Source organism: Arachis hypogaea, chromosome 11, assembly GCF_003086295.3.
Source record: "Arachis hypogaea cultivar Tifrunner chromosome 11, arahy.Tifrunner.gnm2.J5K5, whole genome shotgun sequence".
Taxonomy (NCBI): domain Eukaryota; kingdom Viridiplantae; phylum Streptophyta; class Magnoliopsida; order Fabales; family Fabaceae; genus Arachis; species Arachis hypogaea.
The window spans coordinates 66,620,221-66,692,309 of NC_092046.1; the positions used below are offsets into that span (position 1 = coordinate 66,620,221).

Consider the following 72,089-nt stretch of genomic DNA (forward strand, 5'->3'; position numbering starts at 1 on the left):
ATGCTTAAATCAAGATGTAAGTGAAATTTCACCCAAAACTTGCTTATTTCCTAAGAAAATGCATGAAACTACCCTAAAACAGTAAAGAAAAGGTCAGTGAAACTGGCCAAAATACCCTGGTATCACAACACCAAACTTAAAGCTTGCTTGTCCTAAGCAAGTACTGGAACAAGAGAATGATGAATGAAATGCCAAGAAAAGTGATCATTATGTGGAAGTTATGTCCTTGGTTTTATGGTGGTTTCATGCATAGCAACTTAGGTTCATTCCTTCACTGGCTTTTAGACCTTTATCGTGTCCTGGAATGCTCACTTGACTGCACCTATGAGACTCTTATTTCTGATCCTTTTTGTCATTTCAGGGCTTATTTGAGTTCTTAGACTAGATGCTCTGTAAGGGGGCTACTCTTTAAGATAAGCTTTCAGCAGCACTCCCGAACCAGTTGGTTCAAGGTGCTATGTGTTAAGACACCCCTAAGGACTTACTCCCTCAAGTCTCTTTCCCCATACATACACACCATAGGCACATAGTTTGTTTATTTTCTTTCTTGAGACCTTGGTGTCCAGCACCTCTTTGTGTTACTAAGTGTTCTGTAGCAAGGGTTACTCTTGATAGTGGACTTTTAGCTGATAATCCCGAGTTAGTTAACCCAAGTTACCAAGTGATAAGGCACCCCTAAGAGCTTATTCATCCAAGTAGATCCCTTACATAGGAGCACCACAGACACTTGCCTCAAGATTCAACCCTTGGTGCCTAGCCTTATTTCTTACTCTTTTTCTTTTTTCATTCTTTCTTATTGGGATCTTGTTATTTAGTTAGTCTCATGTGGTGTGCCTCAAGCATATGATTCCGGACAGATAGTTGTCTTCCCACCTTGTTGGTGAACCAACTTAGCTAACTTATGACCACATCACAAACTAAGGAACTTACTCCATATTATGAACTCCTCTCTGGTCTTTGATAACAAGCATTCTTTTTTTATTAAAAGGAGACAAGCATACAATAAGCATGAATGAATTGAAAACGGGCAGTTTGACTAGCAATCATAGACTTAAGCAAGGATAATTCTAAAAACAGAATCGAAAATCCTAAGCTATCATGGAAGCATGTTCTATTTCATACATGATTTTCCTTATTTAAAGCTTAAAAAAGATGGAACAAAGAGGGTACTCCACCACCTTTACTCATGGGGTTGCCCATGCTCTCCCTCTGGCTCGTCCTCATTGTGTCTATTTGTTGCGCTTGAGCTCTCACCTCCTTTGCTTTTTCCAATCAACTTCTTCCAGAAGCCAGCATCTTCCATCTTCTTCTTTAATGTTTCCTTCTGCTGTTTCACCTTCCTTTCTTCTTGTTCTACAAAATCTTTTTGGACCTCATCATATGTAGGGATGGCATAGTGTAGATTATGCATATGACTAGACATGTAGTTCAACTTGGCTTGAGTGTTTATGTTGAACTCCTCCCTATGTAGTTGCCGTCCTTCATTAAGTACACTGAACTCGTTGAATGCTTTCATCTGAGCTAGCTGCCGCTGGTTGAGTTCTTGCAAGTGCTTATCTTGACGCTCTTGTCTTTCATTCACTTGGTTGATGGCTTGAGTGAGCTGGGAGTAGTGTTCCTGTTGCTGCTCCATTTGTTGTTTCTGTCACTCTCCTTGTTGACTCATCCAGTTGGCAAGTAGTTCTTCCTGACGATCCATCCGTTGGGATTGAAGGTGTAGTAGTTGCTCTTGTCCTTCCATTTGTCTTCTCCCCAAATCTTCAATGGCTTCTTGAAGGTGGCTCATATTAAAATTGTTTGGGTCATAGTATTCTTCTTGTTGGTGTTCTTCCTGATGAGATTCTTCTTGGTGGGCTCCTTCTTTTGGTTTTCGCTTTCCTATTTGAGGTCTTCTTTGTTGTTGGGCAGGCGTAGTATAGATCAGACGCTGAAGTGTAACTAGCCTCCCAGGGTTCACCCAGTCTGGATTTCTATCCTCGAAGACTACCTTGGCCTTTGTACACAATCTGAGAATGGTGCTGGGGTACCAAAGCCTGGCACCCGAATCAACCTTCTCAGCTGACTCTTGAATCCCCTCAGCTAAGAGTTCATGCACATTGATTTCTCCACCCTGTACTAGGCAATGTACCATAGTCGCTCGATTAATATTGACCTCTGAATTATTTGCAGCTGGGAGGATAGACCTCCTCACGAGTTCAAACCATCCCTTGGCTTCCGGGCTAAGGTCTCCCCTCTTGATGAATCGGGGTCTCTTATCCGCATACCTTTCCCAGTCAGCTCCTATGACACATATGTCAGTCACTATTTCTTCGAGTTCATCATTGTCAGGGCTCTTACTTATCCTTGCATGATAACTAAGCTCATCAAAGTGTGGTGATTTCAGCTGAAGAGTTCTTGTTATAGCATTTGGGTTGAAGTCCACCTCTCTTCCTCTTACATAACTTTTGAAGGTTGGGGCCTTGGTTTTGTCTTCTCTAACCACATTTGCATAGAACTCTTTGATGAGGTTTGCATTGATCTTCCCTTCTGGGTTCGTGAGCCTTTGCCACCCTCTTTGTTCAATTTTCTCTCGAATCTGTGGGCATTCATCCTCGTTGATTTGGAATGTTAACTCAGGCAGTATCTTTTTGAGCTTTATCCGCTCAAATTCCTGTTCATGGAACGCAGTTTTGAATCTCCTTTCATCGAAAGGGACGCTCTCCACCAGTTCTTTCCTCTTTTACCTCTTGGAGCTTGGTGCGCAGAAATTGTGATTACACTTTTGATTATGTAAAATTCATCGCTCTTGCCAAAAACTTGGTGCGCAGAAATTGTGATTACACTTTTGATTATGTAAAATTCATCGCTCTTTATTTCCCTGGTAATGGCGCCAAAAACGTGATGCCAATACCATGGTTGACAACTTCGCACAACTAACCAGCAAGTGCATTGGGTCATCCAAGTAATACCTTACGTGAGTAAGGGTCGAATCCCACGGAGATTGTTGGTATGAAGCAAGCTATGGTCACCTTGTAAATCTCAGTCAGGCGGATATAAAATAGTAATGGAGTTTTCGAAATTAAATAATAAAAGAAGGGATAGAAATACTTATGTAAATCATTGGTGAGAATTTCAGATAAGCGAATAGAGATGCTTTCGTTCCTCTGAACTTCTGCTTTCCTGCTATCTTCATCCAATCAGTCTCACTCCTTTCCATGGCTGGCTTTATGTGATACATCACCATTGTCAATGGCTACTTTCGGTCTTCTCTCGGGAAAATGATCCAAATGCCCCTGTCACGGCACGGCTAATCATCTGGAGGCATCACCCTTGTCAATGGTTTCATCTTATCCTCTCAGTGAAAATGGTCAACGCACCCTGTCACGGCACGGCTATTCATCTGTCGGTTCTCGATCATGCTGGAATAGGATTTACTATCCTTTTGCGTCTGTCACTACGCCGGCAATCGCGAGTTTGAAGCTCGTCACAGTCTTTCAATCATTGAATCCTACTCGGAATACCACAGACAAGGTTTAGACCTTCCGGATTCTCTTGAATGCCGCATCATTCTAGCTTACACCACGAAGATTCCGATTAAGAGATCTAAGAGATACTCATTCAGTCGAAGGTAGAACGGAAGTGGTTGTCAGGCACACGTTCATAGGGAATGATGATGATTGTCACGTTCATCACATTCAGGTTGAAGTGCGAATGAATATCTTAGAAGCGAAATAAGATGAATTGAATAGAAAACAGTAGTACTTTGCATTAATCTTTGAGGAACAGCAGAGCTCCACACCTTAATCTATGGAGTGTAGAAACTCTACCGTTGAGAATACATAAGTGAAAGGTCCAGGCATGGCCGAGATGGCCAGCCCCCAAAACGTGATCACAGGATCAGAATACAATCCAGGATAAAACTCAGGATGTCAAATACAATAGTGAAATGTCCTATTTATAATAAACTAGCTACTAGGGTTTACAGAAGTAAGTAATTGATGCATAAATCCACTTCTGGGGCCCACTTGGTGTGTGCTTGGGCTGAGCTTTGAGTGTTGCACGTGTAGAGGTCCTTCTTGGAGTTGAACGCCAGCTTTTGTGCCAGTTTGGGCGTTCAACTCTGGTTTTGGCTCCTTTTCTGGCGCTGGACGCCAGATTTGGGCAGAAAGCTGGTGTTGAACGCCAGTTTGCGTCATCTATTCTTGGCCAAAGTATAGACTATTATACATTGCTGGAAAGCCCTGGATGTCTAATTTCCAACGCAATTAGAAGCGCTCCATTTTAAGTTCTGCAGCTCCAGAAAATCCATTTTGAGTGCAGGGAGGTCAGAATCCAACAGCATCAGCAGTCCTTCTTCAACCTCTGAATCTGATTTTTGCTCAAGTCCCTCAATTTCAACCAGAAAATACCTGAAATCACAAAAAAACACACAAACTCATAGTGAAGTCCAGAAATGTGAATTTAACATAAAAACTAATGAAAACATCCCTAAAAGTAACTAGATCCTACTAAAAACATACTAAAAATAATGCCAAAAAGCGTATAAATTATCCGCTCATCACAACACCAAACTTAAATTGTTGCTTGTCCCCAAGCAACTGAAAATAAAATAGGATAAAAAGAAGAGAATATACTATAAATTCCAAACTATCAATGAAACAGAGCTTCAATCATATGAGCGGGACTTATAGCTTTTTGCCTCTTGAATAGTTTTGGCATCTCACTTTATCCATTGAGGTTCAGAATGATTGGCATCTATAGGAACTCAGAGTTCAGATAGTGTTATTGATTCTCCTAGTTCAGTATGATGATTCTTGAACACAGCTTCTTTATGAGTCTTGGCCGTGGCCCTAAGCACTTTGTTTTCCAGTATTACCACCGGATACATAAATGCCACAGACACATAATTGGGTGAACCTTTTCAGATTGTGACTCAGCTTTGCTAGAGTCCCCAATTAGAGGTGTCCAGGGTTCTTAAGCACACTCTTTTTTTGCTTTGGACCTTGACTTTAACCGCTCAGTCTCAAGTTTTCACTTGACACCTACACGCCACAAGCACATGGTTAGGGACAGCTTGGTTTAGCCGCTTAGACCAAGATTTTATTCCTTTAGGCCCTCCTATCCACTGATGCTCAAAGCCTTGGGATCCTTTTTATTTGCCCTTGCCTTTTGATTTTAAGGGTTATTGGCTTTTTGCTCTTGCCTCTTGGTTTTAAGAGCTTTTGGCTTTTTCTGCTTGCTTTTTCTTTCTATTTTTTTTTCTATTTTTTTCGCCTATTTTTTTTTCTTTTTTTCTGCAAGCTTTGTTCTTTGCTACTTTTTCTTGCTTCAAGAATCATTTTTATGATTTTTCAGATTATCAAATAATATGTCTCTTAGTCATCATTCTTTCAAGAGCTAACATAATTAACATTCTTAAACAACAACTTCAAAAGACATATGCACTGTTCAAGCATTCATTCAGAAAACAAGAAGCATTGTCACCACATCAATATAATTAAACTAAGTTCAAGGATAAATTCAAAACTCATGTACTTCTTGTTCTTTTGAATTAAAACATTTTTCATTTAAGCGAGGTGATGGATTCATAGAACATTCATAATTTTTAGACAAAGTTACTAATGATCATGTAATGAAGACACAGACATAGATAAGCACATAACATAGAAAACAAAAAAAAATAGAAGAAATAAGAACAAGGAATGAATCCACCTTAGTGATGGTGGCGTTTCCTTCTTGAGGAACCAAGGATGTCCTTAAGCTCTTCTATGTCTCTTCCTTGTCTTTGTTGCTCCTCCCTTATTGCTTGTTGATCTTCTCTTATTTCATGGAGCATGATGGAGTGCTCTTGATGTTCCACCCTTAGTTGTCCCATATTGGAACTCAATTCTCCTAAGGAGTTGTTGATTTGCTCCCAATAGTTTTGTGGAGGAATGTGCATTTGAGGCATCTCCGGGATCTCATGGTGATGAGCTTCATACGCCTCTTGAGCTCCATGAATGGGCTCTCTTGCTTTCTCCATCTTTTTCTTAGTGATGGGCTTGTCCTCTTTAATGAGGATATCTCCCTCTATGTCAATCCCAGCTGAATTGCATAGGTGGCAAATGAGGTGAGGAAAGGCTAACCTTGCCATAGTGGAAGACTTGTCAGCCACCTTGTAGAGTTCTTGAGGTATAATCTCATGAATTTCCACCTCTTCTCCAATCATGATGCTATGGATCATGATGGCCTGGTCTATAGTAACTTCAGACCGGTTGCTAGTGGGAGTGATTGAGCATTGAATGAACTCCAACCATCCTCTAGCCACAGGCTTGAGGTCCAATCTTCTTAGTTAAACCGGCTTGCCTTTGGAGTCAATCTTCCATTGAGCTCCTTCCACACATATGTCCATAAGGACTTGGTCCAACCTTTGATTAAAGTTGACCCTTCTAGTGTAGGGGCGTTCATCTCCTTGCATCATGGGCAAGTTAAACGCCAACCTCACATTCTCCGGACTAAAATCTAAGTATTTCCCCCGAACCATTGTAACATAGTTCTTTGGATCCGGGTTCTTACTTTGATCATGGTTCTTGGTGATCCATGCATTGGCATAGAACTCTTGAACCATTAGGATGCCGACTTGTTGGATGGGATTTGTTAGAACTTCCCAACCTCTTCTTTGAATTTCATGTCGGATCTCCGGATACTCATTTCTTTTGAGTTTGAAAGGGACCTCGGGGATCACCTTCTTCTTGGCCACAACATCATAGAAGTGGTCTTGATGGGCTTTGGAGATGAACCTTTCCATCTCCAATGACTCGGATGTGGAAGCTTTTGTCTTCCCTTTCCCCTTCTTAGAGGATTCTCCGGTCTTAGGTGCCATCAATGGTAATGGAAAAACAAAAAGCTTATGCTTTTACCACACCAAACTTAGAATTTTGCTCGCCCTCGAGCAATAAAAGAAAGAATAGATGAAGAAGAAGAAGAAATGAAAGAGATGGAGAGTGGGAAGTGTTTCGGCCAAGAAGGGTGTAGAGGGGTGTGTTGTGTGAATTTGATGAAGAATGGAGGGCTTTATATAGGGAAGGGAGGGGGGGAAAGGTTTCGGCCATATAGTTGGGTTTGGGTGGGAAATTGGTTTTGAATTTTGAAGGTAGGTGAGGTTTATGAGGTAGGTTTATGGGGAAGAGTGGATGGATGTGAGTGGTGAAGAGGTGATGGGGAAGAGAGATTGAGGTGATTGGTAAAGGGTTTTGGGGAAGAGTGTTTATGGGATTGTGTGAAAGAGGGGTTAGAAGAAGTGAGTGGAGGTAGGTGGGGATCCTGTGGGGTCCACAGATCCTGAGATGATCCTGTGGGGTCCACAGATCCTGGGGTGTCAAGGATTTGCACCCTTGCACCAAATTAGGCATGTAAAATGCCTTTGAACACAACTCTGGGCGTTCAGCGCCAGGTTGGTGCCCATTTTGGGCGTTCAACGCCCATTTGCTGCCATTTCTGGCGTTGAACGCCAGAACCATGCTCTGTTCTGGCGTTGAACGCCAGGCAGATGCTTCCTCCAGGGTGTGATTTTTCTTCTGCTGTTTTTGATTCTGTTTTCAATTTTTATATTTATTTTGTGACTCCACATGATCATGAACCTAACAAAACATGAAAAACAAAAACAAAATTAGATAAATAAATATTGGGTTGCCTCCCAACAAGCGCTTCTTTAATGTCAATAGCTTGACAGTGGGCTCTCATGGAGCCTCACAGATGTTCAGAGCTTTGTTGAGACTCTCCAACACCAAACTTAGAAATTGGATATGGGAGTTCAACACCAAACTTAGAGTTTGGTTGTGGCCTCCCAACACCAAACTTAGAGTTTGACTGTGGGGACTTTGTTTGACTCTGCTTTGAGAGAAGCCTTTTATGCTTCCTCTCCATAGATGCAGAGAGAGATCCTTGAGTTGTAAACATAAGGTTGTCCTCATTTACTTGAAGGATCAATTCTCCTCTGTCCACATCAATCACAGCTCTTGCTGTGGCCAGGAAAGGTCTTCCTAGGATGATGGATTCATCCTTTTCCTTTCCAGTATCCAGGACTATGAAATCAGCAGGGATGTAAAGGCCTTCAACCTTTACTAACACGTCCTCTACTTGTCCATAAGCCTGTTTTCTTGAATTGTCTGCCATCTCTAATGAGATTTTAGCAGCTTGCACCCCATAGATTCCCAGTTTCTCTATTACAGAGAGGGGCATGAGGTTTATCCCTGAACCAAGGTCACACAGAGCCTTAAAGATCATGGTGCCTATGGTACAAGGTATTATGAACTTTCCAGGATCCTGTCTCTTCTGAGGCAATGTCAGTTGATCCAGATTACTTAGTTCATTGATGAACAAGGGAGGTTCAACTTCCCAAGTATCAATGCCAAATAATTTGGCATTCAGCTTCATGATTGCACCAAGAAACTTGGCAGATTGCTCTTCAGTAACATCCTCATTCTCTTCAGAAGAGGAATACTCATCAGAGCTCATGAAGGGCATAAGGAGGTTCAATGGAATCTCTATGGTCTCTAGATGAGCCTCAGATTCCTTTGGTTCCTCAGAGGGAAACTCCTTATTGATCACTGGACGTCCTAGGAGGTCTTCCTCACTGGGATTCACGTCCTCTCCTTCCCTTATAGGTTCGGCCATGGTGCTTATGTCAATGGCCTTGCACTCTCCTTTTGGATTCTCTTCTGTATTGCTTGGGAGAGTACTAGGAGGGATGTCAGTGATCCTTTTACTCAGCTGGCCCATTTTTGCTTCCAGATTTCTAATGGAAGACCTTGTTTCATTCATGAAACTTACAGTGGCCTTGGATAGATCAGAGACTAAGTTTGCTAAATTAGAAGTATTTTGTTCAGAGTTCTCTGTCTGTTGCTGAGTGGATGATGGAAAAGGTTTATTATTGTTAAACCTGTTTCTTCCACCATTATTGAAGCCTTGTTGAGGCTTTTGATCCTTCCATGAGAAATTTGGATGATTTCTCCATGATGAGTTATAGGTGTTTCCATAAGGTTCACCTAAGTAATTTACCTCTGCTATTGCAGGGTTCTCAGGATCATAAGCTTCTTCTTCAGATGATGCCTCTTGAGTACTGTTGGATACAGCTTGCATTCCATTCAGACTTTGAGAGATCATATTGACTTGCTGAGTCAATATTTTGTTCTGGGCCAATATGGCATTCAGAGTATCAACTTCAAGAACTCCCTTTTTCACAGGCGTCCCATTACTCACAGGATTCCTCTCAGAAGTGTACATGAACTGGTTATTAGCAACCATGTCAATGAGTTCTTGAGCTTCTGCAGGCATTTTCTTTAGGTGAATGGATTCACCTGCAGAAGTATCCAATGACATATTTGATAACTCCGACAGACCATCATAGAATATATCCAGGATGGTCCATTCTGAAAGCATGTCAGAAGGACACTTTTTGGTCAACTGTTTGTATCTTTCCCAAGCTTCATAGAGGGATTCACCTTCTTTCTGTTTGAAGGTCTGAACATCCACTCTAAGCTTGCTCAGATTTTGAGGAGAAAAGAACTTGGCTAAGAAAGCCGTGACCAGCTTATCCCAAGAGTTCAGGCTGTCTCTGGGTTGAGAGTCCAACCAGATTCTAGCTCTGTCTCTTACAGCAAAAGGGAAAAGCATGAGCCTGTAGACTTCAGGATCTACTCCATTAGTCTGAACAGTATCACATATCTGCAAGAATTCAGTTAAGAACTGAAAAGGATCTTCAGATGGAAGTCCATGAAACTTGCAGTTCTGCTGCATCAGAGAAACTAATTGAGGTTTCAGCTCAAAGTTGTTTGCTCCAATGGCAGGAATGGAGATGCTTCTTCCATGTAGATTGGAATTAGGTGCAGTAAAGTCACCAAGCATCTTCCTTACATTATTATTATTTTCGGCTGCCATCTCCTTCTCCTGTTCGAAAATTTCTGAAAGGTTATCTCTGGATTGTTGTAATTTAGCTTCTCTTAATTTTCTCTTCAGGGTCCTTTCAGGTTTCGGATCTGCTTCAACAAGAATATTCTTGTCCTTGCTCCTGCTCATATGACAAAGAAGAGGGCACAGAAAACATAATAATAATAGAGTTCCTTTATACCACAGTATAGGGATCCCTTTGTGAGTGGAAGAAAAGAGGGAGATAAAGAATGTAATGTAATAGAAGAAACACAACTGTGAGGAGGGTAGAGATGTGAGATGAGATGTTAGTAGATGAATAAATAAATAGAATAAGATGGGAGAGGGAGAATTTTCGAAAATAATTTTTGAAAAAGGGTTAGTGATTTTCGAAAATAGTTTTTGAAAAAGGTTAGTAATTTTCGAAAAATTTTGAAATCAAAAATAAAAATAATTAGTTAATTGAAAAGAAATTTTTGAAAAAGAGGGAAGATATTTTTGAAAATTAGAGAGAGAGAGTTAGTTAGGTAATTTTGAAAAAGGTAAGAAGCAAACAAAAAGTTAGTTAGTTAGTTGAAACAAATTTTGAAAAGATGAGAGGTTAGGAAGTTAGAAAAGATATTTTGAAATCAAATTTTTTTTAAAAAAAGATAAGAAGATATTTTTGAAAACATATGATTGAAATTAATTTTGAAAAAGATTTGATTTTTAAAATCACAATTAACGACTTGATTCACAAGAAATCACAAGATATGATTCTAGAACTCAAAGTTTGAACCTTTCTTAACAAGCAAGTAACAAACTTGAAATTTTTGAATCAAAACATTAATTGTTATTGTTATTTTCGAAAATATGATGTAAAATTAAGAAAAAGATTTTTGAAAAATATTTTTGAAATTTTCGAAAATAACTAAGAAAAATGAAAAAGATTTTATTTTTGAAAAAGATTTTGAAAAAGATAAGATTTTCAAATTGAAAATTTGATTTGACTCATAAGAAACAACTTGATTTTAAAAAATTTTGAAAAAGTCAACTCAAATTTTTGAATTTGATGAGAGAGAAAAAGGGAAAGATATTTTTTTTATTTTTGAATTTTTAATAAAGAGAGAGAAAAACAAGAAAAATGATGCAATGCATGAGAATTTTAGATCAAAACATGTGATGCATGCAAGAATGCTATGAATGTCAAGATGAACACCAAGAACACTTTGAATGTCATGATGAATATCAAGAACATATTTTTGAAAAATTTTTAATGAAAGGAAAACATGCAAGACACCAAACATAGAATTCTTTAATGCTTAGACACTAAGAATTCAAGAATGCATATGAAAAATAAGAAAATACACAAAACATGCAAATGCAAAGATCAAACAAGAAGACTTACCAAGAACAACTTGAAGATCATGATGAACAATATGAATGCATGAATTTTCGAAAAATGCAAGATGCACATGCAATTGACACCAAACTTATAACATGACTCAAGACTCAAACACGAACACAAAAAAAAAATATTTTTGATTTTTATGATTTTCTAATTTTTTTGGATTTTTTCGAAAATTATTTTGTAAAAGAAAAATAAGGATTCTAGAATTTTTAATATGAATTCCAGGAATCTTGCATTCTTAGTCTAAAGCTTCAGTCCAGGAATTAGACATGGCTCACTAGCCAGCCAAGCTTTCAATGAAAGCTTCGGTCCAAAACACTAGACATGGCCAATGGCCAGCCAAGCTTTAGCATGTAAATCAGGAACAGTAGCAGGTGGATTAACAACAACTAGCTTGCTCTTGATAACAAATTGCTAGCCTCAGTCCAAATGAATTTAGACATGGCTTTACAGCCAGCCAGGCTTCACATGCTTCATGAAACACTAGAATTCATTCTTAAAAATTCTGAAGAAAAATACATTTTTGAAAACATTTTTATTTTTTTTTCGAAAACAGATGAGAAAATTTTTGAAATATTTTTGAAAAGAAAACGAAAAGAAAGTTACCCAATCTGAGCAACAGGATGAACCGTCAGTTGTCCAAACTCGAACAATCCCCGGCAACGGCGCCAAAAACTTGGTGTTGTTGCCGGATCAAACTTGGCACTGATGTTACCCGACCAAAAGCTTGCCGAAAACTCAAACAATCCCCAGCAACGGTACCAAAAACTTGGTGCCCAGAAATTGTGATTACACTTTTGATTATGTAAAATTCATCGCTCTTTCTTTCCCTGGTAATGGCACCAAAAACGTGATGCCAATACCATGGTTCACAACTTCGCACAACTAACCAGCAAGTGCACTGGGTCGTCCAAGTAATACCTTACGTGAGTAAGGGTCGAATCCCACGGAGATTGTTGGTATGAAGCAAGCTATGGTCACCTTGTAAATCTCAGTCAGGCGGATATAAAATAGTAATGGAGTTTTCGAAATTAAATAATAAAAGAAGGGATAGAAATACTTATGTAAATCTTGGTGAGAATTTCAGATAAGCGAATAGAGATGCTTTCATTCCTCTGAACCTCTGCTTTCCTGCTATCTTCATCCAATCAGTCTCACTCCTTCCATGGCTGGCTTTATGTGATACATCACCATTGTCAATGGCTACTTTCGGTCTTCTCTCGGGAAAATGATCCAAATGCCCTGTCACGGCACGGCTAATCGTCTGGAGGCATCACCCTTGTCAATGGTTTCATCTTATCCTCTCAGTGAAAATGGTCAACGCACCCTGTCACAGCATGGCTATTCATCTGTCGGTTCTCGATCATGCTGGAATAGGATTTACTATCCTTTTGCGTCTGTCACTACGCCCGGCAATCGCGAGTTTGAAGCTCGTCACAGTCATTCAATCATTGAATCCTACTTGGAATACCACAGACAAGGTTTAGACCTTCCGGATTCTCTTGAATGCCGCCATCATTCTAGCTTACACCACGAAGATTCCGATTAAGAGATCTAAGAGATACTCATTCAGTGGAAGGTAGAACGGAAGTGGTTGTCAGGCACGCGTTCATAGGGAATGATGATGATTGTCACGTTCATCACATTCAGGTTGATGTGCGAATGAATATCTTAGAAGCGAAATAAGATGAATTGAATAGAAAACAGTAGTACTTTGCATTAATCTTTGAGGAACAGCAGAGCTCCACACCTTAATCTATGGAGTGTAGAAACTCTACCGTTGAGAATACATAAGTGAAAGGTCCAGGCATGGCCGAGATGGCTAGCCCCCAAAACGTGATCACAGGATCAGAATACAATCCAGGATAAAACTCAGGATGTCAAATACAATAGTGAAATGTCCTATTTATAATAAACTAGCTACTAGGGTTTACAGAAGTAAGTAATTGATGCATAAATCCACTTCCGGGGCCCATTTGGTGTGTGCTTGGGCTGAGCTTTGAGTGTTACACGTGTAGAGGTCCTTCTTGGAGTTGAACGCCAGCTTTTGTGCCAGTTTGGGCGTTCAACTCTGGTTTTGGCTCCTTTTCTGGCGCTGGACGCCAGATTTGGGCAGAAAGCTGGCGTTGAACGCCAGTTTGCGTCGACTATTCTTAGCCAAAGTATGGATTATTATATATTTCTGGAAAGCCTTGGATGTCTACTTTCCAACGCAATTAGAAGCGTGCCATTTTGAGTTCCGTAGCTCCAGAAAATCCATTTTGAGTGCAGGGAGGTCAGAATCCAACAGCATCAGCAGTCCTTCTTCAACCTCTGAATCTGATTTTTGCTCAAGTCCCTCAATTTCAGCCAGAAAATACCTGAAATCACAGAAAAACACACAAACTCATAGTGAAGTCCAGAAATGTAAATTTAACATAAAAACTAATGAAAACATCCCTAAAAGTAACTAGATCCTACTAAAAACATACTAAAAACAATGCCAAAAAGCGTATAAATTATCCGCTCATCAGAGCTTGATGATGCCATAAGTAGGAGTTGATGTGTGAAGGTGGTGGAAGGTATGGATAGGCGAGGGAATTCGGTTGGGTTAAGATTTGGTGCAATGAAGGGGAAGAGTGTTTGGTTTCGAGACTGAGAAGTGTGGGGAGTGAAATTGGAATGTTAAGGGTGTACTTAGTGCGAACCACTTATATAGGGAAGTGGTATGTGGATGAAAGGTGTGGATTAATAGGATTGGTGTATGATGAACGGATGGGGTTTTACATGGGGTGAGCGCAAGGATCACCAACTTTATGAATGGATTGGTTCAGTTTCCAAGCTTGTTCTTCTTCCAATGTTGCATGGCAACCATTCCCAATGCATTTTCCCTTGAGACATGTGTGAAATACTCCCCTTTTGTAGTGGCCGAATCTTCCTTTCAATTGTCCATCAATTTTCCTACGAAACAAGAAAAAGTGTAATTATTAATTGTGTGGATAGTGGCGGCAAAATAAAAATGGGAACAACTACCACTTTTTTTAGTTTTTGTTTATGACTAACTAAGTAGTATTCATGAATGCCAACCAACTGATTAACTGAATATCCATGTATGCAACATTGGCAACACCAAACTTAGTTTGGTGCCATGTGGTGTAAAAGATTTGTTCAAGGCCCCTAAGAGTGACATGATGTGGGTTACATTCATGTTCTCTTAGTGTGCCTTGAACACCAAACTTGTTCCTCACTATATGTTGCACACAATGATTCATTCAAGTGCATATCAAGTTGATTCAAATTTTATGAACCTTGATTTATTAACTATTTTTTAAAGCATGTAAAACATGGGTTGCCTCCCTTGAAGCGCTTCTTTAGCGTCACTAGCTTGACGTTCTGCCTTTATCAGGGTGGTTGGTAGTGCTTCAAGTCCTCCCCCCTTGCAGTAAATCTATCTCCATTGGCTTCATCAAGGATATTTACATGTTCCAAGGAGAGGACTTTGTTGATGGTAAAAACTTTAGGTAGCTGAGATGGGATGGTGGGGAGATCGGGGGGAATGGCTGGGAAGTAAGCTGAGATTACTTTATCCCCTGGAGAGAAGTCCTCTGTAGGGATCTTCTTGTTCCTCCACCTCCTTGGTACCTTCTTCTTTGTTCCTTTTGATGTTGCCTTGCTCTTTGTGACCTCCTCTTCCAAATAGGTTTTGTTGCTGGTCTCATATAGCTCTGGTGGTTTAGGTTCCTCCTGATTTTCTTTGAGCTGTGACAGCTGCTGATTGCCTTGTTCCTCAACTAAGGAGATTCCCAGATGTGCTGGTTGTGCTTCAGTACTTGTTTCTTCATTCAGTATCTCACTGTGATCTTTGCTTGGTTCTTTGTTCTCTTGATCTATTTTTTGTGAGGGCTTGAAAACATTGAAGGTGAGTTGTTCATCATGGATCCTCAAAATTAGCTCCCCTCACTCCACATCTATAAGTGCTCTGGCTGTAGCCAGGAATGGTTTTCCCAACATGATTGGGTGCAGGTGACTCTCTTCCATGTCCAAGATGACAAAGTCTATGGGCAGGAAGTATTTTCCAACCTTCACTAGCACATTTTCAACCACTCCTACTACTTGTTTTTGAGTTTTATCAGCCAGCCTGATAACTACATCTGTGGATATTATCTCATTGATCTGTAGCCTTTTCATAAGTGATAAAGGCATTAAGTTGATGCTTGCTCCGAGATCGCAAAGTCCTTTATCAAACATTGTTTTTCCTATGGCACAGGGAATGTAGAAACTCACTGGGTCATTCCTCTTTGTAGGCATCTCTGGTTGAATAAGAGCACTGCACTCCTTATTCATCACTATGGTTTGTCCTCCCTTGAGTGACCTTTTCTTGGTCAGCAGTTCCTTCATATACTTAATGTATGAGGGCATTTGTTGGAGGGCCTTGATGAATGGTATGTTTACATGGAGAGATGCAAACATGTCAAGAAACCTTGACTATAGTCTCTTCTCTACACAGCCATTTAGTAATTGGGGAAAGGGTGCATAGAGTCTTAGCAGCTCCTTCTGTGTCAGCTCTTTCTGTGTAATTGTGATTTCTTGATGATTCTCCCCCTGCTTTCCTGCCGAAGTGTCTTTAGGTTATTCTGATGGGTTGTTCAGCTCTTCCTCAGTCTCCTTATCACTTATAGTAATCATCTTGCAATCTTCCCATCTGACTTTCTTTGCTTCACCTCTCGGATTTTTCTCTGTGTCACTTGGGAAGCTATCAGTAGGTTTGGGGATCTTCTCAGATAAGTATCCCACTTGAAATTCTAGCTTCTTGATGGTGTCTCCCTGGTTCTTGATACTGGCTCGCACCTCCTCTTTGAACACCTTGTTATCTTGAATCTCTTTGCATATGCTTTCAAGTATATTCTCAATCCTTGAGAGTCTATCTTCAGATGATGATGAGTTGAGGTTGGATGGGTGAGTTGGATTATTTTGGTTTTGGTATGGATGTGGAGAGGTGTTGTTAGGGTGGTGTTGATATGATCTCTGTGTGGAATGTTGGTGAGCTGCATGGTTGTTGGGGTTGTGACATCTCTGATCCTGACTTTGATCTTGTTGATTTCCCCACCCAAAGTTTGGGTGATTCCTCCATCCAGGGTTGTAGGTCTTGGAGTATGAATCATGGGTCTGCTTGGGTGAGTTTCCAATGTAGTTAGCTTGTTCTTGCTCATCCTCTGCCTCTACATTCACTCCCTCTTGGGTTGCTGATGAGGTGGTAATTGCTGCTACTTGGTTCCTCTCCATCTTCTTGGTGAGGTCAGCCAGCTGCTTGGTGATAAGCTTGTTTTGGGCCAGCAATGCATCCACATTGTTTAGCTCCATCACTCCTCTAGTGTTGCCTTTTTCAGAAGCATAGAAATAGTCATTCTCTGTTACAGTCTCAATGACATCTATGGCTTCTTCAATGGTCTTCTTCTTGTTCAGAGATCCCCCTGATGAGTGGTCTACTGCCTTCTTTGATTCATAAGAAAGACCTTCATAGAAAATGTGCAGCTGCACCCATTCGTTGAACATATCTGGTGGACACCTTCTTGTCAGGTCCTTAAACTTCTCCCATGCTTCATATAGAGTCTCACCATCTTGCTGCCTGAAGGTTTGCACCTCAGCTCTCAGCCTGTTGATCCGTTGAGGAGGATAGAATCTTGCCAAGAACTTGTTCACCACCTCTTCCCAGGTTGCTAAATTCCCCATTGGGAAGGATTCTAGCCATTTAGATGCCTTGTCCTTGAGTGAGACAGGGAACAGAAGTAGTCTATAGGTGTCAGGATGAACACCATTAGACTTCACAGTATCACATATCCTCAGGAAGGTGGTTAGATGTTGATTGGGGTCTTCTTGGACACCTCCTCCGAATGAACAATTGTTCTGAACAAGGGTGATGAGCTGTGGCTTTAGTTCAAAGTTGTTGGCATGTATGGTTGGCCTTTGGATGCTACTTCCGCAATTTCCTGGGTTTGGATTGATGTACGAACCCAGAACTCTTCTCTCTTGCCCAGCATGATTTGCTAGACCTTCTCTGCCATGGTTGTGAGCCTCTTCTTCATGATGGTTCTCCATATTCTCGTCCATATCTAGTTCAAAGTACTCCTCCTCTTCCTCAGCACCAACTACTCTCTTTCCCCTTGCTTCCCTCCTTAATCTAAGGAATGTCCTCTCAGGTTCAGAATCAAAGGAAGTTGAAGCCCCGCTTCTTCTCCCTGTCATACAACCAACAAGGCACAAGCAAGGAAATAGATGCAGAAAGTAATTTCTATAGAAATGATGTTAGTGTGAGTGATGCAATATATCAAACAGTTAGTGGGTTAGTAAACTGAATTGTAAATAACGAAGAAAGAGGAGTAGGGGGTAAAAGGAAGAAAATAACTAAAACTGAAAGTAAATTACTCAAACAGAAATTTAAATCAAACAAAAGAAAAATGCTCAATCTAGTTATCCTCCAATTTAATCATTGTTGATACAAAATCAATCCCCGGCAACGGCGCCATAAACTTAATGCACGGAAACTTGTCTCTCAACAATTTTCCTTCGGCAAGTATACCGAATTGTCGTCAAGTAAAAACTCACAATAGAGTGAGGTCGAATCCCACAGGGATTGATTGGTCAAGCAACTTTAATTAGAGGAATGTTCTAGTTGAGCTAAGCAGAATTTAATTTGAGATTTGCAGAAAATTAAATAGCGGGAAAGTAAATAGCAGAAAATATAAATTGCTGGAAATAAAGAGCTGAATGTAAATGGCGGAAAGTAAATTATAGAATCTTAAATGGGAATGGGGAAGATGCTCATAAAAGTAAATTACAGAAATTAAAGAGAATGGGTAAGATCAAAAATGGAAAATTCATTGGGCTTAGGAGATGTTGCATTCTCCGGATCAAGTTCATTTTTATCTCTTCCTCAATCAATGCGTTCATTGATCTCCTTGGCAATCTTAAGTGATCGAATTACAATGAATTGTAATTCAATCTCTCAAATCTTGATCAATAGCCAATTCTTTGGTCAATTGCTCATGAGAAGAGATGAAGTATGTTCACTGATTATACCACATGCATTCCCAAATCAAGTGTTGGTAGAATTATAGTCACCATATCCATCCAACCCCAATTTGGTCCAACATGAGAAAGCATTTCTAGCATGATCTCTTCATTCCTCTTCCAAGGTTCAGAAGAGATCCAAGTATGAATAGCTTCTTTTCCAAGATAACTACCCAATTGGATGAAGATTGAAAGCTTTCTAGTAAAATCAAGAGAAAAGATAGAAAAAGAATAATGAAAACTAATATTGATCCATCAAATTACAACAGAGCTCCCTAATCTAATGAAAGGGGTTTAGTTGTTCATAGCTCTAGAAATCAAAAACAAAGATGGAAAATACATTATGAAAAGTAAAACTAGAAGTGCAGAGAAAGTAAAATTATACAGAGAGTAGTTCTCCAATTTCCAACTCCCCCAAAAAGCTCATTTCTAATTCAAAACTCCCCCTATATATACTACTTTTCTGATCTTCTAGTTGGTTCTTCAAGTCTTGGATATGGGCCTTTGGATCTTGAGTTTGAAGCAGTTATCCTTTTCAGTTAGCTTAGCCTTACTTGCAGAGAGAAAGTGTGAAGTAGGCAGGGTGTTTAGCTCAGGACGTTAGTGGCGTTAACGTTAAGTGAGAGTGTGGGTTCGAGAACGTTAGTGACAATCACCCTTTTCACTAACGTTCCTAACCCAGGTATGATCCACGTTAATTTCAACGTTAGTGGCACCAATGTGACCACTAACATTGCCTCTTGATCCTTCGCACACGTTATTGGGACTCACCTTTTCCAATAACGTTGAGAGTCCTCCCTCCCCCTACGTTAGAGCTCACGTTAACTTAGTTAACGTGGCTCTTAACGTAGGCTTGCCAATTCTTCGAGAACGTTAGTGACACTTACCTTTGTCACTAACGTTCCAAGGTGCCCCTACTTCCCACGTTAGAGTCCACGTTAACTAAGTTAACGTGGCTTCTAACGTGGTAATGATAGCCATCTCCAACGTTAGTGACAAAGGTGAGTGTCACTAACGTTGGCTCATCATCCTATCCTCAACGTTATCTTCCACGTTAACTAAGTTAGCGTGGGAGTTAACGTGGCTCATAGTGGCTCATTGTGGCTCATTCCAACATTAGTGACAAAGGTGAGTTTCACTAACGTTGGCGATTGTTTGCTTTCTCTACGTTAACTTCCACGTTAACTAAGTTAACATGGGAGTTAACGTAGCTCAAGGTGGCTTAGTCCAACGTTAGTGACAATGGTGAGTGTCACTAACGTTGGCCATTCTTTTGCTTCCCAACGTTAGAGTCCACGTTAACTAAGTTAACGTGGAAGCTAACGTGGCCAATATGAGCTTGGTCCAACGTTAGTGACAAAGGTGAGTGCCACTAACGTTGGCTCCACTTTCTTTCTTCCACGTTAGAGTTCACATTAACTTAGTTAACGTGACTCTTAATGTGGGCTATGATGGCTTCAAGGACGTTATTAACGATTATTTTTCTTATTAGCGTTGCAAGCTAGCTCCCATTCTACGTTAGCGGTTACGTTAGTTAGACTAACGTGGCTGCTAACGTGGTTCTTTTTTGTTTCCTTTGTCCTGAAATCAAGCAATAAAGTGCATCAAAGTTCTAATCTACATCATGAGACATGCATCATCCAATTTGTCATCTAATTCATGCAAAAATCCCATGAAATCATGTAAAGTGCACAATGTATGCTTAAATCAAGATGTAAGTGAAATTCCACCCAAAACTTGTTTATTTCCTAAGAAAATGCATGAAACTACCCTAAAACAGTAAAGAAAAGGTCAGTGAAACTGGCCAAAATGCCCTGGCATCAAGGGGGTAAACTAGGAAAAAATTTTAAAAAAATTCTAAATCACAACCTTGCACTAGAATAAGCTTAGTCAATATGATGAAATTTTCCAAGAATTCCATTTCTAGGGCACCACCCCAATTGGTTGAAAATTTTTTTTAGAACTTGCTTGATTAATACACTTTGTGGATCATGTTTTGAGCAAAGAATACAAGCACGTAAGTTTTGAGCCTAATTGTGTGGTTACATCATACATAACTACTTATTTTTATTCTTGTGTGCATTATTCTCTTGTTATGAGTGTAATCTTTGATTTGTTTGATTCTTTATGTCCATTATTTTGTGTATACATGCATTTATATGATTGAGACCATTGTTCAAATAGCTCACTTACCCAAATAGCCTACCTTTTATCTTCTATTGCTAGCCAATTTTGAGCCTATGCTTAACCCATTTGTTCTTAATTGTAGCACATTACAAGCCTAAGTGAAAAATAATAAATGTCCCTTGTTTGGATATTTGATTAGCTTAGGCTAGTGAGAGTGTTCATCATTAGAATTTGGGAAAGTTGGGTACATTGGGTAGACATAAAAGTGTATTTCTTTATTTATGTTGAAAATTTTGGGAATTAGGTGCATGCTCATGTGTTAATCATTGGTAAACCATATGCATTGATATTCTTGTATATATTTTAATTAAAAAAACTAGGAAAAGAAGGAAAAAGAATTGCAATAAAAAGGGGACAAAAACGCCCCAAGGTAACTTTAATAATGATTAATGCATATGTGTGGTGATCTAAAAGAGAATGCATGAGTGTGTAGAAAAGTGAAGAATGGATATCTAGATTTGTTTAGAATTGTATAGGTTGTCATAGGTTAGGTAGGAAGTTTAAGTTAATCAATAATTCAAATTTTAAGCTCACTTGACCATATGCACTGGTATGCGAAATTGTTACTCAAGTTAGGTAACATTTGTTGTTCGTTCTCTCCCTGGTAATGGCGCCAAAACCTAGTGCGCAATACCATGGTCCAAGCATAACTTCACAACTTCGCACAACTAACCAGCAAGTGCACTGGGTCATCCAAGTAATAAAACCTTACGTGAGTAAGGGTCGATCCCCGGAGATTGTTGGTATGTAGCAAGCTATGGTCATCTTGTAAATCTCAGTCAGGCGGATATTAAATGGTTATGGAGTTTTCGAATAAATAATAATAAATAAATAGAAAATAAAGATAAAGATACTTATGTATATCATTGGTGAGAATTTCAGATAAGCACATAGAGATGCTTTCATTCCTCTGAACCTCTGCTTTCCTGCTATCTTCATCCAATCAGTCTTACTCCTTTCCATGGCAAGCTTTCTGTAGGGCATCACAGTTGTCAATGGCTACATCTCATCCTCTCTGTGAAAATGGTCCAAATGCTCTGTCACGGCACGGCTAATCATCTGGAGGTTCTCGATCATACTGGAATAGGATTCACCCTCCTTTTGCGTCTGTCACTACGCCCAGCACTCGTGAGTTTGATGTTCGTCACATCCATCCCTTCCCAGATCCTACTCGGAATATCATAGACAAGGTTTAGACTTTCCGGATCTCAGGAATGGCCATCCATGGGTTCTAACTTATACCACGAAGATTCTAATATCTCAGACTCGGTCCTCTGTATTAGATATCTAAGAGATATTCATTCTAGCTTGTTTGCATGTAGAACGGAAGTGTTTGTCAGGCACGCGTTCATATGTGAGAATGATGATGAGCGTCACATAATCATCACATTCATCATGTTCTTGGGAATGAATGGATATGTTAGAAGCGGAATAAGTTGAATTGAATAGAAAAACAGTAGTACTTTGCATTAAATCATGAGGAACAACAGAGCTCCACACCTTAATCTATGGAGTGTAGAAACTCTACCGTTTGAAAATACATAAGTGATAATGGTCCAGGCATGGCCGAATGGCCAGCCCCCATGAAAGTCTAAGATAGCATAAACTCATCAAAGATGATCCGAAGATGTAAATAAAAAGTTCTATTTATACTAAACTAGCTACTAGGGTTTACAGAAGTAAGTAATTGATGAATAAATCCACTTCTGGGGCTCACTTGGTGTGTGCTTGGGCTGAGCTTGAAGTTTACACATGCAGAGGCTTCTTCTGGAGTTGAACGCCAAGTTGTAACGTGTTTTTGGCGTTCAACTCTGGTTCGTGACGTGTTTCTGGCGTTTAACTTCAAACTGCAGCGTAGAACTGACGTTCAACGCCCTTTTGCATCATTTAAACTCGGCCAAAGTATGAACTATTATATATTGATGGAAAGCCCTAGATGTCTACTTTTCAACACAATTAGAAGCGCACCATTTTGAGTTCTGTAGCTCCAAAAAATCCACTTTGAGTGCAGGGAGGTTATAATCCAACAGCATCAGCAGTCCTTCTTCAACCTCTGAATCTGATTTTTTGCTCAAGTCCCTCAATTTCAACCAGAAATTACCTGAAATCACAGAAAAACACACAAACTCATAGTAAAGTTCAGAAATGTGAATTTAACATAAAAACTAATAAAAACATCCCTAAAAGTAACTAGATCCTACTAAAAATATACTAAAAACAATGCCAAAAAGCGTATAAATTATCCGCTCATCACAACACCAAACTTAAATTGTTGCTTGTCCCCAAGCAACTGAAAATTAAATAGGATAAAAAGAAGAGAATATACTATAAATTCCAAACTATTAATGAAACATAGCTCCAATCAGATGAGCGGGACTTGTAGCTTTTTGCCTCTTGAATAGTTTTGGCATCTCACTTTATCCATTGAAGTTCAGAATGATTGGCATCTATAGGAACTCAGAGTTCAGATAGTGTTATTGATTCTCCTAGTGCAGTATGTTGATTCTTGAACACAGCTACTTTATGAGTCTTGGCCGTGGCCCTAAGCACTTTGTTTTCCAATATTACCACCGGATACATAAATGCCACAGACACATAATTGGGTGAACCTTTTCAGATTGTGACTCAACTTTGCTAGAGTCCCCAATTAGAGGTGTTCAGGGTTGTTAAGCACACTCTTCTTTTGCTTTGGACCTTGACTTTAACCGCTCAGTCTCAAGTTTTCACTTGACACCTTCACGCCACAAGCACATGGTTAGGGACAACTTGGTTTAGCCGCTTAGGCCAGTATTTTATTCCTTTAGGCCCTCCTATCCACTGATGCTCAAAGCCTTTGGATCCTTTTTATTTACCCTTGCCTTTTGGTTTTAAGGGTTATTGGCTTTTTGCTCTTGCCTTTTGGTTTTAAGAGCTTTTGGCTTTTTCTGCTTGCTTTTTCTTTTTCTATTTTCCTTTTTTTTCGCTATTTTTTTTGTTCTGCAAGCTTTTGTATTCACTGCTTTTTCTTGCTTCAAGAATCAAGTTTATGATTTTTCAGATTATCAAATAACATGTCTCCTTGTCATCATTCTTTCAAGAGCCAACATATTTAAAATTCTTAAACATCAAATTCAAAAGACATATGCACTGTTCAAGCATTTATTCAGAAAACAAAAAGTGTTGTCACCACATCAAAATAATTAAACTAAGTTCAAGGATAAATTCGAAACTCATGTACTTCTTGTTCTTTTGAATTAAAATATTTTCATTTAAGAGAGGTGATGGATTCATATTCACTACTTTAAGGCATAGACACTTAAATACTTATGATCATATAGTGAAGACACAAACATAGATAAACATTTAACATAGAAAAAACGAAAAACAGAGAATGTAAGAACAAGGAATGAGTCCACCTTAGTGATGGTGGCGTTTTATCCTTGAAGAACCAATGATGTTCTTGAGCTCTTCTATGTCTCTTCCTTGTCTTTGTTGCTCCTCCCTCATTGCTCTTTGATCTTTTCTAATTTCATGAAGGATGATGGAGTGCTCTTGATGTTCCACCCTTAGTTGTCCCATGTTGGAACTTAATTCTCTTAGGGAGGTGTTGATTTACTCCCAAAAATTCTATGGAGGAAAGTGCATCCCTTGAGGTATCTCAGGGATTTCTTGGTGATGAGCTTCTTCATGCGTCTCTTGAGATCCATGAATAGGCTCTCTTGTTTGCTCCATCCTTTTCTTAATGATGGGCTTGTCCTCTTCAATGAGGATATCTCCTTCTATGTCAATCCCAGCCGAATTGCATAGGTGGCAAATGAGGTGAGGAAAAGCTAACCTTGCCATAGTAGAGGACTTGTCAACCACCTTGTAGAGTTCTTGAGGTATAATCTCATGAACCTCCACTTCCTCCCCAATCATGATGCTATGGATCATGATAGCCCAGTCTATTGTAGCTTCAGACCGGTTGCTAATAGAAATGATTGAGCATTGAATGAACTCCAACCATCCTCTAGCTACAGGCTTAAGGTCCAGTCTTCTTAGTTGAACCGGTTTGCCTTTTGAGTCAATCTTCCATTGATCTCCTTCCACACATATATCCATGAGGACTTGGTCCAACCTTTGATCAAAGTTGACTCTTCTTGTGTAGGGGCGTGCGTTCTCTTCCATCATTGGCAAGTTGAACGCCAACCTCACATTTTCCGGACTAAAATCTAAGTATTTCCCCCGAACCATGGTAAGATAATTCTTTGGGTTCGGGTTCTTACTTTGATCATGGTTCCTAGTGATCCATGCATTAGCATAGAACTCTTGAACCATTAGAATTCCGACTTGTTGGATGGGGTTTGTTAGAACTTCCCAACCTCTTCTTTGGATTTCGTGTCGGATTTTTGGATACTCATTTCTCTTGAGTTTGAAAGGGACCTCGGGGATCACCTTCTTCTTGGCCACAACATCATAGAAGTGGTCTTGATGGGCTTTGGAGATGAATCTTTCCATCTCCCATGACTCGGAGGTAGAAGCTTTTGTCTTCCCTTTCCCTTTTCTAGAGGTTTCTCTGGTCTTAGGTGCCATCAATGGTAATAGAAAAATAAAAAGCTTATGCTTTTACCACACCAAACATAGAATATTGGTCGCCCTCGAGCAAGAGAAGAAAGAAGAGATGATGAAGAAGAAGAAATGGAGGAGAGGGAGAGAAGGTTGTGTTTCGGCCAAGAAGGGGAAGAGAGGGTTGTGTTGTGTGAAAATGAAGAAGAATGGAGGGGTTTATATAGTGTAGGGAGAGGGGTTAGGTTCGGCCATTTAGGGTGGATTTGGGTGGGAAAGTGATTTTGAATTTTGAAGGTAGGTGGGGTTTATGAGGTAGGTTTATGGGAAAGAGTGGATGGATGTGAGTGGTGAAGGGGTAGTAGGGAAGAGAGCTTGAGGTGATTGGTGAAGGGTTTTGGGGAAGGGTGTTTATTGGGAAGAGAAGATGAATGAGAAGAGGGAAGAGTATGAGTGGAGGTAGGTAGGGATCCTATGGGGTCCACAAATGCTGAGATGATCCTGTGGAGTCCACAGATCCTGAGGTGTCAAGGATTTGCATCCCTGCACTAATTAGGCATGTAAAATGCCTTTGCATGCAATTCTGGCATTTAAACGCCGAATTGATGCTTGTTCTGGGCGTTCAGCACCCAGATGCAGCATGTTTCTGGCGTTGAATGCCAGTTCTATGCTTGTTTCTGGCGTTCAGCGCCAGCTTTCCTCAGTGTGCATTCCTGGCATCTGAACGCTAGGATGTTGCTTGTTTCTGGCGTTCAACGCCAGATCCATGCTCTGTTCTGGCGTTGAACGCCAGCCAGATGCTCCTTACTGGCGTTTAAACGCCAGTAAGTCCTTCCTCCAGAGTATGATTTTTCTTCTGCTATTATTGATTCTGTTTTTAATTTTTTGATTTATTTTGTGACTCCACATGATCATGAATCTAATAAAACATGAAAGAATAATAAAAAATAAAAATAAAATTAGATAAATAAAAATTGGATTGCCTCCCAACAAGAGCTTCTTTAATGTCAATAGCTTGACAGTGGGCTCTCATGGAGCCTCACAGATGTTCAGAGCATTGTTGAGACTTCCCAACACCAAACTTAGAGTTTGGATATGGGAGTTCAACACCAAACTTAGAGTTTGGTTGTGGCCTCCCAACACCAAACTTAGAGTTTGATTGTGGGGGCTCTGTATGACTCTGTTTTGAGAGAAGCTTACTGTGCCTCTTTTCCATATTTACAGAAGGATGACCTTGAGTTTTAAACACAAGGGAGTCTTCATTCAATTGAAGGACTAGTTCACCTCTGTCAACATCAATCACAGCTCTTGCTGTGGCTAGGAAGGGTCTTCCAAGGATGATGGATTCATCCTCATCCTTCCCAGTATCTAGGATTATGAAATCAGCAGGGATGTAAAGGCCTTCAACCTTTACTAACATGTCCTCTACTTGTCCATAAGCCTATTTTCTGGAGTTGTCTGCCATCTCTAATGAGATTTTAGCAGCTTATACCTCAAAAATTCCCAGTTTCTCCATTACAGAGAGGGGCATGAGATTTATCACTGACCCAAGGTCACATAGAGCCTTCTCAAAGGTCATGGTGCCTATGGTACAAGGTATTAGAAACTTTCCAGGATCCTGTTTCTTCTGAGGCAATCTCAGTTGATCCAATGCATTTAGTTCATTGGTGAATAGGGGAGGTTCATCTCGCCAAGTCTCATTACCAAATAAATTGGCATTCAGCTTCATGATTGCACCAAGGTACTTGGCAACTTGCTCTTCAGTAATATCCTCATTCTCTTCATAAGAAGAATACTCATCAGAGCTCATGAAGGGCATAAGGAGGTTCAATGGAATCGCTATGGTCTCTAGATGAGCCTCAGATTCCTTTGGTTCCTCAGAGGGAAACTCCTTATTGATCACTGGACGTCCCAGGAGGTCTTCCTCCTTGGGATTCACGTCCTCCCCTTCCTCCTTGGATTCGGCCATGATGGTTATATCAATGGCCTTGCAATCTCTCTTTGGATTCTCTTCTATATTGCTTGGGAGAGTACTAGGAGGGGTTTTAGTGATCTTTTTACTCAGCTGGCCCACTTGTGCCTCTAAATTTCTAATAGATGACCTAGTTTCATTCATGAAACTCAGAGTGGCCTTAGATAGATCAGAGACTAAATTTGCTAAGCTAGAAGGATTCTGCTCAGAATTCTCTGTCTGTTGCTGAGTGGATGATGAAAAGGGTTTACTATTATTAAACCTGTTTCTTCTACCATTATTAAAGCCTTGTTGAGGCTTCTGTTGATCCTTCCATGAGAAATTTGGGTGATTTCTCCATGAGGGATTATAGGTGTTTCCATAAGGTTCACCCATATAATTTACCTCTGCTATTGCAGGGTTCTCAGGATCATAAGCCTCTTCTTCAGAAGATGCCTCTTGAGTACTGTTGGATGCAGCTTGCATTCCATTCAGACTCTGAGAAATCATATTGACTTGCTGAGTCAATATTTTACTCTGAGCCAATATGGCATTCAGAGTATCAATTTCAAGAACTCCCTTCTTCTGAGGCGTCCCATTACTCACAGGATTCCTCTCAGAAGTGTACATAAACTGGTTGTTAGCAACCATGTCAATAAGTTCTTAAGCTTCTGCAGGCATTTTCTTTAGGTGAATGGATCCACCTGCAGAAGTATCCAATGACATCTTAGCTAATTCAGACAGACCATTATAGAATATATCCAGGATGGTCCATTCTGAAAGCATGTCAGAAGGACACTTTTTGGTCAGTTGCTTGTATCTCTCCCAAGCTTCATAGAGGAATTCACCTTCTTTCTGTCTGAAGGTTTGAACATCCACTCTAAGCTTACTAAGCTTTTGAGGAGGAAAGAACTTGGCTAAGAAAGCCGTGACCAGCTTATCCCAAGAGTTCAGGCTATCCTTAGGTTGAGAGTCCAACCATACTCTAGCTCTGTCTCTTACAGCAAACAGGAAAAACATGAGTCTGTAGACTTCAGGATCTACTCCATTAGTCTTAACAGTATCACATATCTGCAAGAATTCAGTTAAGAACTGAAAAGGATCTTTAGATGGAAGTCCATGAAACTTGCAGTTTTGTTGCATTAGAAAAACTAACTGAGGTTTCAGCTCAAAATTGTTTGCTCCAATGGTAGGGATGGAGATGCTTCTTCCATGTAAATTGGAATTTGGTGCAGTAAAGTCACCAAGCATCTTCCTTGAATTATTATTATTTTTGGCTGCCATCTCCTCTTCTTGTTCGAAAATTCCTGTAAGGTTGTCTCTGGATTGCTGTATTTTAACTTCTCTTAGTTTCCTTTTCAGAGTCCTTTCAGGTTCAGGATGTGCTTCAACAAGAATGTTCTTGTCCTTGCTCCTGCTCATATGAAAAAGAAGGGGACAGAAAATAATAATAGGGATCCTTTTTACCACAGTATAGAAGTTCCCTTGTTGTTAGTAGAAGAAGAAAGGGAATAAGAGTGAAGAAGAATGGATAATCCAAATACAAGGGTGCGGATAGGAGCAGTGATTTGAGATGAAGAGAAGTGTTAGTAAATGAATAAATAAATAGAATAAGATGAGAGAGAAAATTTTTGAAAATTAATTTTTGAAAAGGGGTTGATTATTTTCGAAAATTAAAGGATTAAATAAAATTAAAATTAAAATTTAAAACAATTAGTTAATTAAAAAGAATTTTTGAAAAAGAGGGAGGAATTTTCGAAAATAAGAGAGGGAAAAGTAGTTAGGTGGTTTTGAAAAAGATAAGAAACAAACAAAAAAAATCAATTAGTTAGTTGAGAAAAGATTTGAAAATCAATTTTGAAAAGATAAGAAGATAAGAAGTTAGAAAAGATATTTTAAAATCAAATTTTTAAAAAAGATATGATTTAAAAGATATGATGGAAAGATATGATTAAAATTAGTTTTGAAAAAGATTTGATTTTAAAAATCAAAATTAATGACTTGACTCACAAGTAATCACAAGATATGATTCTAGAACTTAAAGTTTGAATCTTTCTTAACAAGCAAGTAACAAACTTGAAATTTTTGAATCAAAACATTAATTTTTGATGATATTTTCGAAAATTATGAGATAAAATTAAGAAAAAAATTTTTGAAAAATATTTTTAAAATTTTCGAAAATAAATAAGAAAGATGAAAAAGATTTGATTTTTGAAAATGATTTTGAAAAAGATAAGATTTTCAAATTGAAAATTTGATTTGACTCATAAGAAACAACTAAATTTTAAAAATTTTTGAAAAAGTCAATCCAACTTTTCGAAATTTATGAGTGAAAAAGGGAAAGATATTTTTTTATTTTTGAATTTTTAATGATGAAAGAGAAAAACATGAAAATGATGCAATGCATGAAAATTTTGGATCTAAACATGTGATGCATGCAAGAACACTATGAATGTCAAGATGAACACCAAGAACACTTTGAATGTCAAGATAAACATCAAGAACTTATTTTTGAAAAATTTTCAAGAAAAGAAAACATGCAAGACACCAAACTTAGAAATTTTTCATGTATAGACACTATGAATGCAAGAATGTATATGAAAAACAAGAAAAGACACAAAACAAGAAAATATGAAGATCAAACAAGAAGACTGGCCAAGAATAACTTGAAGATCATGAAGAACACTATGAATGCATACATTTTTAGAAAAAATGCAATTGACACCAAACTTAAAAATTGACTCAAGACTCAAACAAGAAACACAAAATATTTTTTATTTTTATGATTTTATAAATTTTTTTGTATTTTTCGAAAATTATTTGAAAAAGAAAATAAGGATTTCAAAATTTTTAATATGAATTCCAGGAATCTTGCACTCTTTGTATAAAGCTTCAGTCCAGGAATTAGACATGGCTCACTAGCCAGCCAAGCTTTCAGTAAAAGCTCCGGTCTAAAACACTAGACATGGCCAATAGCCAGCTAAGCTTCAGAATACAAATCAATCATACAACAACAATTTTATTAGCAACAACTAGCTTGCTCTTGTGATGATGGTTTGGAAGCCTTAGTCCAAATGAATTTAGACATGGCTTTACAGCCAACCAGGCTTCAACATGCTTCATGAAACACTAGAATTCATTCTAAAAAACTCTGAAGAAAAATATATATATTTTTTTCGAATATTAATTGGGAAAAACGAAAAAGAAGAAAATATTTTTGAAAATTTTTTTTAAAACTTTTTGAAAACAAAATAAGAAGAAAATTATCCAATCTGAGCAACACGATGAACCGTCAGTTGTCCAAACTCGAACAATCCCCGGCAACGGCGCCAAAAACTTGGTATGCGAAATTGTTACTCAAGTTAGGTAACATTTGTTGTTCGCTCTCTCCCTAGTAATGGCGCCAAAACCTAGTGCGCAATACCATGGTCCAAACATAACTTCACAACTTCGCACAACTAACCAGCAAGTGCATTGGGTCGTCCAAGTAATAAAACCTTACGTGAGTAAGGGTTGATCCCACGGAGATTGTTGGTATGTAGCAAGCTATGGTCATCTTGTAAATCTCAGTCAGGCGGATATTAAATGGTTATGGAGTTTTCGAATAAATAATAATAAATAAAAAGAAAATAAAGATAAAGATACTTATGTATATCATTGGTAAGAATTTCAGATAAACGTATAGAGATGCTTTCATTCCTCTGAACCTCTACTTTCCTGCTATCTTCATCCAATCAGTCTTCTCCTTTCCATGGCAAGCTTTCTGTAGGGCATCACCGTTGTCAATGGCTACATCCCATCCTCTTTGTGAAAATGGTCCAAATGCTCTGTCACGGCACGGCTAATCATCTGGAGGTTCTCGATCATACTGGAATTGGATTCACCCTCTTTTTGCGTCTGTCACTACGCCCAGCACTCGCGAGTTTGATGTTCGTCGCAGCCATCCCTTTCCAAATCCTACTCGGAATACCACAGACAAGGTTTAGACATTCCGAATCTCAGGAATGGCCATCCATGGATTCTAACTTATACCACGAAGATTCTAATATCTCGGACTCGGTCCTCTGTATTAGATATCTAAGAGATATTCATTCTAGCTTGTTTGCATGTAGAACGGAAGTGTTTGTCAGGCACGCGTTCATATGTGAGAATGATGATGAGCGTCACATAATCATCACATTCATCTTGTTCTTGGGAACGAATGGATATGTTAGAAGCGGAATAAGTTGAATTGAATAGAAAAATAGTAGTACTTTGCATTAAATCATGAGGAACAGCAGAGCTCCACACCTTAATCTATGGAGTGTAGAAACTCTACCGTTTGAAAATACATAAGTGATAATTGTCCCGGCATGGCAGAATGGCCAGCCCCCATGAAAGTTTAAGATATCATAAACTCATCAAAGATGATCCGAAGATGTAAATAAAAGGTTCTATTTATACTAAACTAGCTACTAGGGTTTACAGAAGTAAGTAATTGATGAATAAATCCACTTCTGGGGCTCACTTGGTGTGTGCTTGGTTTGAGCTTGAAGTTTACACGTGTAGAGGCTTCTTCTGGAGTTGAACACCAAGTTGTAACATATTTTTGGCGTTCAACTATGGTTCGTGACGTGTTTCTGGCGTTTAACTCCAGACTGCAGCATAGAACTGGCGTTCAACGCCCTTTTGCGTCATTTAAACTCGACCAAAGTATGAACTATTATATATTGATGGAAAGCCCTGGATGTCTACTTTCCAACACAATTGGAAGCTCGCCATTTTGAGTTCTGTAGCTCCAGAAAATCCACTTTGAGTGCAGGGACGTTAGAATCCAACAGCATCAGCAGTCCTTCTTCAACCTCTGAATCTGATTTTTTGCTCAAGTCCCTCAATTTCAGCCAGAAATTACCAAAAATCACCGAAAAACACACAAACTCATAGTAAAGTTCAAAAATGTGAATTTAACACAAAAACTAATAAAAACATCCCTAAAAGTAACTAGATCCTACTAAAAATATACTAAAAACAATGCCAAAAAGCGTATAAATTATCCGCTCATCATGCACCCTACCTTGACCCTAGCCCCATTGCAACCCATGGAAAAGTCCTCATGATATTTGTATGCGTGCATAAAAGTAATTGTTGATCGTTAGATGAAAAACAAATCTTGAAAAGCATGATTGGGGGAGAATTGAGTGAATCAACCCCATACACTTGAGTGCCTAGAGCGGATATACATCCGGTGAAGGTTCGATTGCTCAATTACATGTTTCCACCCATGATCATATTTTCTTGCAAGTTTGTAAAATCTTTCAATGATTCAATCCAATTGTGGTTTGATTTGCTTGCTAATGCCTTGGCCCATGTGCTTGCATGTGTATTCATGGAGATTGATTCATTTTGACTGAGCCATTGCATTCATGTAATTAGGTTGCATATAGATAGATTGCGTTTAGTTAGTTTGCATTAAATAAATGTTAATACCCTTTGCTTCTTTCTTGATTTTAGCATGAGGACATGCTTAGTTTAAGTGTGGGAAAATTTGATAAATCCCGATTTCATGGTTTATCTTGTGTTTATTTTAGGGGATTTTACCACATTTTCCCACATTTATTCAATGAAATAGCATGGTTTTGTAATTCTCCCTTGAATTGTGCTTAAGTATAAAAAATGCTTTTTAGGCCCTTAAATTGGTGATTTTGATTCACTTTAATTCCATTCGATGCCTTGATGTGTTTGTTGAGTGATTTCAGGTTCATAAGGCAAGTATTGGATGGAAGAAATGAGGAGAAAAGCATACAAAGTGGAGAATGCATGAGGAAACAAAAGATTGGGGAATGCATCAATGGGTGCGCACGTGTATAAGGCGCGCACGCGCAGAAGTGATTTCACATAGAGATGTGCACGCGTACATGCCGTGTACGCGCGGATAAAGAAATTGCCAAATCGACGCGCACGTGTACATGGCGCGTAGGCGCCGATACCAGCACGTGGCCCACTTAAAGGCAAAATGCTGGGGGTGATTTTTGAGCTGCCCAGGCCCAAATCCAACTTGTTTCTGAGTGTATTTCATGCAGAATTGAAGTCCAAGCAAAGAGAGAGCAATTAGTTAGTCAACATGAGCCTTTAGTTAGTTTTCTAGAGAGAGAAGCTCCCTCTTCTCTCTAGAATTAGGTTAGGATTAGGTTAGATTGTCTTGGATCTTGAATTAATTACTTAATCTCATCTTGTTTCTTCTATAATTTCTCATTTCTACATCTTGATTTTCTTAGTTGTAATGTTAATTTCTCATTTTGCTCTTTTTTGTGATGATGAACTAATGTTGGATTCGGTTTACATTTAATGCAATTTGATGTTGATATTTCTTTCATTGATGAATTAAATTGTTGATTTACTTTCCTTGCAATTGGTAGTTATTAGATTTTATTATTCTTGCATAGTTACCATGCTTTCCTTTATTACCCACCAACTGTTTGACAAAATGCTTGGTTGTGCTTAGAGTAGACCTTGAGCATTCTTGGCTTGGAAAGAGTAATTAGGCAATCTTGAGTCATGAAAACCCAGTTTTGATTGGTGATCTAGAGTTGTTAGTTAATATTAATTCAATTGACTCTAATCTCTTGCTAATTTAATTAGTGAGTTGATTAGGACATTTGGATTGAGATTAGCTAGTCTTGTTTGATTTTCTCTCATGGAAGATAACTTACACCTTCTTCTAATGTTGGAGATGACGAAATGAGATAAATTCTTGTTAAGCATTATTATGATTAATGACTAGGATAGAGAGCCTATGATCTCAACCCTTGCCATGAATGTTTCTCCTTATTATTTGCTTTCTTTAGTTACTTGCTTGATTTATCTTTTCTTATTCCTCTTATAAACCAAAAGCCCCTTTGCCCCTTTATAGCCAATAAGCATACACTTCATTGTAATGCCTAGGGAGATGACCCGGAGTTTAAATACTTCGGTTAATTTTCATTGGGGTTTGTACTTGTGGCAAAACCACATCTTAATTTGATTCGAGTATTGACTATTGGTTTGGACTATACTAACAACGGAATTATTTTGTGGAATTCCGAACTGGTATAAATCCTTTCCAATCAAATTTCCTGGTTTATCTTGTGCTTATTTTAGGGGATTTTACCACCTTTTCCCACATTTATTCAATGAAATAGCATGGTTTTGTAATTCTCCCTTGAATTGTGCTTAAGTATAAAAACATGCTTTTTAGGCCCTTAAATTGGTGATTTTGATTCACTTTAATTCCATTCGATGCCTTGATGTGTTTGTTGAGTGATTTCTGGTTCATAAGGCAAGTATTGGATGGAAGAAATGAGGAGGAAAGCATACAAAGTGGTGAATGTATGAGGAAACAAAAGATTGGGGAATGCATCAATGGGCGCGCACGCGTACAAGGTGCGCACGCGCATAAGTGATTTCACATAGAGACGCGCACGCGTACATGCCGCGTATGCGCGGATGAAGAAATAGCCAAATCGACGCGCACGCGCACATGGTGCGTACGCGCCGATACCAGCACGTGGCCCACTTAAAGGCAAAATGCTGGGTGCGATTTCTTAGCTACCCAGGTCCAAATCCAACTTGTTTCTGAGTGTATTTCATGTAGAATTGAAGTCCAAGCAAAAAGGGAGCAATTAGTTAGTCAACATGAGCCTTTAGTTAGTTTTCTGGAGAGAGAAGCTCCCTCTTCTCTCTAGAATTAGGTTAGGATTAGGTTAGATTGTCTTGGATCTTGAATTAATTACTTAATCTCATCTTGTTTCTTCTATAATTTCTCATTCCAACATCTTGATTTTCTTATTTGTAATGTTAATTTCTCATTTTGCTCTCTTTTGTGATGATGAACTCATGTTGGATTTGGTTTACATTTAATGCAATTTGATGTTGATGTTTCTTTCATTGATGAATTAAATTGTTGATTTACTTTCCTTGCAATTGGTAGTTGTTAGATTTTATTATTCTTGCATATTTACTATGCTTTCTTTTATTACCCACCAAGTGTTTGACAAAATGCTTGGTTGTGCTTAGAGTAGACCTTGAGCATTCTTGGCTTGGAAAGAGTAATTAGGCAATCTTGAGTCATGAAAACCCAGTTCAGATTGGTGATCTAGAGTTGTTAGTTAATATTAATTCCATTGACTCTAATCTCTTGCTAATTTAATTAGTGAGTTGATTGGGACATTTGGATTGAGATTAGCTAGTCTTGTTTGATTTTCTCTCATGGAAGATAACTTACACCTTCTTCCAATGTTGGAGATGACGAAATGAGATAAATTCTTGTTAAGCATTATTATGATTAATGACTAGGATAGAGAGCCTATGATCTCAACCCTTGCCATGAATATCTCTCCTTATTACTTGCTTTCTTTAGTTACTTGCTTGATATATCTTTTCTTATTCCTCTTATAAACCAAAACCCCCTTGCCCCTTTATAGCCAATAAGCATACACTTCATTATAATTCTTAGGGAGACGACCCGGAGTCTAAATACTTCGGTTAATTTTCATTGGGTTTGTACTTGTGACAAAACCACATCTTAATTTTATTCGAGGATTGACTATTGGTTTGGACTATACTAACAACGGAATTATTTTGTGGAATTCCGAACCGGTATAAATCCTTGTACAATTGCCTCTTGAATCAAGTCCAATACTCGTATAAACTCTCTTGGTCTCTTTGTATTATACCCAAAATCTCCTTCTGGATGTAGTTGGTCTTCTCCGGTGGAAAGAATTTATCTAGAAACTCTCTTCTCAAGAAATCCCAATTGGTCACAATCTCATCCGGTTGTGAATAGAACCATGTCTTTGCTTGCTCTTCAAGAGAGAAAAGGAAGGCAAAAACCATAATATCCAACTCGTCGGCTCCATGCCTTCGAGCCGTAGAACAAGCAACTTGAAAGTCTCTTAGATGTCGGATGGGGTCTTGACCCGGCAACCCATGATACTTAGGAAGTAGATTTATCAAGCTACTCTTCAACTCAAAGTTTGGATCAAGGTTAAGATACCTTGCTTGCAAAGGTTGAATTATGATATCCGGAGCTCCTTGCTCATGCAAAGTGATCCGGCGTGGCTCCGTGATGAGCGGATATTTGATACACTTTTTGGGGTTAATTTTATATAGTTTTGAGTATGTTCTAGTTAGTTTTTAGTCTATTTTCATTAGTTTTTAGGAAAAATTCATATTTCTGGACTTTACTATGAGTTGTGTGTTTTTCTGTAATTTCAGGTATTTTTCTGGCTGAAATTGAAGGAGCTGAGCAAAAATCTGATTCAGGCTGAAAAAGGACTGCTGATGCTGTTGGATTCTGACCTCCCTGCACTCAAAGTGGATTTTCTGGAGCTACAGAACTCGAAATGGCATGCTTCCAATTGCGTTGGAAATTAGATATCCAGGGCTTTCCAGCAATATATAATAGTTTATACTTTGCACAAGGATAGACGACGTAAACTGGCGTTCAACGCCAGTTCTCTGCCCAATTCTGGCGTCCAGCGCCAGAAAAGGATCAAAAGCTGGAGTTAAACGCCCAAACTGGCACAAAAACTGGCGTTCAACTCCACAAATGGCCTCTGCACGTGACTTGCTTAAATCTCAGCCCCAGCACACACCAAGTGGGCCCAGAAGTGGATCTCTGCATCATCTATCATAGTCCACTCATTTTTTGTAAACCTAGGCTACTAGTTTAGTATTTAAACAACTTTTAGAGACTTATTTTGCATCTCATGACATTTTAGATCTAAACTTTGTATTCTCTGATGGCATGAGTCTCTAAACCCCATTGTTGGGGGTGAGGAGCTCTGCTGTGTCTCGATGAATTAATGCAAGTATTTATGTTTTCCATTCAAACACGCTTGTTCCTATCTAAGATGTTCATTCGCGCTTAACAGTGATGGAGGTGATGATCTGTGACACTCATCACCTTCCTCAAATCATGAACGTGTGCCTGACAACCACCTCCGTTCTATATACGATTGAATGAGTATCTCTTAGATTCCTTAATCAGAATCTCCGTGGTATAAGCTAGAACTGATGGCGGCATTCATGAGAATCCGGAAAGTCTAAACCTTGTCTGTGGTATTCCGAGTAGGATTCAAGGATTGAATGACTGTGACGAGCTTCAAACTCCAGAAGGCTGGGTGTTAGTGACAGACGCAAAAGGATAGTAAATCCTATTCCAACCGGATCGAGAACCAACCGGTGATTAGCCGTGCTGTGACAGAGCGCGTGAGCGTAGTTTTCACTGGAAGGATGGAAGGTAGCCATTGACAACGGTGATCCACCAACACACAGCTTGCCATAGGAGGACGTGCGTGCGTGAACAAGAAGACAGAGGAAAGCAGAGATTCAGAAGACAAAGCATCTCCAAAACTCCAACATATTCTCCATTACTGCATAACAAGTAACCTTTAATCCATGCTCTATTGTTTGTTTGCAATTCAACTGATAAACATAATTGACCTCCTGACTAAGATTTACAAGATAACCATAGATTGCTTCAAACCAACAATCTCCGTGGGATTCGACCCTTACTCACGTGAGGTATTACTTGGACGACCCAGTGCACTTGCTGGTCAGTGGTACGAGTTGTGAAAAGTGTGATTCATAATTCGTGCACCAAGTTTTTGGCGCCGTTGCCGTGGATTGTTCGTGTTTGAACAATTGACGGATTATTTTGTTGCTTAGATTAGGAAAATTTTTCTTTTTGGTTTAGAGTCTCTAATTATTGTTCTTGGTTAAAAATATCCTTCTTTAAAACAAGTGTTACATTTACTGCCCAGTTGGCTAGAGCATTAGCCTAAGCCCGTGGCAGTTGGGTACACTCTTTTTAAAATCTTTTTCGTAAATAATATTTTCTCTATTAAATTTTGTGCCAAACTTTAAGTTTGGTGTTTTCTTGTTGATTTTTCAAAAAAAAAAAAAAATTTTCAAAAATTTATTTTGGTTTTCTAAAAAAAAAAAAATTTAAGTTTGGTGTTCTTCCTTCATGTTCTTGTGTTCTTGTGAGTCTTCAAGGTGTTCTTGAGTTTTTCTTGTGTCTTGATCTTAAAATTTTTAAGTTTGGTGTTCCTTAGTGTTTTTCCCTTAAAAATTTTCGAAAACAAGGAGCATCAGATCAAAAAAATTTTAAATCTTGTGCTATCTTATTGTTTTTCTCTCTCCTCTTTAAATTCAAAAATATTTTTTCTCTCCATTTTTAAACAATTTTTCGAAAATTTCCTTTAAAATTCATATTTTTTTTAAAATTTTAAAACCTTTTTCAAAAATCATTATATCCTTTTCAAAACTTCCTAACCACTTTCTCTCTCCTCATTTTTTCGAAAATCTTCACCCATTTTTATTTATTTTATTTTAATTTATTTTGTTTTCGAAATAAATAAATAAATTAAATAAATAATAATATTTTCTCCATTTTACATCATCTCCCTTTCTCCATCATGGATCTAAGCGGAAATGAACAGTCCAGGAGGACTCTGGGGTCATATTCTAACCCCTCTACTGCTTCATATGGGAGTAGCATCTGCATACCCTCCATTGGAGTCAGTAGCTTTGAGTTGAATCCTCAGCTCATTATCATGGTGCAGCAAAGTTGCCAGTATTCCGGTCTTCCACAGGAAGAACCTACAGAGTTTCTAGCACAGTTTCTACAGATTGCTGACACAGTACATGATAAAGAAATAGATCAGGATGTCTACAGACTATTACTGTTTCCATTTGCTGTAAAAGATCAAGCTAAGAGGTGATTGAATAACCAACCTAAGGCCAACATAAAGACATGGAAACAGCTGACAGAAAAATTCCTGAATCAGTACTTTCCCCCAAAACGGATGACACAGCTAAGGCTGGACATCCAAGGCTTTAAACAAGGAGATAATGAATCTCTTTATGATGCCTGGGAAAGATACAGAGAGATGCTACGAAAATGCCCCTCTGAAATGTTTTCAGAGTGGGTTCAGTTAGACATCTTCTATTATGGGCTTGCAGAAGGAGCTCAGATGTCTCTTGATTACTCAGCTGGTGGATCTATCCACATGAGAAAGACAATTGAAGAGGCTCAAGAGCTCATTGATACAGTTGCCAGGAATCAGCATCTGTACCTAAGCAGTGACCCTTCCATGAAAGAAGAGGTTAAGACAGCAACTGCTGAACTCAGTCCTGTAAAACAAGCTGCTGAATTCAATCAGCAATTGGACTTTCTAACAAAGCAGTTAGCCGAATTCAAAGAAAGGTTACAAGAGACAAGGATCTTGATCTCGCAAAGATCAAGATCCATTCACTAGGAAGATCATGAAGACCAAAATCCCTAAGGACTTTAAACTCCCGGATATGCCTTTATACGATGGCACGGCAGATCCCAGCCATCACCTCAGCAATTTCAGAAGTTGAATGTACCTCACCGACGCCTCAGACGCAGTCCGTTGCAAAGCCTTCCCAACTATCTTGACCAAAACGGCGATTAAGTGGTTCGACAATCAACCCCCTAGGTCCATCTCAAGCTTTGACAACTTGGCCAAAAAGTTTCTAGCCAGATTCTCTATCCAAAAAGACAACCAAGCACGCCCCAAGTTTATTAGGAATCAAATAAGGAGATCGGAAAGGTCTACGCAGCTACATGAAAAGATTCAACAAGGCATGTCTGGACATACAAAGCCTACCAACGGAGGGCACCATTATGGGCCTCATCAATGGCTTGCAAGAGGGACCTCTGAGCCAATCTATATCGAAAAAACACCCCGAATCTCTGAACGAAGTACAAGAACGAGCAAAGAAGTACATCAACATGGAGGAAAACTCCCGACTAGGGGAGACCTCAAAATCTGGATTCACCTACCCCTCCCGAGATAAGGACAAAGAATCCAAAAAGAAGGAAGATCGACATGGGGAGAAAATAAAAAAATATCACAATTACACCCCTCTTCGGGTGTCCCTTGTGGATGTCTACAGGGAAGTTTGCCACACTGAAAAAATACCCCCAACTCGACCACTCAAAGGCAAAAAAGGAGGAGGAAATCAGACTGAATATTGCGAATACCATCGAATCCCTGGACATTCTACCAACGAATGTTTTGACTTAAAGAATTTCATAGAAAAACTAGTAAGAGAAGGGAAATTAGATCGGTATCTGGCCACCCGGGACGATGAGCAACGAAAAAGAAGAAGGGACAAAGATGTCAGACGAACCGAGCGATCACCTCGTATACCAGAAAGACACGTCAACATGATACATGGTGGATTTGCGGGAGGAGGAATCTCCAAATCATCTCGCAAAAGATATCTTAAAGAAGTATATCATGTTGAGGGGAAAGAGGAAGCACCCGACATCCCCGCAATTACTTTCACCAAAGAAGACGCATCCGGTATCATCTCAGGACATGACGATCCCATGGTCATCACTATTATATTGGCAAACGCAAATCTCCACCGCACACTGATAGACCAAGGGAGCTCCGCTGACATCTTGATCAAAACTGCCTTAGACAAGCTCGGCCTAGAAGAAAAAGAACTTAGAGCATATCCAAACAACCTGTTCGGACTGGGAGACACCCCAGTTCAACCAATTGGATACATCTCACTACACACAATCTTCGGAAAAGGAAACCAGTCAAGAACACTCAAGATAGACTACATCGTGGTTGACGTGAGTTCAGCCTACAACGCCTTAATAGGCCGGACAACATTAAATCAGCTCGGCGCAATAGTCTCGACTCCACATCTATGCATGAAATTCCCAACTGCAGAAGGGATAGCTACAATAAAAGCAGACCGGAAGACAGCGCGCCGCTGTTACAACGAAAGTCTAAACCTCAGAGGCAGAGGAGAAGAATTCCACACAATCGAACTTGGTGGAGTTCAGAGGTGGGAAGAACTCCGCCCACAACCCGAGGGTGAAGTAGAGAAAGTCCAGATTGGAGACATCCCGGACAAAACAACCAACATTGGTACGATCCTAAAAGGAGACATAAAAGAATCACTCGTACCTCATAGGCAGAGGAGAAGAATTCCACACAATCGAACTTGGTGGAGTTCAGAGGTGGGAAGAACTCCGCCCACAACCCGAGGGTGAAGTAGAGAAAGTCCAGATTAGAGACATCCCAGACAAAACAACCAACATTGGTACGATCCTAAAAGGAGACATAAAAGAATCACTCGTACAGTTCTTATGAGATAACGTCAACCTCTTTGCATGGAAGGCTGCAGACATGCCATGCATAGACCCCAAATTAATGTGCCACAAGTTGGCGGTCTACCCAGGATCTCGGCCGGTACAACAGAGACGAAGAAAGCTCGGACCAGAACAATCCCAAGCTGTGGAAGAGCAGGTACAAGCTCTACTGGAAGCAGGATTCATAAGAGAAGTCAAGTACCCACTATGGTTAGCTAATGTCATCTTGGTGAAAAAATTAAATGGGAAGTGGCGAATGTGCACCGACTACACTGATCTCAACAAAGCCTGCCCAAAAGATCCTTATCCACTCCCAAGTATCGACGCTCTGGTAGATGCCTCCTCCAGATATAAATACCTCTCGTTTATGGACATATATTCGGGATACAATCAAATCCCAATGTATCCACCCGACCAAGAAAAAACTTCATTCTTAACACCAAAAGCAAACTATTGCTACATCGTCATGCCTTTTGGTCTTAAAAACGTGGGAGCTACTTATCAGAGATTAATGAATAAGGTCTTCACAGATCATATTGGAAAAATCATGGAAGTCTATGTGGACGACATGTTAATAAAGACACAAAGTGAAGAGACGTTGCTGTCCGACCTCGCCCAAGTATTCGACACCATAAGAAGGCATGCATGCGACTTAATCCTGCAAAATGCACCTTCGCAATAGAAGCTGGCAAATTCCTGGGTTTTATGCTCACACAAAGAGGAATCGAGGCAAATCCAGATAAATGCCAGGCCATACTCGATATGAAGAGTCCGACTTGCATCAAAGAGGTACAACAACTCAATGGAAGACTGGCAACCTTGTCCAGATTTCTAGCGGGATCAGCGATAAGATCTCTCCCCTTCTATGCTACCCTAAGGAAAGGAAAGAGGTTTGAATGGACAACGGAGTCTGAACAAGCCTTCCAAGATTTCAAAAGATTCCTAGGACAGCCACCCATCCTATCTCGGCCACGAGAAGGAGAACCACTCATATTGTACCTCGCGGTAGAAAGTCGGGCAGTAGCCTCAGCACTAATTCGAGAAGATGACAGTGGGCAACAACCCGTATACTTCATCAGTAAAGCATTACAAGGATCCGAGCTAAACTACTAAAAAATAGAAAAATTTGCCTACGCTCTCATCTTAACATCTCGACGACTTTGCCCATCTTTCCAAGCCTACACCATTACGGTTCAGACCAACCAACCCATAAAAGGGATATTGCAAAAAACAGACCTAGTGGGTAGAATCTTGCAATGGGCAGTTGAGTTGTCCGAGTTCGACCTTCAATACGAAGCACAGACAGCCATCAAATTACAATACCTGGCTGACTTCATTGTAGAATTTACAGACACCCAGAAACCCCCACAGAATGGTATCTCTACGTGGACGGCTCCTCGAATAAGACTGGAAGCGGCGCAGGTGTGATAATTGAAAGCAACCAAGGAACCCAATTCGAAATTTCCCTCAAATTCGGGTTCCCTGCCTCAAACAACCAAGCTGAATATGAGGCACTACTAGCTGGTTTGAAGCTGGCTAAAGAGGTTAGAGCTCAAAAACTCATCATCTTCAGCGACTCACAGGTGGTCACTTCACAAATAACAGGGAGCTACCAAGCCAAGGATCCCACCATGAAAAAGTACTTGGACAAAACCAGGGAATAGCTCGGACAACTCGGGGAATATGAGATCCACCACATACCCTGCGAACAAAATGCCCGAGCTGACGCACTCTCAAAGCTAGCCAGCACCAAACCAGGGGGCAACAATAGAAGCCTCATCCAGGAAATGCTGCAGAACCCGTCAATCTCGGAAGAGGAAAAATTCCTAGCCATAACAGGTCTAGATCAAGGATGGATGACTCCCATAAATAACTACCTCAAAAAAGAAACACTTCCTACAGATGAAAAGGAGGCAAAGAGGTTAAAACGGGAGGCACAATACTACACTATCATAAATAATACTCTATACAAAAGAGGGATTTCAATACCATTGTTAAAATATGTTCCGACTTTCAACACAAAAGAAATTCTAGAAGAAATACATAGTGGCATCTATGGCAATCATTTCAGAGCGCAAGCATTTGCCAAAAAAGTACTCCGGGCAGGGTTCTATTGGCCAACTCTACAAAAAGAAGCCACGGAGTTCGTAAATATATATCCACTATGTCAGAAAGATGCCAACTTCTACATCGCCCCGCCAGACGAACTCATCAGCGTGACCTCACCTTGACCATTCGCAAAATGGGGACTCGACCTTCTCGGACCCATCCCTCAGGGATCGGGACAAGTTAAATTCCTCATAGTAGGAGTAGACTATTTCACAAAGTGGATCGAGGCAGAACCCCTCGCTAACGCCACTGCTCAAAGAAGTCGAAAATTCCTATATAGGAACATTGTCACAAGGTTCGGGGTTCCATACTCCATCACCACAGACAATGGCACCCAATTCACAGATGCAGGCTTCAGAAAGTTAGTGGCCGACTTGAACATAAAATACTAGTTCACTTCCGTAGAACATCCCCAAGCCAATGGACAAGCCGAAGCTGCCAACAAAGTCATATTGGCTGGGCTAAAACGGAGATTACAGGATGCAAAGGGAGCCTGGGCTAAGGAACTCCCACAAGTCCTATGGGCATATCGAACAACGCTGCATTCCACCACAAAGGAATCACCCTTCCGATTAGCGTACGGAATAGAGACAATGATCCCAGTGGAGATTGAAGAAGGGTCGCCTAGAGTGATCCACTATAATGAAGAGGCCAACTCCCAACTTCAAAGGGAAGAAATCGACCTACTCCCAGAAATCCAAGAAAGAGCTCGGATCAGGGAATAGGCATTAAAACGTCGAATGGCTTCGAGATACAATCAAAGGGTAGTGCCGCGAGGATTTGCTGAGAACGACCTCGTCCTAATCCGAAATGATATCGAAACAACTCGACCTAGAGAAGGAAAGCTGGCAGCAAACTAGAAAGGACCCTACCAAGTCATAGAAGTACTTGAAAAGGGCTACTACAGACTGTCCGAACTCGATGGGCGAGAGCTTCCTAGGTCATGGCACGCCTGCAACCTAAGAAGGTACTATAGTTAGGGACGATAAAGGATCTTAGGACAAGGCGCACTCTTTTTCCTGAAAAGGTTTTTTAATGAGGTGCCAAGCCAAGACCCTTTAAATTTTCCGACTTAGAGGGATAAAGCTCCCACATGTATATATTTGCATTTTCTTTTGAATAAAATCTATTTAGATCTTCTACAAATTCTCAAGGCGCATTAATCTGAAACATTCATCATCCGATTATAAAGCTACAGATCGGCAGAAAGTGAAAATCAAATTCATTGCACGATCACGATAAAAGACCAACAGAGATGAAAACCATATTCATTAAAAGGTCAACCAAACTAGGATTAAACCCAATCTCTACAAAATCGGCAAAGATGAAAACAGAATAATGCAAGAAGTTATCGAAAGTGATCCATAGAAAGGACCTAACGAGGTCTTAATAAAATGGATTGCTAAAAAATAACTTAAAGACTGGCCGACGTAAAGAAGTCGGACCAGTCGCAATAACCAAAGTTATAAGTAAATCCCTGGAAAGAGGTCTGGCCAGCCCTATAAAAGAGGATTTTATGACTTAGAAGGGCCTGACATAATGAAGTCGGCCCAAAACATAAAGTTATAAAAGTAATCCCTGAAAGAGACCTGAACAAGGTCCAAGAAAGAGGATTACAAAAATAACTTAGAAGGGCCCGACATGAAGAGTGGCCCAAAACATAAAGTTATAAAAGTAATCCTTGAAAGAGACCTGAACAAGGTCCAAGAAAGAGGATTACAAAAATAACTTAGAAGGGCCCGACATGAAGAAGTCGGTCCAAAACATATAGTTATAAAAGTAATCCCTGAAAGAGACCTGAACAAGGTCCAAGAAAGAGGATTACAAAAATAACTTAGAAGGGCCCAACATGAAGATGTCGGCCCAAAACATAAAGTTATAAAAGTAATCCCTGAAAGAGACCTAAACAAGGTCCAAGAAAGAGGATTACAAAAATAAATTAGAAGGAACCAACACAAGGAAGTCGATTCTAAAATCAACAAAAAGTAACCCCTGAAAGAGACTTGACGAGGGTCCGAGAAAGAGGATTACTAGAAATAACTTAGGTAAGACTGACATAAAGAATCGGCCTTTCCCAAACAAGTTACAAGAGTAATTCCTAAAATAAGACCTAACAAGGTCCAAAAGAAAGGATTACTAGAAGTAACTGAAATGACGAAGTCGGCTTCCCAAAAACCTTAACGTTATTACTAACGGAGACCTCACAAAGGTCCCAACAAATAGGGTTATTAGAAATAACTTCAAGACAACACCAGGAAGCCGACATACAAGTTGGATCCAAGCAACTACAACCTCAGAGGAATCAAGCCACAAGTATAAAGGCAATCTAAAGAGGACAACAAAGCTCCAACACTCCGAAAAGCCTAAAAAGATACCAAGGCCGATGCAAATAGACATGATATAAAAAGCATAAACTTATAATAATAACAAGCTCAAGAGGCTACCAAAATCAGCCCCAAGAACTTGGAAACTATTTTATTTTTCAAAATAAAGTTGCTAAACAAGCAACTAAAAGAGTGTCAACAGTCAGCAAACATCATAAAGAGTTTAAAAGCCCACAAGCCGGGCTATCTACACAAACATTTAGAAAACTATTTATCCGAAGGCTTCTCAGCAACATCAACACGGGGTGAAGAGGGCGAGTCCGAAGAGGCACTGCATCCACTGTCCTGTCATCCCTATTCAAGATTTGGCAATCAGGATCTGATTCAGGATGAACGACCTCAGAGGAAGGAGCTGAAGAAGTCGGCATAACAGAAGCTTTGGCCGCAGGCACTGAGGGAGGCTCAACATCGTCGTCATCAGGGTCGTCAGGGACAATTTTGCCATCCTTTACAACATTATCCAGACTGAATAGAGCAAGGTCGACCTCGGGGGCAAGAACCTGAACCTGCTCATTTAGGTTCTCATAAGCAGCATTTACGCTGCCCACAAGGTGACCCTGGAGCTTGGCATAATCAACCCGGGCAGACTCCAACTCCTCCCTAAGACGCATCACTTCCCTATAGGTCGTGACATAGCTGTCCTTGTGCCTCAACACCATGTCTTCAGCCAACCTCACAGAAGCCGCCAAGGCAACAGAACTAGCCTTTTCGACCTCCAACTCCTTCTCCAGCTTGGTCACTTTCACTTGGAGTTCCTCTTTCAAACCCTTCATCCGGTCGAACTCCTGCTTAGCCTCCGCCATGAAGGCTTTGGTGGCATGAAGAGGAAGATCTTGGGCAGTTCGGTACAGGGCAGCTCCCATATACGCCATCTTAATACTACTCTGAGTTATAAAATCTAAATGGCGAAGGAGAGATACATCATCCATAGGGAGGGCACCATAAGGACCGATCTGCTGGTCGACAAAGCCAACAGCGTCGAAATCAGGCGCATCCAGATTGAAGGGCTCGACAGTTCGGGGTCTTTTGGAAGGAAAAATGACCGGAGCGTAAGAAACAGCGGCAGAAGACTGTGGAGGATCAAGTACACGGACTCTAGGAGTAGGGATCATTCTCCTCGATCCAGGCGAGCTCGGCACAGATGGCTTCGGCGGAACCTGAGAGGACCCTTCCCCATCCGCCCTGGTCGAGATGTTCTGGGCCCAGTAGCCTTTCTCGCTTTTTTGAAAGCCTTCATCGATTTATTATTCTTAGCCATCTCTGGAAAATGAAGAACAAACAGCTTTACAAACCAGAAAAAGAAGAAGGCAGCAAAGAAAAAACAAGAAACAAAATATATCAAGTAAATACCCAATACAGTTCGGACAAGGGATGTGTCCCCCAAAGATTTTTTAGTGTCCAAATGAGGAGGTTCCCCCAAAATATCCTCCAAAACAGTTACAAAGGCCTGCTCGACCTCGTCAACATCTCTCAGGTGTATCGGGATACCACTACATTCTTCTGCCACTCTAAAGGAAAGCGGGGTTCGTTGTTCTCATCTAGAAAGAAAGGCCGAGCTCCTTCAACATTCCGAACCTTAAAAAAGTATCTTAAAATCCCGAAAGCATTCATCATACATAGAAAAAACCTTGTACCCCTGGGCAGACCTAAAAAAAATCCAAGAAGCCTTCTTCTTAGTAGTCCCAGGCTTTGTCAACACAAAAAGATACAAAAAGAGAGTATGAGAAGGAGTAACAGCAAAATCTCGACAAACCAATGAAAAATCTTGATAAAACCCCAAGAATTTGGGTGAAGCTGAGAGGGGGCAACGTTACAGGACCATAACAGGTCAGTTTCAAAAGAAGTAAAAGTAAGGGTGATGTTCATTTGGCTAAAAAAGAAATCATATGCATAGAAAAAGGGACGCTCCCCCTGAGTCAAGACAGGGAAGCAAACCCTATCGTCAGAATCAGGTGCTACCAACTCGTAACTGTTTCCTGATCTCCACTGCTACAAATCCGATGATGTTTTCTAAGCTTTAGACAAAATTCAGAATTGGCTAAAGAAACACACAGCAACACAAGGGAGTCCAACCAATCAGACATCCCCTCAGGAACCTTAGAAGATGCCTCGACAATATTTTTGCGATAAGACATGGCCAACTAGTCCTACAAACAAGAAAAGAAGATTGGATTACTAAAAAACATCTCGGACGAAGTCAAAACAACTCGACCAACACAATCCAGCGCAGTACAAGCGATAAAAGGAAACCCCAGACCTACGCTAAAAAGATCCAAAGGCATCCTTTGGAGGCAGAACAAGGACTCAGGAAAACCTACAAGCCTACACCTCGAATACAGGAAGATAATGACCCTTTTTTCAACGAAAATGACAACTCTGAATAAAAAGCCACAAATCAAATAAAACCATCAAAATAAACTACCTCCCAGGCTCACCGTCCCAGTTCGATTAACAAACGAAGCTACCAAGTAACAAAATGTATCAAGAAAAAATCATCAGAGATGCAACCCTTTTTCAGAGAAATAAAATCCCCCCAAACAAACAAAGAAAATCAAAACAAGCATCGTTATCTTCTACAAAGTTCAGAAGCAAGGAAAGCTATCAACAGGGCAAAAATCAAGGGGCAATCTTTTTAGAAGCAAACAAGTGCAGTTCACAAAACTCAAGCATTAAAGAACAACTAGAAGCAAGCAGCAAAACATGCAAAGCCCTAAAAAGCCCCAGCAGAAATACCAGGAGTACGCATAAAAGACTACAAAAAGGTTCAATCTTTCCAACATACATTCAGACAAAATCAAAGTTTTACCAGAAAAAATGATGAGAACAATGGAAAGAAGAACCAACCTGAACAAAGGAAGAAGCTTCGAAGAAGATTGAAGACAGAGAGACAAAATCGCCTTTCGAGCAAAGAAAAACACCAAGAAATCACCAAATGACGTCGCAAGGAAGAAATGCGAAAACCGCAAACTTCAGGAAACAGAAAGAGAGAAAGAAAAGGGAAGTTACGGAGAAGAGAAACCATTTTTTCTGAGTGTGAAATTCAAAATAGAGAGGCTAAGAGAAACGGGGCAATTAAAAACCAATTAATGAGGGTATTAAAACCCTCGCATATTCCCAAGGCTAAGAGCGCTAATGCAAAAGCGCGCGCTTTTAAGAAGAAGCAAAAGAAAACGTTCCATATTCAAAAAGGAAGAACTCTACAAAGATGAAGTTGACAAGATGCTCGAGTTCGGCTTCACCAGAGAAGGATCGAAGTCCTAAAAGTAAGACTCGACCTCAAAAAGAAAGACCAGCTTGAGCAGGGGCACTGTTCATACCCTGGTCAAGCTATCCGACCCGGGATGTTTAGCGACAAAGCGACCGACCTCTTCAGGTCAGACTATCCGACCTCTTCTCAAAGAGCTCAGCCAAATTACCAGGAAAGCCCAATAAAGGGCCCGAATAGAGGAACACGACCCAAATCCAAAGGCATCCCAAGCCTATAGAGATAAGGGCGGTTCCCTTGAAGATAAGATGACCTCACCCAAAGATAAGATAAGATAAAGATAACTAACTTATCTTATCTAAAAAGGTCACTCCACACCATTATAAATACAATGGAGCACCCAGGTATAACTCATACTCTGATTCTACCAAAAACCTGCTTAATACCCTTGCTAACTTAAGCATCGGAGTCCCTTGCAGGTAACCCCCACCCTCCGGTGACAAAGGATCAGCAGTGCAGCCAAGCTCAATAAGTCAGATACGATAGCTCCGGCCTCCATTCACAGTCGGACACGTCATCTCGATCAGCACAGAAGATCTCATCCGAGATCGGCCTACAGTTTTAGGTAACCCTCGGAACAGTAAGGATGTATATGGTCAAGTGAGCTTAAAATTTGAGTCCTTGATTAACCTAGGATCCCACTAGACACATAGAACAACCTATATAACTATATACATTACCTAGCTACCCATGGGTTTTACGTTTTTGCATACTCATGCATTCTTTTCAATTCACATCCCATATGCATTGTTATTATTACTTTGTTTTGGGACATTTTTGTCCCCTTTCATTGCTTTCTCTCTTTTTTTTTGGTCCCCTTTTTTTTCTTGGGGTTTCATATATAAAAGTTTCAATGCATATGGTTCAATCATTCAGTACATGAGTATGTTCCCAAATCCTAGAATTTCAATTACAATTACAATACACCTTTTTACATCTACCCAAATTCCGAAGTACACCCCCCATTTGAATGACACACACCCTAACTTACCTAAGCTAATCAAGGATCCAAATCTAGGGACATTCATTGTTTTTCACTTGGGATTGTTGATGTGCTCTATTTAAGAACAAAGAGGGTTTATCATAGGCTCAAAGAGGGTTTAAGAACAAGTGTATCACCATATGGTTATGTGGAGCTTCAAGATATTGATTCTGATAAGAAGTTCATTGTCAATGGACAGAGAATCAAGCATTATCTTGAAGGCAACATTGAGCAAGAATGCTCAAGGCTGAAGCTAGACTAAAAGCTCAGCAAGGTCCAGCTAAAGACAATAAAGAAGCGCTTGCTGGGAGGCAACCCAGCCATGGGGCAACAATCCTCTAAGCATTTTGCCCTATTTCTATTTTTATTTTTATTTGTTTATATATAGAGTTCATTGATAACAAGGTAAATAATCATTTACAGAAGACCTCGGCACACAAAACAGAGAAAAAGATTTCACTGGCAAGAAAACGCCAGTAAAAGTGCATTTTGGGCGTTCAACGCCCAAAATGGGCATCCACTGGGCGCTGAACGCCAGTCATGGTAGCAGCTGGGCGTTCAACGCCAGAAAGGGGCACCCACTGGGCGTTGAATGCCAGTAATGGCAGCAGCTGGGCGTTGAACGCCCAGGAGAGCAGCATTTGGGCGCTGAACGCCCAAAACAGGCAGTGTTTGGGCGTTCAAACGCCAGGACAGCAGGGAGGAGCCAAATTCATTTTTCCACATGTATTTCCATTTTAATTTCAAATTTTATGTTTCAATGCATGATTTTTACATGAACATGTTAAGAACCCTGATTTCTAAAATCCTTAATTTCTAAAAATCCCTCTTTCCAAATTCAATTCAAACTCTTTTCAAAACTTTTCTGAAAACAAATCTATCTTTTTCACTCAAAAATCTTTTCAATTAATCCATATCTTTTTCAAATCTCCATATTATCTTTTTCAAAATTCAGATTTATCTTTTTCAAAAATCTATCATATCTTTTCAAAATTAAACTATATCTTCTATCTTATCTTTTTCAACTCAATCTTTTTATCTTATCTTTTCCAATTTTTCGAAAACCCACCCCCCATCCCTTTAAATTTGGGTTCGGCCTCCCTCCTCCTCCATCAACAATTGCACCTAGCTCTCCTTCTATCCCTCTCCTTTCTTTTCTTTTGCTTGAGGACAAGCAAACCTCTAAGTTTGGTGTGTTTATCCGAGATCACTAAGATCATGGCTCCTAAAGGAAAACAACCCACTCCAAGAGGCAAGAAAGAGAGTGTTCCAAAACCACTTTGGAATCAAGGGAAGTTCTTATCTAAAGAACATTCAAACCATTATCTTAAAGTAATGGGTCTGAGATCAGTGATCCCGGAAGTTAGATTCGATCTGAAAGAAGATGAATATCCGGAGATCCAGGAGCAAATTCGAATCAGGAACTGGGAAGTCCTAGCTAATCCTGAAACGAAAGTAGGAAGGAACATGGTCCAGGAGTTCTATGCTAATATGTGGCAGACTGACAAGCAAAAACTATCTGGAACTGCCTTCTATGAATTTCGGACCATGGTCAGAGGGAAGATTGTTCATACCACCCCTGACAAGATCAGAGAGATCTTAAAGCTACCTCAGCTAAAGGATGATCCAGACTCCTTCAACAGGAGGATGATGAGAGCAGACATTGACCTGGATAAGATTCTAGAGGACATATGTATCCCTGGAGCCAGGTGGACCACCAACACAAAGGGTGTCCCAAATCAACTCAAGAGAGAGGATCTCAAACCAGTTGCCAGAGGATGGCTGGACTTCATTGGGCGTTCTCTGTTGCCTACTAGCAACCGTTCTGAAGTCACAGTTAAAAGAGCAGTGATGATCCATTGCATCATGATGGGAAAGGAAGTGGAGGTTCATCAGCTGATTTCAACTGAACTCTACAAAATTGCTAACAAAAATTCTAAAGAGGCCAGGTTGGCTTATCCAAGCGTGATTTCTCTACTCTGCAAGGACGCTGGAGTAAGGATGGGAATAACTGAGTATATCCCAATTGAAAAGCCTATTACCAAAGCATCAATGGAAAAACAATAAGCACAGGAGGATCCCATCAAGAAGAGAGCACAGGAATCCCTCCCAGAGATTCCTCAATCTGAATACTGGGAGTATCTTGAGATGTCTGTTACCAAGATACGGGAAGCCATGGAGCAAATAATAAAAGAACAGAAGGAACACAGTCAAATGCTGACCTATATGTTTAAAGAACAAGAGGAGCAAGGGCGTGACTTAAGGGAATTGAAGCGCCAAAAGTCTTCTCTTGTAGGACCAAGCACCCCAAGGATCAGAGGAACCCCCGTTCCCCCAGAATAAAGGTTGTTAATTTCCAATTTCTGCCTTAACTCTGTGACAGTGTCCTTATAGAAGTTTACCTTAGGAGTCATATAGTAATAATTTGTATCTATTTTGACTTTATCTCCAATTAAGCTATAGTTTATTTTTCTCATCATCAGCAAACATGAATAAAGTAGTAGATCTTTTGAATAAGAGGCAATAAAATTTTGAGTTTTAATAAGAGAAATTCTAATTAGTTAAATGTGGTGGCAATGCTTTCTGTCTTCTAAATGAATGCTTGAACAGTGCATAGGTCTTTTGAATTTGTTGTTTAAGATTGTTAAATATGTTGGCTCTTGAAAGAATGATGAACATGAGACATGTTATTGATAATCTGAAAAATCATAAAAATGATTCTTGAAGCAAGAAAAAGCAGCAAAGAACAAAGCTTGCAGAAAAAAAAAAGAGAGAGAAAAAGCAAGCAGAAAAAGCCAATAACCCTTAAAACCAAAAGGCAAGGGCAAATGAAAAGGATCCCAAGGCTTTGAGCATCAGTGGATAGGAGGGCCTAAAGAACTAAAATCCTGGTCTAAGCGGTTAAACCAAGCTGTCCCTAACCATGTGCTTGTGGCGTGAAGGTGTCAAGTGAAAACTTGAGACTGAGCGGTTAAAGTCAAGGTCCAAAGCAAAAAGAAGAGTGTGCTTAAGAACTCTGGACACCTCTAATTAGGGACTTTAGCAAAGCTGAGTCACAATCTGAAAAGGTTCACCCAGTTATGTGTCTGTGGCATTTATGTATCTAGTGGTAATACTGGAAAACAAAGTGCTTAGGGCCACGGCCAAGACTCATAAAGAAGCTGTGTTCAAGAATCATCACACTGAACTAAGAGAATCAATAACACTATCTGAATTCTAAGTTCCTATAGATGCCAATCACTCTGAGCTTCAATGGATAAAGTGAGATGCCAAAACTGTTCAGAAGCAAAAAGCTACTAGTCCCACTCATCTAATTAGAATCTGAGCTTCAATCAAAACCTCTGAGATATTATTGCTTCTCAACCTATTAGTCTTCTATTTTATTTGTCTAGTTGCTTGAGGACAAGCAACAGTTTAAGTTTGGTATTGTGATGAGCGGATATTTTATACGCTTTTTGGGGTTAATTTCATATAGTTTTGAGTATGTTCTAGTTAGTTTTTAGTCTATTTTCATTAGTTTTTAGGAAAAATTCATATTTCTGGACTTTACTATGAGTTGTGTGTTTTTCTGTAATTTCAGGTATTTTTCTGGCTGAAATTGAAGGAGCTGAGCAAAAATCTGATTCAGGCTGAAAAAGGACTGCTGATGCTGTTGGATTCTGACCTCCCTGCACTCAATGTGGATTTTCTGGAGCTACAGAACTCGAAATGGCATGATTCCAATTGCGTTGGAAAGTAGACATCCAGGGCTTTCCAGAAATATTTAATAGTCCATACTTTTCACAAGGATAGATGACGTAAACTGGCATTCAACGCCAGTTCTCTGCCCAATTCTGGCGTCCAGCGCCAGAAAAGGATCAAAAGCTGGAGTTGAATGCCCAAACTGGCACAAAAACTGGCGTTCAACTCCACAAATGGCCTCTGCACGTGACTTGCTTAAATCTCAGCCCCAGCACACACCAAGTGGGCCCAGAAGTGGATCTCTGCATCATCTATCATAGTCCACTAATTTTTTGTAAACCTAGGCTACTAGTTTAGTATTTAAACAACTTTTAGAGACTTATTTTGCATCTCATGACATTTTAGATCTAAACTTTGTATTCTCTGACGGCATGAGTCTCTAAACCCCATTGTTGGGGGTGAGGAGCTCTGCTGTGCCTCGATGAATTAATGCAAGTATTTATGTTTTCCATTCAAACACGCTTGTTCCTATCTAAGATGTTCATTCGCGCTTAACAGTGATGGAGGTGATGATCTGTGACACTCATCACCTTCCTCAAATCATGAACGTGTGCCTGACAACCACCTCCGTTCTATATACGATTGAATGAGTATCTCTTAGATTCCTTAATCAGAATCTCCGTGGTATAAGCTAGAACTGATGGCGGCATTCATGAGAATCCGGAAAGTCTAAACCTTGTCTGTGGTATTCCGAGTAGGATTCAAGGATTGAATGACTGTGATGAGCTTCAAACTCCAGAAGGCTGGGCGTTAGTGACAGACGCAAAAGGATAGTAAATCCTATTCCAACCGGATCGAGAACCAACCGGTGATTAGCCGTGCTGTGACAGAGCGCGTGAGCGTAGTTTTCACTGGAAGGATGGAAGGTAGCCATTGACAACGGTGATCCACCAACAAACAGCTTGCCATAGGAGGACGAGCGTGCGTGAACAAGAAGACAGAGGAAAGCAGAGATTCAGAAGACAAAGCATCTCCAAAACTCCAACATATTCTCCATTACTGCATAACAAGTAACCTTTAATCCATGCTCTATTGTTTGTTTGCAATTCAACTGATAAACATAATTGACCTCCTGACTAAGATTTACAAGATAACCATAGATTGCTTCAAACCAACAATCTCCATGGGATTCGACCCTTACTCACGTGAGGTATTACTTGGACGACCCAGTGCACTTGCTGGTCAGTGGTACGAGTTGTGAAAAGTGTGATTCATAATTCGTGCACCACTCCGCCATGTATGGCTCACCTGTAGGATGCAAAGATGTATTAGTAGTGCCAACAGAAGAATAAGAAATAACGGATTCTAAGTCACTTTCGGTACCATCTAGTGATTCGGTATGTTCCTCAAGAGAGGCCGAAGTACTAGCCAGATAATCCAACCGCCGTCTAGCTTGCCGAGTGTGTAACAAAGTTCTTTCAATCTCAGGGTCAAGCTCGGCTAGACTAGAATTCGGTTGAGACCGAGTCATCAAACTTGGGAGTCATAGCACACATACAAAAAGAAATCTGAACTATAGCTAAGTATTAAAAGAAAGTAAACTATCTACAATATTCACATATTCACATAACCAATATCAAGGCATATGTTGCAACCATTCTCCGGCAACGGTGCCAAAAATTTGATCGAGCACGGATACCGTCGATAAGAAATTTCACAAGATTTTTCACGTTGCAAGTATAGTCCTCGACCGACAAATAATCCGTGAATCAAATTTAGAAGGGATTTGGTTGTCACAAGTTCAACTCCAATAAAAATAACCGAAGTATTCAAATCCCGGGTCGTCTCACAAGAAATGGGCAAACATGTGCATCAACATTGGTTAGAATTCCGGGGTTGCAAGTCATGAGCAAGAAATTAAACTAGGAATCTTAACGAGCAAGTAATCTTGAAATGCAAGAAACTAATCCAAACAACTAAGGCAAAATGTAAATAATTCCAAACTCAAAAAATAACATCCAATGTAATTCTATTCTAAACTAAACAAGTAAATATAACTAAAACAAGACAATTAAGATTTTTGGGCTTTCAAATATGAATGATAAAAGTAACTCTTGGCTAGACATGGGAATTGGGGTCACTATCCTTGTCTAATAACCATATCTTGACAATTATGAGGAACCAAACTCATTAAGTCTACTTCTATACTTGAAGTCTGTTAAATGGTTTGGCCAACATCAACCCATAAGGTCCAACCTAACTACTAATTAACTTAGTAGTAGGCTAGTGTCAATGGCTATCAAATTGACCACCAAGGGTTCCCAAATCATCAAATCCATTAGACCCAATGACTCAAGTTTACCCAATTCCCTTAGCCTAGGCCAAGAGTAAAAAAGACTACTCCATAATCAAAGGAAACATTTCATCAAACACATGGTAAGCATTAATGAAAAACATGTTCAAATTGCAATTAAATTGGAACTAACAAGTACTCACTAACAATTACCAACATACAATCATTCAAACAACACAATTCATCATGGAAATCATCAATGCAACAATAACAAATCAAGATCTACAAGATTCATGAAATGGGTATAAAATGACAAACAACAAGAAAACATAAAACTAACATAAGATCTAAGCAAAATTATACTAGGGAATTCAAATTAAACAATTAAAACTAGTAATTAACAAGATCCAATTCAGAATTCAACAAGGGAAGATCAAATTAAAGCTAGATCTAGAGAGGAACAAGGATTTCTCTCTCTAGAAGAACAAAGAACTAAAAAATAGCTAAAAATTATGTCTAAATGTAAAATAATTGATCCCCCGTTTCCCTAGCATCCTTGGATCTTTTCCATGCAGAAACAGCTTGAATTTGGGCCTGATGAGCCTCAGAAATTGCCAAGCATGATTTCCTTTAATGAGGTCACGTACAGCTTTCCGCGCGTGAGCGCCATGTACGCGTGCGCGCCGGTGTGGATTTTCCTAATCTGTGCGGATGTGTCCATCCTTCGTGCCACTTCCAGCTGTCCACATCCACACGGGCGCGCGAGGTGCGCGTGCGCGCCCATGCTGGAATTCCCAAAATCCAAATCTTCATGTTCCTTCCTCTTGTGCATGCTTTCTTTCTCTCTTCTAGGCCATCTTTGCCCTATAATTTTCGAAATCAATCAACAAACAGGTCACGACATCGAATGGTAATAGAAGAGGATCAAAGTATAGCAATTTTAAGGCAAAAGAAGCATGTTTTTCATCATGAAGCAATATTAGGAAGAGAACACAAAACCATGCAATACTTGTGAATAAGTGCGAGAAATATTGACAAAACTCCCCAAATTCTACACAATATAAACCACAAAATTGGGGTTTATCAAATCTCCCCACACTTAAACCAAGCATGTCCTCATGCTTAAAATAAAAAGACCAAAGATTATGGTAAGAAAGGGTTTATGAAATGTAAACGACCTAAATAAATGCATGCAATTAATGTAAAATCATCTATCTACTTGGTCAAGGGTAAATCTATCCTCCAAGAATAGGGTTTAGGGTTTAGGGTTTAGGGTTTAGGGTTTAGGGTTTAGGGTTTAGGAGAAGAATTCCACACAATCGAACTTGGTGGAGTTCAGAGGTGGGAAGAACTCCGCCCGCAACCCGAGGGTGAAGTAGAGAAAGTCCAGATTAGAGACATCCCAGACAAAACAACCAACATTGGTACGATCCTAAAAGGAGACATAAAAGAATCACTCGTACAGTTCTTACGAGATAACGTCAACCTCTTTGCATGGAAGGCTGCAGACATGCCATGCATAGACCCCAAATTAATGTGCCACAAGTTGGCGGTCTACCCAGGATCTCGGCCGGTACAACAGAGACGAAGAAAGCTCGGACCAGAACAATCCCAAGCTGTGGAAGAGCAGGTACAAGCTCTACTGGAAGCAGGATTCATAAGAGAAGTCAAGTACCCACTATGGTTAGCTAATGTCATCTTGGTGAAAAAATTAAATGGGAAGTGGCGAATGTGCACCGACTACACTGATCTCAACAAAGCCTGCCCAAAAGATCCTTCTCCACTCCCAAGTATCGACGCTCTGGTAGATGCCTCCTCCAGATATAAATACCTCTCATTTATGGACATATATTCGGGATACAATCAAATCCCAATGTATCCACCCGGCCAAGAAAAAACTTCATTCTTAACACCAAAAGCAAACTATTGCTACATCGTCATGCCTTTTGGTCTTAAAAACGTGGGAGCTACTTATCAAAGATTAATGAATAAGGTCTTCACAGATCATATTGGAAAAATCATGGAAGTCTATGTGGACGACATGTTAATAAAGACACAAAGTGAAGAGACGTTGCTGTCCGACCTCGCCCAAGTATTCGACACCAAAAGAAGGCATGCATGCGACTTAATCCTGCAAAATGCACCTTCGCAATAGAAGCTGGCAAATTCCTGGGTTTTATGCTCACACAAAGAGGAATCGAGGCAAATCCAGATAAATGCCAGGCCATACTCGATATGAAGAGTCCGACTTGCATCAAAGAGGTACAACAACTCAATGGAAGACTGGCAACCTTGTCCAGATTTCTAGCGGGATCAGCGATAAGATCTCTCCCCTTCTATGCTACCCTAAGGAAAGGAAAGAGGTTTGAATGGACAACGGAGTCTGAACAAGCCTTCCAAGATTTCAAAAGATTCCTAGGACAGCCACCCATCCTATCTCGGCCATGAGAAGGAGAACCACTCATATTGTACCTCGCGGTAGAAAGTCGGGCAGTAGCCTCAGCACTAATTCGAGAAGATGACAGTGGGCAACAACCCGTATACTTCATCAGTAAAGCATTACAAGGATCCGAGCTAAACTACTAAAAAATAGAAAAATTTGCCTATGCTCTCATCTTAACATCTCGACGACTTCGCCCATCTTTCCAAGCCTACACCATTACGGTTCAGACCAACCAACCCATAAAAGGGATATTGCAAAAAACAGACCTAGTGGGTAGAATCTTGCAATGGGCAGTTGAGTTGTCCGAGTTCGACCTTCAATACGAAGTACAGACAGCCATCAAATTACAATACCTGGCTGACTTCATTGTAGAATTTACAGACACCCAGAAACCCCCACAGAATGGTATCTCTACGTGGACGGCTCCTCGAATAAGACTGGAAGCGGCGCAGGTGTGATAATTGAAAGCAACCAAGGAACCCAATTCGAAATTTCCCTCAAATTCGGGTTCCCTGCCTCAAACAACCAAGCTGAATATGAGGCACTACTAGCTGGTTTGAAGCTGGCTAAAGAGGTTGGAGCTCAAAAACTCATCATCTTCAGCGACTCACAGGTGGTCACTTCACAAATAACAGGGAGCTACCAAGCCAAGGATCCCACCATGAAAAAGTACTTGGACAAAACCAGGGAATAGCTCGGACAACTCGGGGAATATGAGATCCACCACATACCCTGCGAACAAAATGCCCGAGCTGACGCACTCTCAAAGCTAGCCAGCACCAAACCAGGCGGCAACAATAGAAGCCTCATCCAGGAAATGCTGCAGAACCCGTCAATCTCGGAAGAGGAAAAAGTCCTAGCCATAACAGGTCTAGATCAAGGATGGATGACTCCCATAAATAACTACCTCAAAAAAGAAACACTTCCTACAGATGAAAAGGAGGCAAAGAGGTTAAAACGGGAGGCACAATACTACACTATCATAAATAATACTCTATACAAAAGAGGGATTTCAATACCATTGTTAAAATATGTTCCGACTTTCAACACAAAAGAAATTCTAGAAGAAATACACAGTGGCATCTATGGCAATCATTTCAGAGCGCAAGCATTTGCCAAAAAAGTACTCCGGGCAGGGTTCTATTGGCCAACTCTACAAAAAGAAGCCACGGAGTTCGTAAAGATATATCCATTATGTCAGAAAGATGCCAACTTCTACATCGCCCCGCCAGACGAACTCATCAGCGTGACCTCACCTTGGCCATTCGCAAAATGGGGACTCGACCTTCTCGGACCCATCCCTCAGGGATCGGGACAAGTTAAATTCCTCATAGTAGGAGTAGACTATTTCACAAAGTGGATCGAGGCAGAACCCCTCGCTAACGCCACTGCTCAAAGAAGTCGAAAATTCCTATATAGGAACATTGTCACAAGGTTCGGGGTTCCATACTCCATCACCACAGACAATGGCACCCAATTCACAGATGCAGGCTTCAGAAAGTTAGTGGCCGACTTGAACATAAAATACTAGTTCACTTCCGTAGAACATCCCCAAGCCAATGGACAAGCCGAAGCTGCCAACAAAGTCATATTGGCTGGGCTAAAACGGAGATTACAGGACGCAAAGGGAGCCTGGGCTAAGGAACTCCCACAAGTCCTATGGGCATATCGAACAACGCTGCATTCCACCACAAAGGAATCACCCTTCCGATTAGCGTACGGAATAGAGACAATGATCCCAGTGGAGATTGAAGAAGGGTCGCCTAGAGTGATCCACTATAATGAAGAGGCCAACTCCCAACTTCAAAGGGAAGAACTCGACCTACTCCCAGAAATCCAAGAAAGAGCTCGGATCAGGGAATAGGCATTAAAACGTCGAATGGCTTCGAGATACAATCAAAGGGTAGTGCCGCGAGGATTTGCTGAGAACGACCTCGTCCTAATCCAAAATGATATCGAAACAACTCGACCTAGAGAAGGAAAGCTGGCAGCAAACTAGAAAGGACCCTACCAAGTCATAGAAGTACTTGAAAAGGGCTACTACAGACTGTCCGAACTCGATGGGCGAGAGCTTCCTAGGTCATGGCACGCCTGCAACCTAAGAAGGTACTATAGTTAGGGACGATAAAGGATCTTAGGACAAGGCGCACTCTTTTTCCTGAAAAGGTTTTTTAATGAGGTGCCAAGCCAAGACCCTTTAAATTTTCCGACTTAGAGGGATAAAGCTCCCACATGTATATATTTGCATTTTCTTTTGAATAAAATCTATTTAGATCTTCTACAAATTCTCAAGGCGCATTAATCTGAAACATTCATCATCCGATTATAAAGCTACAGATCGGCAGAAAGTGAAAATCAAATTCACTGCACGATCACGATAAAAGACCAACAGAGATGAAAACCAAATTCATTAAAAGGTCAACCAAACAAGGATTAAACCCAATCTCTACAAAATCGGCAAAGATGAAAACAGAATAATGCAAGAAGTTATCGAAAGTGATCCATAGAAAGGACCTAACGAGGTCTTAATAAAATGGATTGCTAAAAAATAACTTAAAGACTGGCCGACGTAAAGAAGTCGGACCAGTCGCAATAACCAAAGTTATAAGTAAATCCCTGGAAAGAGGTCTGGTCAGCCCTATAAAAGAGGATTATTATGACTTAGAAGGGCCTGACATAATGAAGTCGGCCCAAAACATAAAGTTATAAAAGTAATCCCTGAAAGAGACCTGAACAAGGTCCAAGAAAGAGGATTACAAAAATAACTTAGAAGGGCCCGACATGAAGAAGTCGGCCCAAAACATAAAGTTATAAAAGTAATCCTTGAAAGAGACCTGAACAAGGTCCAAGAAAGAGGATTACAAAAATAACTTAGAAGGGCCCGACATGAAGAAGTCGGTCCAAAACATATAGTTATAAAAGTAATCCCTGAAAGAGACCTGAACAAGGTCCAAGAAAGAGGATTACAAAAATAACTTAGAAGGGCCCAACATGAAGATGTCGGCCCAAAACATAAAGTTATAAAAGTAATCCCTGAAAGAGACCTAAACAAGGTCCAAGAAAGAGGATTACAAAAATAAATTAGAAGGAACCAACACAAGGAAGTCGATTCTAAAATCAACAAAAAGTAACCCCTGAAAGAGACTTGACGAGGGTCCGAGAAAGAGGATTACTAGAAATAACTTAGGTAAGACTGACATAAAGAAGTCGGCCTTTCCCAAACAAGTTACAAGAGTAATTCCTAAAATAAGACCTAACAAGGTCCAAAAGAAAGGATTACTAGAAGTAACTGAAATGACGAAGTCGGCTTCCCAAAAACCTTAACGTTATTACTAACGGAGACCTCACAAAGGTCCCAACAAATAGGGTTATTAGAAATAACTTCAAGACAACACCAGGAAGCCGACATACAAGTTGGATCCAAGCAACTACAACCTCAGAGGAATCAAGCCACAAGTATAAAGGCAATCTAAAGAGGACAACAAAGCTCCAACACTCCGAAAAGCCTAAAAAGATACCAAGGCCGATGCAAATAGACATGATATAAAAAGTATAAACTTATAATAATAACAAGCTCAAGAGGCTACCAAAATCAGCCCCAAGAACTTGGAAACTATTTTATTTTTCAAAATAAAGTTGCTAAACAAGCAACTAAAAGAGTGTCAACAGTCAGCAAACATCATAAAGAGTTTAAAAGCCCACAAGCCGGGCTATCTACACAAACATTTAGAAAACTATTTATCCGAAGGCTTCTCAGCAACATCAACACGGGGTGAAGGAGGGCGAGTCCGAAGAGGCACTGCATCCACTGTCCCGTCATCCCTATTCAAGATTTGGCAATCAGGATCTGATTCAGGATGAACGACCTCAGAGGAAGGAGCTGAAGAAGTCGGCATAACAGAAGCTTTGGCCGCAGGCACTGAGGGAGGCTCAACATCGTCGTCATCAGGGTCGTCAGGGACAATTTTGCCATCCTTTACAACATTATCCAGACTGAATAGAGCAAGGTCGACCTCGGGGGCAAGAACCTGAACCTGCTCATTTAGGTTCTCATAAGCAGCATTTACGCTGCCCACAAGGTGACCCTGGAGCTTGGCATAATCAACCCGGGCAGACTCCAACTCCTCCCTAAGACGCATCACTTCCCTATAGGTCGTGACATAGCTGTCCTTGTGCCTCAACACCATGTCTTCAGCCAACCTCACAGAAGCCGCCAAGGCAACAGAACTAGCCTTTTCGACCTCCAACTCCTTCTCCAGCTTGGTCACTTTCACTTGGAGTTCCTCTTTCAAACCCTTCATCCGGTCGAACTCCTGCTTAGCCTCCGCTATGAAGGCTTTGGTGGCATGAAGAGGAAGATCTTGGGCAGTTCGGTACAGGGCAGCTCCCATATACGCCATCTTAATACTACTCTGAGTTATAAAATCTAAATGGCGAAGGAGAGATACATCATCCATAGGGAGGGCACCATAAGGACCGATCTGCTGGTCGACAAAGCCAACAGCGTCGAAATCAGGCGCATCCAGATTGAAGGGCTCGACAGTTCGGGGTCTTTTGGAAGGAAAAACGACCGGAGCGTAAGAAACAGCGGCAGAAGACTGTGGAGGATCAAGTACACGGACTCTAGGAGTAGGGATCATTCTCCTCGATCCAGGCGAGCTCGGCACAGATGGCTTCGGCGGAACCTGAGAGGACCCTTCCCCATCCGCCCTGGTCGAGATGTTCTGGGCCGCAGTAGCCTTTCTCGCTTTTTTGAAAGCCTTCATCGATTTATTATTCTTAGCCATCTCTGGAAAATGAAGAACAAACAGCTTTACAAACCAGAAAAAGAAGAAGGCAGCAAAGAAAAAACAAGAAACAAAATATATCAAGTAAATACCCAATACAGTTCGGACAAGGGATGTGTCCCCCAAAGATTTTTTAGTTTCCAAATGAGGAGGTTCCCCCAAAATATCCTCCAAAACAGTTACAAAGGCCTGCTCGACCTCGTCCAACATCTCTCAGGTGTATCGGGATACCACTACATTCTTCTGCCACTCTAAAGGAAAGCGGGGTTCGTTGTTCTCATCTAGAAAGAAAGGCCGAGCTCCTTCAACATCCCGAACCTTAAAAAAGTATCTTAAAATCCCGAAAGCATTCATCATACATAGAAAAAACCTTGTACCCCTGGGCAGACCTAAAAAAAATCCAAGAAGCCTTCTTCTTAGTAGTCCTAGGATGTCTACTTTCCAACGCAATTGGAAGCGCACCATTTCGAGTTCTGTAGCTCCAAAAAATCCATTTTGAGTGCAGGGAGGTCAGAATCCAACAACATCAGGAGTCCTTTTTCAACCTCTGAATATGATTTCTGCTCAAGTCCCTCAATTTCAGTCAGAAAATACCTGAAATCACATAAAAACACACAATCTCATAGTAAAGTCCAGAAATGTGAATTTAACATAAAAACTAATGAAAACATCCCTAAAAGTAACTAGATCCTACTGAAAACATACTAAAAATAATGTAAAAAAGCGTATAAATTATCCGCTCATCACAGCACCAAACTTAAATTGTTGCTTGTCCCCAAGCAACTGAAAACCAAATAGGATAAAAAGAAGAGAATATACTATAAATTCCAAACAATCAATGAAACATAGCTCCAATCAAATGAGCGGGACTTATAGCTTTTTGCCTCTTGAATAGTTTTGGCATCTCACTTTATCCATTGAGGTTCAGAATGATTGGCATCTTTAGGAACTCAGAGTTCAGATAGTGTTATTGATTCTCCTAGTTCAGTATGATGATTCTTGAACACAGCTTCTTTATGAGTCTTGGCCGTGGCCCTAAGCACTTTGTTTTCCAGTATTACCACCGGATACATAAATGTCACAGACACATAACTGGGTGAACCTTTTCAGATTGTGACTCAGCTTTGCTAAAGTCCCCAATTAGAGGTGTCCAGGGTTCTTAAGCACACTCTTTTTTGCTTTGGATTTTGACTTTAACTGCTCAATCTCAAGTTTTCACTTGACACCTACACGCCACAAGCACACGGTTAGGGACAGCTTGGTTTAGCCGCTTAGACCAGGATTTTATTCCTTTAGGCCCTCCTATCCACTGATGCTCAAAGCCTTGGGATCCTTTTTATTTGCCCTTGCCTTTTGGTTTTAAAGGTTATTGGCTTTTTGCTCTTGCCTCTTGGTTTTAAGAGCTTTTGGCTTTTTCTGCTTGCTTTTTCTTTTTCTTTCTATTTTTTTCGCCTATATATATATATATATATATATATATATATTTTTTTTTTTTTTTTTGCAAGCTTTGTTTTTTGCTGCTTTTTCTTGCTTCAAGAATCATTTTTATGATTTTTCAGATTATCAAATAACATGTCTCCTAGTCATCATTCTTTCAAGAGCCAACATATTTAACATTCTTAAACAACAACTTCACAAGACATATGCACTGTTTAAGCATACATTCAGAAAACAAGAAGCATTGTCACCACATCAATATAATTAAACTAAGTTCAAGGATAAATTCGAAACTCATGTACTTCTTGTTCTTTTGAATTAAAACATTTTTCATTTAAGAGAGGTGATGGATTCATAGGACATTCATATTTTTAAGACAAAGTTACTACTACTAATGATCATTTAATGAAGACACAAACATGGATAAGCACACAACATAGAAAACGAAAAACAGAAGAAATAAGAACAAGGAATGAATCCACCTTAGTGATGGTGGCGTTTCCTTCTTGAGGAACCAATGATGTCCTTGAGCTCTTCTATGTCTCTTCCTTGTCTTTGTTGCTCCTCCCTCATTGCTTTTTGATCTTCTCTTATTTCATGAAGCATGATGGAGTGCTCTTGATGTTCCACCCTTAGTTGTCCCATATTGGAACTCAATTCTCCTACGGAGGTGCTGATTTGCTCCCAATAATTTTGTGGAGGAAAGTGCATTTGAGGCATCTCCGGGATCTCATGAAAATGAGTTTCTTGCGCCTCTTGAGCTCCATGACTGGGCTCTCTTGCTTGCTCCATCTTCTTCTTAGTGATGGGCTTGTCCTCTTTAATGAGGATATCTCCCTCTATGTCAATCCCAGCCGAATTGCATAGGTGGCAGATGAGGTGAGGAAAGGCTAACCTTGCCATAGTGGAGGACTTGTCAGCCACCTTGTAGAGTTCTTGAGGTATAATCTCATGAACTTCTACCTCTTCTCCAATCATGATGCTATGGATCATGATGGCCCGGTCTATAGTAACTTCAGACCGGTTGCTAGTGGGAATGATTGAGCATTGAATAAACTCCAACCATCCTCTAGCTATAGGCTTGAGGTCCAATCTTCTTAGTTGAACCGGCTTGCCTTTGGAGTCGATCTTCCATTGAGCTCCTTCCACGCATATGTCCATAAGGACTTGGTCCAACCATTGATTAAAGTTGACCTTTCTAGTGTAGGGGCGTGCGTTCTCTTCCATGTTTGGCAAGTTGAACGCCAACCTCACATTCTCCGGACTAAAATCTAAGTATTTCCCCCGAACCATTGTAACATAGTTCTTTGGATCCGGTTTCTTACTTTGATCATGGTTCTTGGTGATCCATGCATTAGCATAGAACTCTTGAACCATTAGGATGCTGACTTGTTGGATGGGATTTGTTAGAACTTCCCAACCACTTCTTTGAATTTCATGTCAGATCTCCGGATACTCATTTCTTTTGAGTTTGAAAGGGACCTCAGGGATCACCTTCTTCTTGGCCACAACATCATAGAAGTGGTCTTGATGGGCTTTGGAGATGAACCTTTCCATCTCCCATGACTCGGATGTGGAAGCTTTTGTCTTCCCTTTCCCCTTTCTAGAGGATTCTCCGGTCTTAGGTGCCATCAATGGTAATGGAAAAACAAAAAGCTTATGCTTTTACCACACCAAACTTAGAGTTTTGCTCGCCCTCGAGCAATAAAAGAAAGAATAGATGAAGAAGAAGAAGAAATGGAGGAGAGGGAGAGTGGGAAGTGTTTCGGCCAAGAAGGGTGTAGAGGGGTGTGTTGTGTGAATTTGATGAAGAATGGAGGGCTTTATATAGGGAAGGGAGGGGGGGTTAAGGTTCGGCCATATGGGTGGGTTTGGGTGGGACATTGGTTTTGAATTTTGAAGGTAGGTGGAGTTTATGAGGTAGGTTTATGGGGAAGAGTGGATGGATGTGAGTGGTGAAGAGGTGATGGGGAAGAGAGTTTGAGGTGATTGGTAAAGGGATTTTGGGGAAGAGTGTTTATGGGGTTGTATGAAAGAGAGTGGTAAGAAGAAGTGAGTGGAGGTAGGTGGGGATCCTGTGGGGTCCACAGATCCTGAGTGGATCCTGTGGGGTCCACAGATCCTGAGGTGTTCAAGGATTTACATCCCTGCACCCATTAGGCATGTAAAAATGCCTTTGCACCCAACTCTGGGCGTTCAGCGCCAGGTTGGTGGCCATTTTGGGCGTTCAACGCCCATTTGTGTGCCATTTCTGGCGTTGAACGCCAGAACCATGCCTGTTCTGGCGTTCAGTGCCCAGAAGCTGCCCATTTTGGGCGTTCAGCGTCAGAACCATGCTCTGTTCTGGCGCTGAACGCCAGACAGATGCTCCTCCAGGGTGTGATTTTTCTTCTGCTATTTTTTATTCCGTTTTCAATTTTCATATTTATTTTGTGACTCCACATGATCATAAACCTAAGAAAACATGAAAAACAAGAATAATAGAGTTAGATAAATAAACATTGGGTTGCCTCCCAACAAGCGCTTCTTTAATGTCAAATAGCTTGACAGTGGGCTCTTATGGAGCCTCACAAATGTTCAGAGCATTGTTGAGACTCTCCAACACCAAACTTAGAGTTTGGATATGGGAGTTCAACACCAAACTTAGAGTTTGGTTGTGGCCTCCCAACACCAAACTTAGAGTTTGACTGTGGGGGCTTTATTTGACTCTACTTTGAGAGAAGCTTTCTCTGCTTCCTCTCCTTGGTTGCAGAGGGAGATCCTTGAGTTTTAAACACAAGGGAGTCCTTATTCCATTGAAGGACTATTTCACCTCTGTCAACATCAATCACAGCTCTTGCTGTGTCCAGGAAAGGTCTTCCTAGGATGATGGATTCATCCTCTTCCTTTCTAGTATCCAGGACTATGAAATCAGCAGGGATGTAAAGGCCTTCAACCTTTACTAACACGTCCTCTACTTGTCCAAAAGCCTGTTTTCTTGAACTGTCTGTCATCTCTAATGAGATTTTAGCAGCTTGCACCCCATAGATTCTCAATTTCTCTATTACAGAGAGGGGCATGAGGTTTATTCCTGAACCAAGGTCACATAGAGCCTTAAAGATCATGGTGCCTATGGTACAGGGTATTATGAACTTTCCAGGATCCTGTCTCTTCTGAGGCAATGTCAGTTGATCCAGATCACTTAGTTCATTGATGAACAAGGGAGGTTCAACTTCCCAAGTATCAATGCCAAATTATTTGGCATTCAGCTTCATGATTGCACCAAGAAACTTGGCAGTTTGCTCTTCAGTAACATCCTCATTCTTTTCAGAAGAGGAATACTCATCAGAGCTCATGAAGGGCATAAGGAGGTTCAAAGGAATCTCTATGGTCTCTAGATGAGCCTCAGAGTCCTTTGGTTCCTCAGAGGGAAGCTCCTTATTGATCACTGGACGTCCCAGGAGGTCTTCCTCCTTGGGATTCACGTCCTCCACTCCCCTTGTAGGTTCGGCCATGGTGCTTATGTCAATGGCCTTGCCCTCTCCTTTTGGGTTCTCTTCTGTATTGCTTGGGAGAGTACTGGGAGGGATTTTAGTGATCCTTTTACTCAGCTGGCCCACTTGTGCTTCCAAATTTCTAATGGAAGATCTTTTTTCATTCATGAAACTTACAGTAGCCTTAGACAGATCAGAGACTAAGTTTGCCAAATTAGAAGTATTTTGTTCAGAGTTCTCTGTCTGTTGCTGAGGGATGATGGAAAAGGTTTATTATTGCTAAACCTGTTTCTTCCACCATTATTAAAGCCTTGTTGAGGCTTTTGATCCTTCCATGAGAAATTTGGATGATTTCTCCATGATGAGTTATAGGTGTTTCCATAAGGTTCACCTAAGTAATTCACCTCTGCTATTGCAGGGTTCTCAGGATCATAAGCTTCTTCTTCATAAGAAGCCTCTTGAGTACTGTTGGATGCAGCTTGCATTCCATGCAGACTCTGAGAGATCATATTGACTTGCTGAGTCAATATTTTATTCTGAGCCAATATGGCATTCAGAGTATCAACTTCAAGAACTCCCTTCTTCATAGGCGTCCCATTACTCACAGGATTCCTTTCAGAAGTGTACATGAACTGGTTATTAGCAACCATGTCAATGAGTTCTTGAGCTTCTGCAGGCGTTTTCTTTAGGTGAATGGATCCACCTGCAGAAGTGTCCAGTGACATCTTTGATAGCTCAGATAAACCATCATAGAATATATCCAGTATGGTCCATTCTGAAAGCATGTCAGAAGGACACTTTTTGGTCAACTGTTTGTATCTTTCCCAAGCTTCATAGAGGGATTCACCTTCTTTTTGTCTGAAGGTTTGAACATCAGCTCTAAGCTTGCTCAGCTTTTGAGGAGGAAAGTACTTGGCTAAGAAAGCTGTGACCAGCTTATCCCAAGAGTTCAGGCTGTCTTTGGGTTGAGAATCCAACCATAATCTAGCTCTGTCTCTTTCAGCAAAAGGGAAAAGCATGAGCCTGTAGACTTCAGGATCTACTCCATTAGTCTTAATAGTATCATATATCTGCAAGAATTCAGTTAAGAACTGTAAAGGATCTTCAGATGGAAGTCCATGAAACTTGCAGTTCTGCTGCATCAGAGAAACTAATTGAGGTTTCAGCTCAAAGTTGTTTGCTCCAATGGCAGGAATGGAGATGCTTCTTCCATGTAGATTGGAATTAGGTGCAGTAAAGTCACCAAGCATCTTCCTTACATTATTATTATTTTCGGCTGCCATCTCCTTCTCCTGTTCGAAAATTTCTGAAAGGTTATCTCTGGATTGTTGTATTTTAGCTTCTCTTAATTTTTTCTTCAGAGTCCTTTCAGGTTCTGGATCTGCTTCCACAAGAATGTTCTTATCCTTGCTCCTGCTCATATGACAAAGAAGAAGGCACAGAAAAATAATAATAATAATAGAGATCCTTTATACTACAGTATAGGGATTCCTGTGTGAGTAGAAGAAGAGGGGGAGACAAAGAAGAAACACAACTGTGAGGAGGCTAGATATATGAGACGAGATGTTAGGATATGAATGAATAAATAGAATGAGATGGGAGAGGGAGAATTTTCGAAAATATTTTTGAAAAAGAGTTAGTGATTTTCGAAAATGGTTTTTGAAAAATGTTAGTAATTTTCGAAAATTAAGATTTAAAAATTAAAATAATTAATAAATTAAAAAGAAATTTTGAAAAAGGGGGGAGATATTTTCGAAAATGAGAGAGAGAGAGTTAGTTAGGTAGTTTTGAAAAAGTTAAGAAACAAACAAAAAGTTAGTTAGTTAGTTGGAACAAATTTTGAAAAGATAAGAAGTTAGGTGGTTAGAAAAGATATTTTGAAACCAACTTTTTGAAAAAGGTAAGATAAGAAGATATTTTAGAAATTAGTTTTGAAAAAGATTTGATTTTTAAAATCTCAATTAATGACTTGATTCATAAGAAATCACAAGATATGATTCTAGAACTTAAAGTTTGAATCTTTCTTAACAAGCAAGTAACAAACTTCAAATTTTTGAATCAAAACATTAATTGATTATGTTATTTTCGAAAATTTGATATGAAAATAAGAAAAAGAAAAAATATTTTTGGAATTTTTGAAAATAACTAAGAATTTTGAAAAAGATTTGATTTTTGAAAAAGATTTTGAAAAAGATAAGATTTTCAAATTGAAAATTTGATTTGACTCATGAGAAACAATTTGATTTTAAAAATTTTTTAAAAAGTCAATCCAAATTTTCGAATTTGATGAGAGAAAATGGGAAAGATATTTTTTTGATTTTTTGAATTTTTATGATGAGAGAGAAAAACAACAAAAAGACTCAATGCATGAAAATTTTGAATCAAAACAATGAATGCATGCATGAATGATATGAATGTCAAGATGAACACCAAGAACACTATGAAGATCATGATGAACATCAAGAACATAATTTTGAAAAACTTTTAATGCAAGGAAAACATGCAAGACACTAAACTTAGAATTCTTTAATGCTTAGACACTAAGAATTCAAGAATGCATATGAAAAACAATAAAAGACACAAAACAAAAAAATCATCAAGATCAAACAAGAAGACTTACCAAGAACAACTTGAAGATCATGAAGAACACTATGAATGCATGATATTTTCGAAAAAATGCAAGATGCATATGCAATTGACACCAAACTTATAACATGACTCAAGACTCAAACAAGAAACAAAAAAATATTTTTGATTTTTTTTATTTTCTAATTTTTTGGATTTTTCGAAAATTAATAGAAAAAGGAAAATAAGGATTCCAAAATTTTTAATATGAATTCTAGGAATCTTGCATTCTTAGTCTAAAGCTTCAGTCCAGGAATTAGACATGGCTCACTAGCCAGCCAAGCTTTCAATGAAAGCTCCGGACCAAAACACTAGACATGGCCAATGGCCAGCCAAGTTTCAGCATTTAACACCAGAGTATATTGCTCTTGATAACAAATTGCAAGCCTCAGTCCAAATAAATTTAGACATGGCTTTACAGCCAGCCAGGCTTCACATGCTTCATGAAACACTAGAATTCATTCTTAAAAATTTTGAATAAAAAAAATTTTGAAAATATTTTTTTTTCGAAAACAGATGAGAAAATTTTAAAAAATATTTTTGAAAAATTTTTTTGAAAATAAAATAAAAAGAAAATTACCTAATCTGAGCAACAAGATGAACCGTCAGTTGTCCAAACTCAAACAATCCCCGGCAACGGCGCCAAAAACTTGGTGCACGAAATTGTGATGTCCAGACTCGAACAATCCCTGGCAACGTGAGCAACTTGGTACGCGTAATCGTGATTACACTTTAATTATGTAAAATTCATGGCTCTTTCTTTCCTTGGCAATGGCGCCAAGAACATGGTGCCAATACCATGGTTCACAACTTCGATACAACTAACCAGCAAGTGCACTGGGTCGTCCAAGTAATACCTTACGTGAGTAAGGGTCGAATCCCACGGAGATTATTGGTATGAAGCAAGCTATGGTCACCTTGCAAATCTCAGTCAGGCAGATATAAATTGATAATGATGTTTTCGAATAATAAATAATAGAATAGGGATAGAGGTACTTATGTAAATCATTGGAAGGAATTTCAGATAAGCGAATGGAGATGCTTTTCGTTCCTCTGAATCTCTGCTTTCCTGCTATCTTCATCCAATCAGTCTTACTCCTTTCCATGGCTGGCTTTATGCAAGGGCATCACTGTTGTCAGTGGCTACATCCCCTCCTCTCAGTGAAAAATATGCTCAGATGCTCTGTCACAGCACGGCTAATCATCTCTCGGTTCTCGATCATGCTGGAATAGGATTTACCCTCCTTTTGCGTCTGTCACTAACGCCCAGCAATCGCGAGTTTGAAGCTCGTCACAGTCATTCAATCATTGAATCCTACTCGGAATACCACAGACAAGGTTTAGACTTTCCAGATTCTCTTGAATGCCGCCATCATTCTAGCTTACGCCACGAAGACTCTGGGTAGGAGATCTAGGAGATATTCATTCTAGCTTATTTCATGTAGAACGGAAGTGTTTGTCA

At 40.0% G+C, this 72,089-nt stretch overlaps 3 non-coding genes across 3 annotated transcripts; all 3 read left to right on the forward strand.

Moving 5' to 3' along the window:
• The first annotated feature begins 9,393 nt into the window (after positions 1–9,393).
• Positions 9,394–9,501, forward strand: LOC112724872 (small nucleolar RNA R71). Its single transcript, XR_003164014.1, has one exon. It is a non-coding gene; the product is annotated as a small nucleolar RNA R71 (small nucleolar RNA).
• Positions 9,502–27,764: 18,263 nt separating this feature from the next.
• LOC112724696 (small nucleolar RNA R71) lies at positions 27,765–27,872 on the forward strand. Its single transcript, XR_003163846.1, has one exon. It is a non-coding gene; the product is annotated as a small nucleolar RNA R71 (small nucleolar RNA).
• Positions 27,873–68,781: 40,909 nt separating this feature from the next.
• LOC112724983 (small nucleolar RNA R71) lies at positions 68,782–68,889 on the forward strand. The gene has a single exon (XR_003164118.1). It is a non-coding gene; the product is annotated as a small nucleolar RNA R71 (small nucleolar RNA).
• The last annotated feature ends 3,200 nt before the right edge of the window (positions 68,890–72,089 follow it).